Source organism: Cottoperca gobio, chromosome 2, assembly GCF_900634415.1.
Source record: "Cottoperca gobio chromosome 2, fCotGob3.1, whole genome shotgun sequence".
Taxonomy (NCBI): Eukaryota; Metazoa; Chordata; class Actinopteri; order Perciformes; family Bovichtidae; genus Cottoperca; species Cottoperca gobio.
Window position 1 is genome coordinate 12,123,186 of NC_041356.1, and position 72,089 is coordinate 12,195,274.

General features: G+C 41.1%; 4 protein-coding genes across 10 annotated transcripts in view; 3 read left to right on the forward strand and 1 right to left on the reverse strand.

The window, feature by feature from the left end:
- Window positions 1–2,215: 2,215 nt before the first annotated feature.
- On the reverse strand, window positions 2,216–24,295 carry sh3bp4a (SH3-domain binding protein 4a). Its single transcript, XM_029445518.1, is given in 6 exon segments — window positions 2,216–3,658; window positions 3,959–4,147; window positions 13,562–14,521; window positions 14,523–15,916; window positions 16,627–16,793; window positions 24,265–24,295. Coding segments are annotated over 5 exon segments (2,892 nt in total). The 5' UTR covers window positions 16,751–16,793; window positions 24,265–24,295; the 3' UTR covers window positions 2,216–3,433.
- A 13,883-nt stretch (window positions 24,296–38,178) lies between these two features.
- Window positions 38,179–41,352, forward strand: s100b (S100 calcium binding protein, beta (neural)). Its single transcript, XM_029445987.1, has 3 exons — window positions 38,179–38,332; window positions 40,392–40,554; window positions 40,829–41,352. Exons 2-3 carry the CDS (start codon window positions 40,417–40,419, stop codon window positions 40,973–40,975), a joined length of 285 nt encoding a protein of 94 aa, XP_029301847.1. The 5' UTR covers window positions 38,179–38,332; window positions 40,392–40,416; the 3' UTR covers window positions 40,976–41,352.
- Window positions 41,353–42,934: 1,582 nt separating this feature from the next.
- On the forward strand, window positions 42,935–46,948 carry LOC115017430 (uncharacterized). 4 transcript variants are annotated; one of them, XM_029445891.1, is made up of 4 exons: window positions 42,935–43,150; window positions 43,842–44,385; window positions 45,767–45,808; window positions 45,910–46,036. In XM_029445891.1, exons 2-4 carry the CDS (start codon window positions 43,854–43,856, stop codon window positions 45,915–45,917), a joined length of 582 nt encoding a protein of 193 aa, XP_029301751.1. In that variant the 5' UTR covers window positions 42,935–43,150; window positions 43,842–43,853; the 3' UTR covers window positions 45,918–46,036. The 4 variants fall into 4 exon arrangements, with proteins under 4 accessions (XP_029301751.1, XP_029301727.1, XP_029301734.1 ...); XM_029445867.1 differs by having other exon boundaries at window positions 42,945–43,150; window positions 45,928–46,948; XM_029445874.1 differs by having other exon boundaries at window positions 42,957–43,150; window positions 45,964–46,948.
- Window positions 46,949–68,631: 21,683 nt separating this feature from the next.
- The window catches only part of LOC115017197 (aryl hydrocarbon receptor-like), a 47,692-nt gene continuing 44,234 nt past the window's right edge, over window positions 68,632–72,089 (forward strand). For 2 of the 4 annotated variants that reach the window (XR_003833228.1, XM_029445466.1), the window contains exon 1: window positions 68,638–69,038. Coding sequence is in view for 3 of the 4 variants with exons in the window: in XM_029445466.1 (XP_029301326.1) it covers window positions 68,980–69,038 (59 nt within the window). In the remaining variant the exon portion in view is untranslated. Of the gene's footprint in view, window positions 69,039–72,089 lie in introns of all 4 variants that reach the window. The other 2 variants (XM_029445483.1, XM_029445474.1) reach the window with 2 other exon arrangements.

Sequence of the window (72,089 nt, forward strand, 5' to 3'; positions counted from 1 at the left end):
GTTTTTAATCTATTCTGTGTTAAATTACTGTTTTTGTCAATGGAGTCTGGTGGCTTTGAAGAGAACAAAGATAGTTTGAATCTGGATATTCAGCTTTTATTTTGATGAATTCCAGCTTCACCCAGAACTTTTCATGAATAACCTTCTGAGAGACGCAGAGCAAAGGGAAGAAAGTCTCTTTGAGAAGAAACTTTGTTATAGTTTGACAACAATCACAACTTAAGGGCCTCTTACTGGCTTTGAATTGAGACTCAAGGTCTTCTTATTTGAATCGCTCGGTTGTCTTGGAGATGCATCTATTGAGTTATAGTAGTGACGAACTCGAGTTCAAACTGTGGAAGCTTTTATGTGAGTTCATGGTAAAATATATATATTAAGTGAGAGCATTCTCTATTCTGCAGCAAGAATTCTCTTTCACTTTTCAGAGATCAAAAGATACTTCACTGAGTAAAAGCACACAAGAGGGAACGACGCTCTGCACACGTCCAACACCTCATGAGACAGAGATGCAGTCCAACACATTTGTGTTTCCCAGGATCTGAATTTGAAATGCATAAAGCATGAGAAGATTCTGTGCTTATATAACACTGAAGAACTCCAGATCATTGTGAACAGTAACATTGTGTTTGTGTCTCACAGGTAAACTGCATCCCGACACAGACAGTAGAAGGAGTTTGTGTTTTGAAAGCGATATTAGTTCTTGTGGATTTTGCAGAGAAAACCATAAAATCACAAAAACCCTTTGAAGAAGATTGTAAATGTTTGAGATTAGAGAGAATTCAAGACTCTGTGCTTCTGATTTCACAGTTCTCGCTCTATAAGCAACAGAAATAATCATTCAGCTCGTCCCTCTGGCTCCAAAACGAGGAAGATGCTGCAGGAGCGAGCAGATAAAGGACTTCTTCTTTTTCTATCTCCAAACCCACGAGGTGAATCCAGCCTGGCCTGTTTCCACACACACACACACACACACACACACATGCTCCAAATCTCTGGAAAACAGCAGCAGATGAAACGGGCCGACGGCTCGTCCCAAAGCTTTTCATCTCACCACCTGTTCTGTATTTCCAAAAGCGTTTCGAAGCCAATTTGTCCAGAATCAAGGAATGACAACGCTCACGCAGCTCTGATCATCTGATTTAAAGATCAGCAGAATAAAACCTGTGATTCTGGAGGTGAAACTTCTGCATCCCTAAAGGAAACGGCAGGTTAGACAGCGTTGTATTTCTTTGCACTCTTTTAAAAGCTGTAGCAGCTTCTCGTTAGTCTGTTGTTTCCCTCATTGTGTTGTAATAAAGGAGTCTGAAGAGGTCTCCAGGAGACGAGCAGGAATGTGTGAGTCAGTGAGAGGCGCAGGACGACTCGGTCAAGGTGGCCTGTCCTCTCAGGGTGAATAATTATCTGCTTTAATTAAAGCACATTAAAGCGTGTGTGTGTGTGTGTGTGTGTGTGTGTGGAGGGTTATGGATTGGAAAGAGAGCATACAAGGATGGATAGGAGAGCATTCGCGTGTGGTGTTTGTGCATTAGATCATTCATGTGTGATATTTGGCTTGTCTGTGTGTTTACATGAAGGAATGTGCAGTATTGTGTGTGTGCAGCTTCACACAGCACTCGACACAACGACACACTCCTGAACGCTGAGTGCAGAGAGTCACAGTCGAGGGAAGATGTGCACATTCACGGAGGTGGAAAGAATTCATCAACACTTGTTCTGCATCTCTGCAGAAATGTCGTCAATAGTTTGTGTCACCTCAGTGCAGAGATACTGTGATTAGCTTAGCTTAGCACAAAGACTGGAATCAGAGGGTAACTGCTAGCGTAGCGCCAAGAACACCAACAGATCCAAGTTGTTTACAGGCTTTATATTAAAAATAAATGTCAAATTGAGACATTGTGGTTGTAGAAATGCATTTAAACTTTAAACTAAGCTGGTTGTTTAATGTGCCATGCTCAGCAACACATGTCCTGGATGTAGAGTAAGAGCTGCTTTATAATAACATCAAACAATATGTGTGCAAAACCACATATGATGCAATTAACGAATGCCACAAACCAAACTTCACTCCCTAAAAAAACACTTAAAATGTGAAATTGTAAAGCTTTAACAACTTATTCTGTTAGTTTCTGGAATAAAGAATAAGAATCACACACACACACACACACACACACACACACACACACACACACACACACACACACACACACACACAATACACGTTTTAAATGTTCCGTTTTATTGAAACCTTCTGAACAGAAGCAGATCTGACGGCATTCAGTACAAATATATAAACTTCTCGCACATGTTCTGTTGAGATCACGTTCATGTTCAGGAACACTGCAGCCACAAACACAGAAACAAAACGAGAACAAACACTGAATGAGGAATGAAAACATGAATAACAAAAGCATCAAAGATTCATTTGACTTGCTGGAGTCACAAAATCAAAGACTGAGTTGAAAACACAAATCGGAGACAAAAAGCTTCTGTAAATATAAATTCAACAGATATTTTCTGATACTTTCACAGTTTAAAGTCACACGTTTCATTTATTTTAGCAGTAAACTGTGGTGTTCTGTTTAATCTGACTGTAACAGCTCGTGTGTTTTAATTCAAACACGACATATTAACATAATGTTTCTGTCAGGACGTCAAAGAAATGCAAAGCTTGCATGAAGAATGTGACGTAACAATCTTCTAACACAAGTTTTATTCTGAAATACATCTGAGGTCACACTTCCAATCAGACAACACTTTGTGTGCACGAGTTTTGAATCTGGAAAATATTCGATGCACTTACGATAAATGCAGGAATTCATGCTCGAAAAAGGAAAAAGGTCTTGTTACAGCAGCTGTGGTGACACAGAATTACACACCAAGAAGAACACACAAGAATAACACTGTTGATACGTCGTACACGTATATCTTGCATTAGATGTACTGCGTGGAGTCACAGGGGGAGTTAGCATGGGGCTAACAGTGTTTGGCTAATTACTGACCAATAATGTTTAAATGTATGAAACTATTTTTGATTCATTTGTAATTGTAAAAACTTATTTCACAGTGAAAGAATTCTGTTCAGTTCAGTACGGGGGTCAAATCAGCTTTTAAAGATGGCCGAAAGGTCAAAGGTCACAGCTTGTGTGGTTATGTACTGCAGCGGTTGAGGTCTCTGATGTTGTCCTGAGGGAGGTGTGGACACGGAAATCATACAAAACTTTATCGGAGCAAAATTAAAAGAGAATAGCAAAAGAAATGTGAAAGAAAAGCAAAGTATAGAGAGAAACAACGAGAGACATCCTTAAAGCTACGTCTCTAAAGAGACAAAGACAGAAGAGACCAGGACGTAACGGATCTGAAGACGGACAAAGGTTCGATATGTCCTCAAGGTCCAACCCTCAGAGACTTTTTAAAAAGTTCTCCAGGTGGACGTTCACACAGCGAAGTCTCCGTACCCGGTGGGACAGAAGGCGGCACTGCGGAGCGTATCGAGGCAGTTGACGAGGATTAGCGTGCCGGTCAGGTGCTTCCACCTCTTGGTGATGGGGTTCCTCATCTTGTCCAGGCCCAGGTGCAGCTCCTGGATCACGTCTCGGTAGCTGTCCCCCACGTGAGCGGCCCACGTCAGGAGGAAGTCGTAGGCGGGCTTCCACATGGACTGAAGGGGAGGGACCACAGAGAGAGAGGAGGGACAGACTGGTAATGGTGCCCATGTACCAAAACGTACAAATGTGTGCTTGGCAGGATAACAACACGTGTTGCTGGACATTCGTAAGATATCAAACGCCGTTGACTAAAGGGGCCATAATGAGAACCTTATACTTCTTGTTTACATCCCAAAGCATTTGTTCCAAAACTGAAGATTATCCCTCAAATCAAAGGCAATAATATTTAAAATACTCCTTTATCCTTTCCCCTGTTTTACAACCTGTTGACATACAGACTCAAAGTCTCTCACCTCGTTGTCCAGTAGACCGTTCTTGTCGCGGTGCGGAGCTTCGTACGCCTCCATTTGCTGTCTGGACACTCGCGCAAGTTTCTCGGCCAGTTCCCTCCACCGGAAGGCCACTTCCACCGCCGTGGTGAGCAGGACGAAGTCCAGGACGAGTCGGGCAACCAAACCCTGGCAGTCCATCTTCAGCAGCGCCTGACGGGGGAGGAAACACAGTCAACACTGCGATGAGGTTTTAACCTGGTGCTTAAATCAAAACGACACAGATCCTGAAAGAGTTTCATCTCATCAGCAGGCTAAAGACTTTCCTTTTTGATAAAGCTTATAGTTAGGGCTGGCTCAGGCTTGCCTTAGATCAGCCCCTAGTTATGCTGCCATAGGCTTAGACTGCCAGGGGACACCTCCCTGCTCTCCTTCTCTTCCTCTCTCCTCCCCTCCCTCTCTTCTTCTCCCTCTCTATCTGTATGCATTTATGTAAATGTATGTTACTAACACAGCACAGCATTTTCCTGGATTCATCCAAACACAACATAATTTCTGTCAAATGTTGTTTATCCTGTACACACGACATCTATTGCACGTCTGTCCGTCCTGGGAGAGGGATCCCTCCTCAGTCTCTCCCTGAGGTTTCTTCCATTTTTCCCCTTTAATTATGGGGTTTCTTTTAGGAAGTTTCTCCTTGTGCGATGCGAGGGTCTAAGGACAGAGGGTCTAAGGACAGAGGGTCTGAGGACAGAGGGTCTGAGAACAGAGGGTCTAAGGACAGAGGGTCTAAGGACAGAGGGTCTAAGGACAGAGGATCTAAGGACAGAGGGTCTAAGGAGGATCTAAGGACAGAGGGTGTAAGGACAGAGGGTCTAAGGACAGAGGGTGTAAGGACAGAGGGTCTAAGGACAGAGGGTCTAAGGACAGAGGGTGTAAGGACAGAGGGTGTAAGGACAGAGTGTCTAAGGACAGAGGGTGTAAGGACAGAGTGTCTAAGGACAGAGGGTCTGAGGACAGAGGGTCTAAGGACAGAGGGTCTGAGGACAGAGGGTCTAAGGACAGAGGGTCTAAGGACAGAGGGTGTAAGGAGAGAGGGTGTAAGGAGAGAGGGTGTCGTATCCTGTACAGTCTGTAAACACTGAGACAAATGTATAATTTGTGATATTGATATATAAATACATTTGATTTGAGCTCCAGCAGCAACGTTAACTGAGCAGAGTTTGGCTCACAATGCAGATGAAAGTGGGAACGTGGAGTTAAATTCAGCACCCTGAGGCTAAAAAAAGCATAAATAAATAAAAGTTATTTCTCATAAATCTTGAAATAAATAAGATATTAAAGTTTTGAACCTTTTCTGGGACAGAATTGTGGAAAGAAACACATAAACATATTCAGACCTAGATACAAATATGGATAAAATCTTGGAAATTGAAAGTATTTTTGGATAAAATGTCACTTTTTTGGCTTAACTCCCATTAAAACACCAAAGTATCTACGTGTGGTTTCATTTGAATCATTTTTAGAGGCTTAAAAAGATTAGAGAAGTCAACATTTGTGTAGAAAGAATATGATTTTGGTTCGGTCTAATCCTGGTAATCGTCTCATGATCCCTCAAACGAAACACTGTTTGTCTTTAAACCGGCCGCAGGGCTGAAACATTAAAAGGTTAAAACAGTTTCTAAAGAAAAGACTTCTTTATGAGCAAGTGTACGGATATAATCCCTCCGGCTGCTGCTGTGAATACGTTCTCACTCAGCTAACGGCGTAAATGAGGTTAGAAAAACACTGAGCATTAATAAAAGCAGCTGACGGGAGAAAACACTGCAGGCTTCTTTTATCAAGACCAGAAAATGCAGTGTGTGTGTCCATCCAGAGATAACATGATGGTTCAGAAAAAAAGCAGCTGCAGGCATCGCACATCTACACACACACACACACACACACACACACACACACACACACACACACACACACACACACACACACACACACACACACACACTTGAAAGTGATGCTCTGTCCTGTGGTGATACCTTTTCAGGCTCATTGCAGGGGAGATTTCTCTTTGCTGCCAGCCCGACGACGCAGCGAGCGGACACACTCTGGAAAATGTGTTTTTACGGAGACCTGAACAACGTCTTGGTGCATAAAAAGCAAGAACTTGCACATAAAGATCAAGTGTCAGGCAGGCATGATGCACTCTTTGACTCCAGACAACATCATAGACAATTAATGAGCTTTGCAAGATCACCCTGCTACAAACTATTATTATAAGTGTTGCTCCTAGAATCCATCAAAGCAAATACAGGAAGCAATAGAGGTCAAAAAGATGCATCGAGGATGTTTTCATGGTACGACCTGTTCACACGCATCAAACTCTGCAGAGGCAACAGGATGCAAACACACTGAGAACAGACAGACTGTTGCTCTGCAGCTGCATTAAGTCACATTTACCTGCTGCTGCTGCTGCTGCACATCAAAGTGTTGAAGTGCTTTTATATAAAGCAGCTTCAGGAAATGCAAAGTATTTGTCACAGAGGTTAACATTAGTCGGGTTTCCATAGCAAATGTATCGCAAGTTCAAACCGGATTTTGAGAACGTTGAAGTCACATTTATCCATAAAGCAACTTTTCCACATCAGCTAAATGTAAAAATCCCACTTTTCTACTGTTGCACTTTGTTTTACGTGCAAATTGAAAATGTGCATAAAAACAGAGGATGGAAATGATTTCTGTTTCTGCTTCCACTTGTGCAGCGTGCATGAAGTCACATTTTAGTTGCTCGTGCTGTGCTTAAAAAAGATGAATCCTCTTCGTCTGCACCGGCTGCTCTTCTTTAGTTCGCTGTAGTAAAACCTCCTGTTAACACGAGTATGAATCTGGAGCGATGGGACTTCAATCAGAAACATAATGCATGGGAACACACTGCTTTATAATATAAATAACTTTGTCACCGCTCTCGTCATCGCAGACGTTTATAAGCGGCTTCATGAGATCCAATCGGAGGTCAGTGTTGCATGAAACTCTTCAGAAAAGATTTGTCTGAATGGCTTTGAGATGAAACCGCAGCATCTGAAAGTCACACGCTGTGATTCATCTGATTACTCGCGTCCAGCAGGAGACAGGAAGAGGACGTTTATTTCGGGTTCTGTGCTTTGATGGAAATCATATGAAAGATGTCGCAGAGAGGAAGTGTACGTCAAATTAACTTTAGGTTCAATACACACACACACACACACACACACACACACACACACACACACACACACACACACACACTCAAATCTGATTTGAAAGTCCACATTTCATACTGATTTCTCTCTCAGTCACTCAAATTAAAATTCACGATAAGCGATAATATTTTGGCACAATAACAAACTTCTAATCCACTGAAACACCGACACATCAGTTTATATATATATATATATATATATAGAGTCTGGGTGTGAAATCAATTTAAGCAATTTCCTTCCTAATTTATGTAACCTTTGAAATGATTTGTGTTACTGTAAGTCTCATTTATTGTTATTTATTTCCTCCTGTAAGTTGAAATATTATATATATATTTTTTGGGCCATTTGTGCAATAAAACATGTACATAAGTAAATATTTTACTGATAATTATTATTTTGTTGCATTTAATTTATGATTCAAATGATGTATGTATTAAAATAAAACAAAACAATATACAAAATAAAAGCATTTTATATGATGTAGTATTTGGTACTTGAAGCACCTTTAAGATGTAACTCAGTTTTAAAAGACAAGACAGGAAGAGCCTTGTAATCCCAAGGTCATGTGACATGTTGTTAGAATAATATACCTTCTTCTCGCGTCCTTTATCTCTTTAATTGTCTCCATTATGAGCTGCGGCTGTAATGAAGAGAAATAACCTGGACGACCTGCAGCGAGCAGGTTACTCTACAAAGCAAACTGAGAAGATGACAGACAGCGCGCCCCCCTCTATCTCTCTGCACCACCTGGCCCACACACACTTTGGCCCTCGACTGTGATGTCCTTTGTATGCCGATTCAGGCTTCACACAGATTTCAGTCTAAATATAGACACACACACACACACACACACACATGTCACTGCTGTCTGGAAAGGAGCATGATGCGTTCAAATGCGACTCAGGAGCTCCGTACGTGCGGCAGAGATGTGCTGTTTAGAGCCGGAAAGGATTAAAGCGGGAGACACGACAGGAAGGAGTTTGTGTTTTAAAATACATTTGGTTATTTGCACACTGCAGCAGGTGAAGGTCAAAGGTCAGTGTCTTGCTCAAGGACACGTTTACACTTCAGTCCCTCAGTTTAAAGAAGACACTGCAGGTGAATAGGGGAAATATTTGAACTAATAGATATCAGCATGAAACTTCCCCAGCTGATAACTGACATTAAAAAAATATTGTTTTGTATTACACATTTTCTGAAATGTTATGTTTAAATATGCAAATGAGCCGTTACCTAATCAGTCTTTCCACTAGCACGAGAGAAGAGAAATGGAAGCAAAATAGCCCAAATCCTCACAATTGACCAAATGCATGAACATGATGTTTCACCTGTAGAGTCTCACCTTAAAACTGCTGAATTAATGCAGGTAAACATATGACAAAGTTATGACATGTATGAATCATATGGTTGAACGTAGAACTGAATGCAGCACAACTCGTTTCTTTATCTCTGTGTTTCCACATTATTAACTCACAACATGCTCTAAAAATAGAAACCTCTGTAAAATATGAGACGTCGGCGACCTCCAGGAAGCCCCAAAGCAGACTGACAGACGGAGCCGACAGCTGACCGAGCGGCTGTCAACTAAATGAGCTTCACCTCCAGAAGCTTGAACAGAAAGGAGGGAGGAGCAGGGCAGAGGAGACGCTGACAGGTAGGAAAGAGAAAGGAAGGAGGAGAATGAAAGGAGGCAGAGAGAGAGAAAGATAAGAAGAAGAAAACGCAGAAGGAGAAGAAGGAGAAGAAGAAGGAGAAGAAGAAGAAGGAGAAGAAGAAGAAGGAGAAGAAGAAGAAGAAGAAGAAGAAGAAGGAGAAGAAGGAGAAGAAGAAGAAGAAGGAGAATGAAGGAAAGAATAAGAAGTAGAAGATAATAATGAAGGATAAGCAGAAAAGAAGAAGGAGAAGAATAATTGAGTACTAATTCTCAGACTTTATAATAGTATTCCATATCTGCGCATAGAGAAGAAGGAAGAAGCAGATCAACATACAAGAAGCAGAATATCTTCTCCTTTCGTCCCGCCTTCGCCTCTCCTCCTCATCTTCTATCCTCCCCTCCTCCTCCTCCTTCCCGCCTTCTCCTCCTCGCTCCTCCTCCTCCTCCTCTCCTCTCCTTGCTCCTCTCCACCTCCCCCTCCTCCGTTTCTTCTCGCCTCCTTCTCTCCTCCTCCTCCTTCTCCTCCTCCTCCTTCTCCCCTCCCCTCCTCTCTTCTCCTCCTCCTCCTTCTCCTCCTCTTCTCCTCCTCCTCCTCTCCTTCTCGCTTCTCCCGCCTCCTCCCCTCCTCCTCCTTCTTCCTCTTCTCCTCCTCCGCCTCCTGCTCTGCACTCGCGCCGCCTACGCCGCCTCCTCCTCGACTCGCCTGAGAAGAAGAAGAAGAAGAAGAAGAAGAAAGCAAGATAAAAGAATAACTTCATTTGCACATGTTTTCAATGAAGTGATTGAACAGAGAAGAGAAATGTCCGCAGGTCATCGCTGCAGATCTTATTTCTTTATTAGATTAGATTGTTGTCTTTCTGATATTTCTTATGTCCCGTTCCAACTGTAAACATAAATCACAGCCACACAACAGTTTTCTCTTCAAGGTTCTTCAGATGTGGCAGAATCACAAACATAACTGATCTAAAGAAACGTTTATTTCTCGCTGGCTCTGTTTGGTTTCATCTCTCAGTTTGGATCCATCGCGTCCTTTGTGGAGCTTCTCAGCAGGAGCTGACTGGAGGATTTCCTTCTGCGTCTGAGTGCACTTCTCTGCTGCTTGAGTTCACCTGACAAAAGTACATTTTTCACAAGCAATTCCCTCGTTTGTAGTCCAATTAATCAGGTCTGTATAAAATATTCATAGCTTAATTAACATTTTTATTGGCTGTCGCAGGGGATCGAAGCGGCTGCACATTTCAGAAGAAGTTCTGAGTTACTGTTGACTTTTACGACTAAAGACGTTGGTTTTAGACGGGAGTCCATCGCAGGGGATCGATTACGGGCCCTGCAGGATCTATTATTAAACAATCCTCTCCTGGCCTTTCAGACACTCTCCTGCGCTCACAAGCACAAGGGACGGCTCTCTACTTTGTCCTCTGCCGCGGTAACTCGAGCCCCGGCGATAAAAGATCTGCCGGGGCGGTGTCGGATGCCCCCGAGGCCTCCAGCGCCGTCCTGATCAATGCCTGCTCACGTTTCACACGAGAACACCTGTCGGAGACGTAATGAGTTGTTTTTAAACCCCGAAGACAAACCAGGAGCGCTTGTTCTGCTGCAACACTTTCTGTTTTAATGTTTCACACTGAAGCCAGCAGGTCACAGCTGGAATACTGTGTGCAGAATTCAGATTCTCAAACCTACCTGAGAAAGCTCGGCTGGGCCTGTAAGGTATAAAGGATGCAGCGGACATGTTGGCTGCTATAATTCAAGCAGTGAGCTGCAGGTCGTGCACAAACTCGAGGTGGAACAACCTCAGTGTGCAGTCAGGCTGCTTCAGGGGAGACAGTGTATGAATAAGGTACACATCTTTAAATAATAAAGTTGATTTCTTACAATAACATTTTATTTTACGACATTAAGACAAATATTGGCCTTTAATGATGTTGACGATGGAAAGGTTGCGTTGAGGTGTTTGTCACGGGAGCATATCCTGAAGTGTCCTTGTAATTCTGCCACTGTGTGGGCTCACAGAGGAAACGAGCAGCGGGTGTGTCGACGCGCTGCCGGCGCATGTTGACCTTTATGATGTCAGGAACAGGAAACGCTTTCACTTTATTCAGAACGTTAACTCATAATGTCAAGATGCTGAAGAATCACTTCAAGTTTCGTAGTTGGTAAAAAAACCAAAAGGTTTTATAACTGGATTAAAAACAATAGTTTAGTCTCATGTCTGTATGAAAGTGTGGAGACGCAGGACGCCGTGTCATCGACCTCGTGTGTACAAATACATATTCAAACATAGTTTCAGGCCAATTTTGAGCAAAATATACAGCGATGATAATTCAAGCCTGCGTGATTCACACACATCCTGATCCTGCAGGTGACACACACATTCACACACATGGTTTGGTTTATAGAACCGCAGCAAACTGAGCAGGGACAGGAAACAAGTTTTCGATGCATCTGGACATAAACAGACACATGGTCGTTTTAGAAATCCATCTACTTTTCAGTGAAAACTGATAAATGCAAAACACTGGCTGAGTGATGGCGGCAGATCTGCACAAACATCATTCATCGTTAGAAAACACCCAGAGTCCGTCTGATCTGTAACCAGAAAGAAATGGAGGAAGATCGCGTCGTATTATATCATATCAAAGCCATAAAGGTTGTTAAGTCATTACTAGAGACTCTTAAAAAGTACTGTCACTGAAGACGAATAAAAGCAGCAGAAGTTGAGGAGCGGGAAGCAGTTTCATGCATTTTAACTTCACGTAGATGCAGAAACTGGGAGAAAGTCACCGTCACCCGCCGGTTCTGTCAACACTTCCAACAAACAATAACTTTAAATTTGATTTGGTCTGAAACGGCTCGCAGAGCGACGTGAGACACCGAATGTCTGGCTGAGAGACGCAGTAATGAAATCATTTTTTGGCAACTGGCCCTTCATCTCAGGGAGACACATTATGTCAGGCTTCTCTCTGTGGCTGAATCCCTGGTCATTTCCATATAATAGCAAACACGTGTGCTGTAACACTCGAAGACAAATCTTTCCATCAAGGTTAACGGAACTAATTTCTTATTCGTCCTTGATGATGGAAGTGTTTCTGGTCTTCAGAGAAGGACATCCGAGTGTGTGCTTCCTCCATCTTTCAGTAAATCAAAAAAGAAAAAGAGAATGGCGCTCAGAGGAGTCAAGGACGGAGCCTGGTTCAGAGATAAGACAAACACACAGAAGGAGTTGAAGGTGGACGCTGGAATAAAAGCCTCCTCTGCTTTAGACTTTGTGAGATTCTGGGAGCGTCACATGTCGTACAGCCGAACAGGAAGAGGTGCAGGTTACTGTTACTGTCACAGTCCCATTTAGCAAGGCATTTTACCCCCAGCTGCTCCGATGGCCTCACGGAGCATGTCGCTGCGAACAGAACAGCTTCATCAACTCTGCAGGGAAAAGCAGCAGTTGGAAAATGTACTCCACTAAAGTACCTTTTGAGTAATAGCGTCTGGCGAGAAATATCTCGGGACTATTTTGCTTCCCCCAGGGTGCCGTCGCTGTCGGAGAAGAAAAACACATCGAGGCCGACGTGCATTTGTTTGACAGAGTTGTTTTCGCTCAAACTGCAGATTTAAGTTTTATTTCTATGCTTCCCCCGCTTCATTTCTCATGTGTTGACTGTGATCCTCCTCAGGCTGCAAGACAACTTGTTTACTATTCACATGACTGAGCCTCAGAATGAAAACCTTCGACGCTCAGCTTGTGTCACATTGTCCGACTGCAACACAGGCTGAAGTGTGACTGTGCAGGAAATTACATCTTTGTTCTTTTTCGCTTCAACAAAGCTGAACTAATGGTGCAACAACCATCTGAGGTATGCTCCGTCTGTAAAGTACATCATTTGAGCACAATAGCTGTTACCGTAATGCTTTTGTTGAGCGTGAATGTTTTTGCAGCAATGTAACACCTAGAGGGGAATGGCACACAGTGTATGACTTTATTTATCTTTTTAAGGACAATTCCCTGATTGTGAAATTGCTCTACTGTGTTGTAAAATACAAAGAGAAAACACAAGCAGCACTAATTAAGTCATTTATTCAACAAAAATGCTAAATACAGTCTGTTTCCAGCTACTTCAATGTGAGAAATAACTGTTTCTCAGATTCTACATCATCAAACTCCCTATATTTGGATTTTGGTAACATCTGAAGACATGACATTTTGGGGGGATTTATAGATACATTACCATTTGAAATTTAGACCTCATTTGTGCAGGAGCCCATTCTTTGTCTATGGGACAGTGACACATGTTCATCCCCCTGGTAACAATTTTAAAGGTCAGTTTTGTACTTCCTGCCTTCAGGAAAAAGGGTGCTTTAAAGGCCACTTTAAAGTCCAGAGATTCCTCATTCTCATCAGCCAAAAGACTACAATTAAATCGAAATGTCCAAGATTTATACAAATTCCTGCTCAAACATCCACCGCATTGGTTTGTTTCTCCAGGAAACACAATATAGGAGGGGCGACAGAGAGAATAAAGTAAATTCCATGACACACCAACACTTTCCCCCAACTTTTAGACTTCTGACAGGTCTGTATGAAGTTGTTATCAGTGTGTCTATCGTGGTACTTTTGTGAAAACAAGCCTTACTATTAATATAGGCCTTACTAATGCACGCAAACGCTACAACACCTACTGCAATACTTGTGAAATTAGTCACAATGAAACCAATAAGAAATAAAAACATGATTGGTCTTACCATCATGAGTTCCCTCTGGAAGGACTTCCTCTCTTTGTTCTCCATGTTCGTACACTCCTCTTTGAGTTTCTCCAGAACCGACGCCACCTTCTCCGGCTCGTTGTCCAGCTCTGTTCTGCAAAAATAATTCAGTGGCAAATTCTCGTAGCCCAGGGCATCCGCAAACGCCCTCCAGTTGCTCACATTCTCCATCAAAACCGTCCTCACTGATGCGTAGATGTACGTAAGAAATTTGCAAGGCTTCAGGATCTGCTCCAGCAGCATGGTGGTCGTAAGGTCCGGCCCTATCCAATAAATGGGCTTGACCTTACCCAGAACTAAAACGTTCTTGGCATGGACGAGGCCTATCTTCCCCTGATAGTATCCAATGTACCACTCTTTGGTGCGCAGCTGCCCTCGCAGTTTGATTTTCTCCTCGCTGAGCAAAGCAATAACATCCCCCTTTTTGTACTCCAACAGATAAGTGCTCTTGTGCTGCCTAATCACTGTTTTGATTAACTTGCCGAATTTAAGGCTGGTAATGCACCGGTCCTGAAACTTTGGGTATTTGGAAGTGGCAGCCAGCGGTGAGAGGACAATCTTATCCACCTCTTTCTTTTTCAGAAACCTCCTCTGGCCCGTTATCCTCGCTTCGGTCTTCGGTGGCGGCGGCGGTGTTTGGACGCAGAACTGAGTGAGGATACAGTCAAGGGCGTCCTTGACTTGGACCCTGAGGGTGAAATCTGAGATGCTGTTGGGGTTGTGTGACGAGATCATGTAGAGGAGCCGGCTGACTTTCCCCAGTTTAACCTGAAATCCCCGAATCACCCCTGCACCCTCATACGCCTTCACCTCGTAGTTGGACATGTTGGAGTACAATCCCACTTGGAGGTCCTGAGGGTACCCCAGCACGAACTGGTGCTTCCCCCACAGCTGGAGGGCCACTGGCGGGCTGGAGCTCGCCTGTCGGCCCACCTCAGTTTATCAATAAGGTATTGGGGGCGCAGTCATGCCCAAACATGGCCACGACTGTCTTGAAGGAAGGGTGAATGTGCTTGGGTCCATAAACTCCCAGAGTTACTTTCCTCTGCACATGGTCCCAAACAGTGGTGTTGTGGCTGATGTACTGCGACTGAACCACAACAGCCACATACATACACGGCTCTAGGGTATCCAGCTGCACCTGGACTGTCTCCTTGTAAATGTAAGCATTAGGGATGGGTGTATAAGGCCCTTCTTTGCAGTCACTTCGAACGCAAAGGATATCTGCAGTGTGACAACTCTCTTTCTTGACCGTTACCAATACCTTCATCTCTAACGTGATAAAGGACTTGGTCTCCATATTGCTCAGCTTGATCTCCACCACGGGGCTGACGGTGGAGCAGTGGTCACCGTTGAGCTCCAGAGGAGGGTCCAGTAAGGCTTTCATGGAGATCTGCTGGTGTTCTCCATTGCTGACGTGGCCTTCAGGGATGTGTATGCTGATTTGGGTGTCCGGGAGCTGAACCACTCCTCCATTACTGTCCAACATGCACACGATGTTGGTCTCCACGGGCTGTGTCTGGCCCCACCCAGGACTCTGGCCCAGGGAGTCAAGGTCATGGCAAGACCTTGCTAGCTTTCTGTGGTTCAACCAAGCAGTCCTGAAGTCCTCCCTGCTCTGAAACTGCTCCGGTGAAGGAGCCTTAAGGCCTGTGAAGAATCCCGAAGAAGGTAAGGTTGGATTCAACTGCGCCTGCAGGACTGACAGTTCTGAGAGACTGTGGGAACGTTTACCCCTAAAAAACGGGTTATCCCTGTGGAGGTTAGGTACAACCTCTTGATTTGGGCTGGTTGGCGTGGTATTGTTAATGTGGCAGCTGCTGAACCCATTTGTCATGGTTAAACCAGTGTTAAAGTTTGAGCAAGATGATGGCGATGCCAGTGCATCAAACAAAATAAGGTCTGTTGAGTTCCTTACATCTAAATCTTTGCAATTTTGATCTAACGGACGGATGAAGGGGTCCACAGAGAAGGGACTGTTGTTGTAAATTGGGGAGGGCTTAAGGGACACCCCTGTCCACTCCCCCAAACCTCCAAACTCCTTCGACCCATCCTCGTATCCTTCCCCAAGACTGTCAATCATCCCACTGTCGCTGAGCGAAGAGTTCCTGAAGTTGATCGGCTGGACGTAGGCGGCCGGGATGTAGCCCATTTCTGTGTTGTTGTGGGCGTACCACCACTCTCCCCCTGACGTGTCCAACACATAGAGCCGATCACCTTTGGAGAACTTCAGAGTGGTGAAACTGCTGGGGCAATAATCCTTTATGGCGACCACTTCCTGCGCAGCTCCATATGAGGCTGAAGTGTCAAGCCTTAAGGCACTGGGAGAAGGCACTGAAAAGGAAAAAGATATTAGACAGAATCTATTAGTGATGCTCTTCTGCCTTGATTGCAGAAGTGGTTTTGTAACTGGTTTGTCACTATTTTAGAAAAGTGCACTTAATCACTCAATGGCTGATTGCTCAAAATACTGCAGTTAACAGCCCTTAACTCATAATAAGACGGATATAATGGGCCGGTTGAAATAAAGAGGTGAGGTAACTACAGATCAGCCATAAAGGTTTGTGAACAAATGGTTCAGTTTACTGCATTAAAACGTCAAAGGAAATACTTGATGCAGGATAAAAAAGGAAAGCCGTAAAATAGCACCAGAAATGACAAAAAACCTTTAATCATTCTGAATTCAACGACACATTTTTCCGAACAATAAGCAAATGTATGAGCAAATGAACTGCATAATTTACTGCACAATTCTCTATTTTTAGTTCACATCATTAGCGTATATAGAGCATGTAAACAAAGCTGTAATGACGTGCAACCAGTGAAGTGAAAGAGCCAGAGAAAGTTTCCAACATATGACCGAATAATCTAATTATAAAAAATGAAAAGCACAAAAATAAAACAACAAGTTCTAGAGATATGAAGTGAGCCTTAATAAATCCATTCTTCAAATGAACCATAAAGGAATAATTAAGTATTGTACCTTACAAAACACATACTTTCTTTAAAACAGTAACGTAAAGCTGGTGTGAAGTGAAACAGACCTTTAACATCGTTAAGACTGGCCCCGGTGACCCCTTCGCTGAGGTCGATGAGCGTTCCCTCAGACTTGCACCGAGGGAGGACGTGGTTGTTGTTCGTCACTCTGATAATGCGATGGGCAGCCATGGCCGGTACTTAACATAGAATCCGCTCATTGGCAGCTTTGCATCTGGATGGGAAACAAACAAAACATTTCAGAGTGGGAGCAACCAATTTAAAAAAACATCTGCATGTTTGATGCTCCAATCTGGAGCAAATTCCAAAAGCAGCGTGAGAGTAGGAAGCTTAATTTTCTAGATCACTAACACAGTTAAATGCTACAAAGGTCAAGGCTGCAGCGGCAGAAAATAGGGTTGATAAATATCACTGCATGTTTGAAGGATGTGATGGGGGAAGGAGAAATAGAGAGATGAGATTTAGGAGCAGAGCAACGCAAAATAAATAATAAAGTGACACAAAACGAGATTGAAATTCTGAGTGAAAATGTCAGAAACATAATGTAAAGCATGAGGCAAGACCGCGCCTGGCCACAATCTCTGGATATATCACGTTAAGCAAAGTGCATCCAGTCGTTGAAAGGAAGAAATGATTTTGGATCAGCTGATACTCCAGCTTCAGAATCAGACTTAAAAAATGTAGTTTATTTATATGTAATTAATTACAAAACAAAAACTAGTTCCCATTCAGCCACAAGAGCATGAGTGCGGTCCGACGCTGATGTTCGCCGATAAGGCCTCACGTGCAACACAACAACTTTCAACAAAATGTAGAAAGTTTAAAAGAGGACAGGGCTGTGCAGACCTGGCTTTGTGCACGGGGACATTGTCACGTTGATACAAATAAAAGACCCCACAAAGCTGCAAACACACTATCGTCTATAAATCATTGCGTGCTGCAACATGTAGCTCAGGGTCTGCAGTCACACCAGCACTAACATGTTCCTGCAGGGGATTCAAACCTCTCCATCTCTCCCTCTGCCTGTGCTTCTATGTGCTTTGAGTATTTACATCTGTCGTTGTGTTAAGCAAGTTACCAATTTCCGTGTCAGGATTGAGTTGTGATTCAATTTGTGTATAAAAACACAGAGTCAGCAGAGGACTGTAATCTGATTTGAGAAGCAGCAAGAAATTGTTTTGCAGCAAAACGTCGTTCCCTTCAGTCGCAAGAGACTTTTATTATTCCTGCAGGATGTGGCGAGCGGCGACAGTGAGAACATTTGCATTTGCACACTAATGATGCCATTTTAATCTGATTAAAGCAACACAGACTGTAGAAGCTGCCATGTCCCTTTCACTGATTATCTTCATTAGAGCTTTGATGTTTGGAGCTGAATTTTCACGCAACATTTTCACATTAAACGCTGAGGATTTTCATTCATATGCAGGTGTTTGCTTTCATAACATACAGCACTTCACTTCGTTAAAGCAGCTTCTTTCTTTAGCCAAAAATGAAATGAACACACAGTAAATGAGAGCTATCATTAGCAAGCGTTGTCTAAACCTCCTTCTGAACAGCTGGTCAGTGTCGAATTGTCTACACACATCAATGGAAACACAAAAAACAATCACAAATAATTGGCACATTGTGACATCGTACTGCAATACTTCCCTCTCAATTAAAGATAAACACATATAAAACTGTGAGGATGCGACTTCTCTCTCAGTAAACGTTTAAGATGAGGCAGGAAGTTCTACTTACATTGTGTTATTGTGTTATGCAGAATTCAGTGACAGCAAGTTTTGTGTTTTAATAACATTTTTCATTTGGTTTCTTTCAGTTCATTCTTTTTAAAGCAGCTAAATAGTCAAGAAGACTAACTAGACTGAACACCACTACGATAAAAAAACACATTCATGAGAAGACTGCTTCGTCAACGTGGATAAGAAATCCTAAAAGGTGCTCAGATACGTTTCCTGCACGTGTTTACATCAGCGAGTACAACCAACACATCAGCTTCTCCAGGAGGAATCTACCTGGAGTCTCCTCAAACTATCTATTATCTTTTAATGCTGCACGACAACACGTAGTCTTTATCTAAAACTCTTCAGCATTGAGCAGATATGTTTTTCTATCGAAAGTAAAAAGGTGGGATTGTTTGTGCAGCTGCTCTCTGGAGGTTGGAGCAGAGGTGCACTCTGGGATGCAGAGCATGGCGTGAAGAGAGAGTAGGTTTTGTGTAACGGCTGCATCTGTTCCGATAGGAGCTTGTGCTGAAAGACAGTCAAACTCCTCCGAGGTGACATTTCATTTTCTTGCCTCCTCGTTGCTCGTCGGGGAGCGTGTCGCCCGTCGATAAAACCCCTCCTCCTGCTCAAAGATGAGCACTCAGCGGGCAGCCGGAGCGAGGCTGCGATCAATAACAAGCCGCTCTGCAGACAAAGACACTGTCACCGGCTTTGATCTAACACGGAGGCGATCCCCGCTGAATGTAGCAGGAGGTGAGCGCTGACAGATACAAGGGGAAGAAGAAGAGGAGGAATAGGAATCTGCTGTTCGGTGCGTTTGTTTACGCAGCAGGATGTTCACTTCAGAGCAAACTGGATTCCTCAAAACGACCCCTGCAGATCCACGCTCAGCCTCACGGAAACATGTGTTCCAGGATTTGACAAGGAAAACTGACACAAGCAATTATTAAAAAACACAAAAGTTAAACTACACCGTGACCTCGTTTACAGACAGGATGTGTTAGAGATAACAACACACAGTGTAGACTGCATTTGGGGAAATTAACTTGTTTTACTTCACGTTGCCGGAGAAATTTCAATTACAGAAGGAGAGGAAGCACTAAGAAAGATGCTCTCAGGGGATCTCAGCAGACTGCTGGAGGGTTAGCCTTCCTCACAATTGGAAGCAGGAATGTTTCTCTTCCCCCCCCCACTGGAGCGTTAATATCTGAGTTGGTGAAATACTCTGCGTTATTAACTCGTTTCAGTCAGGCTGACTGAGTGCCGAAACAGTGAGTTGAAAGTTTAATTAGCAGAGAGTCAGGCCGGGCCTAATCCCTGGATGAATGTCGCTGGAAGAACCATTTCCAGCAGCTATATGCTCACGGAGAGTTTATCGCTCTGCCATCACAGCTGTTTAAAGCTGAGCAGATTACAGGACAGAGACACGGCAACATCATGTCAAACTTAACAAAGTGTGTAATATTCAGACTTCATCCACTGTGTAAGCATTCAAACAGGCAGTAATCCAGATCAAAGCAGGAGGCTGAAGGGCTGAAAGTCTCTTAAATCATGATCAAATGCTCCTCGCTGATGATTCTGCACCATCGGTTTAATGAAATGAAATGAAAACAACTTGTTAGCTGATTCTACAAATCTTAAAATGCATCTGTTGGGGAAGTCTGCTCAGGTTGAATATTAAAGATGCTGGTGTCTCTTTATGTCTCCTGATTATTGATTCGTTAGATCTATGTGTGCTCCCTTTCTCTCGCTGCAGTCCGTCGACTCAAGACAAAATAAATGACTCTAAACGTGATGCAACAAAACCAAAACACTTGGACTTTGAAGTCCACTAAAGGTCGGCTCTTTCATCCATCTTGCAGGAAACTGGGAGCAGGCACTCGGCCTTAATTCAGTCCTCAGGGACGGAAAAACATTCAGTCTACTGGAAAAGTACCAAACCGGCTGCCCTGTTGTGGCCTGCAGCAGTGCAGCTCTGCTCCCAGCATGCATTTGGACGTGTGTTTACACCTGCAGTGTGAACAGAAGCAAAGAACAGGAGCTCGGGGGGAGAATGTCCTTGAAGTCTGTTAAATGGCTGCAACATTACAAGTGATGGGTGAAGAATGCTCCCCTATAAATAATGGTTTCACCTTATAGTTCTGTTTCATGCAATTAATCCGACACGCTTAATGATTGTCCTCTGTGGGCCACCGTAGATGTGCCTGAGGCCTGCAGTGAATTCTGCATAAATGTGATTTACCATAGAACTAACCATAGTTAGCCGACATTACAACTGTTCAGTTTCCCCAAAAAAGATGGCGATGGTGTTTTCTTTTTAGGATTTATGGGAAACAATGTGTCCAATCTGGACGTGTTTAAGAAAAGGACAAGCTTTGCAAATAATGAACTTCATGCACGTCACATTTTGAAACGTGCACGCTGAAAACAGCGAGAATATGCATTCAGGTTTGTATTTGTGAAGCAATAACGTTGAGAGTGATGGTGCAGCGTCTTCCTCGTATCTTTCAGGAAAGCCCTGATCACTGATTCATTAAGTGGTTACTCATTTATGGTGAATTGTGAAAGATTAATAGTAAGTTTTTCCTTTGAATCTGACACTTTTCGTCTCCAACAAGTAAAATATAGCGTCATTTTACAAAGCCGTGAATCTTTCGAGGAGTTTAATTTCCGTGCACTTTAGACAAATTGATGATTTTGTCACACAAGATGTGTCATCTGTCTCCTTTGTGTCCTGACACCATATTCCTGCAGGCGGTCTCACTGCCCTGCTGCAGCTTTGTGACATGTTCAGGTTTTATGTTTTACCCCGCAGAGCATCAGAAAAAAGGGAATAAATGAAAAATCCTCAGCTTGGCATGTGGTCAAGTACATTACTCTGCAGCGCTGCTGTGCCCCGACCGCCACCGTCCATCACGGGAGAAATTCATCCGTAAAATATTACAATCTGTCTTCTCTCCCCTCAGGATGAATTTTCAGGTAAATGAGGAAACTAAGTGCTGAGTTTTAGTGCCGCTTCCACCTCGGCGCTGAAGGAGATTCCTCCTCTGGAAACGAGCTTACGTCCCATTTTCAACACGTCAATTTAAGGGGAAGGCAAAGTTTAAGTTTCAACATTAAGAGTTTGAACGCTATAATTGAACTTTCTATTTCCTGCAGGGCAAAAGCATTAACAGATGGAAGATGTGATAAAACTGTGCACGGGTTGAACATTTAATTAATTTGGGGAAAATGTAAAAGCAGCTAATCCTCACATTAAGCAATATTTATAAATCCATTAACTGATTAAACTACAGTATTATAGAGATGAGAGAAGAGCTGATGCAGAAGACTAAACTACAGTATTATAGAGATGAGAGAAGAGCTGATGCAGAAGACTAAACTACAGTATTATAGAGATGAGAGAAGAGCTGATGCAGAAGACTAAACTACAGTATTATAGAGATGAGAGAAGAGCTGATGCAGAAGACTAAACTACAGTATTATAGAGATGAGAGAAGAGCTGATGCAGAAGACTAAACTACAGTATTATAGAGATGAGAGAAGAGCTGATGCTAAACTACAGTATTATAGAGATGAGAGAAGAGCTGATGCAGAAGACTAAACTACAGTATTATAGAGATGAGAGAAGAGCTGATGCTAAACTACAGTATTATAGAGATGAGAGAAGAGCTGATGCAGAAGGCTAAACTACAGTATTATAGAGATGGAGAGAGAAGAGCTGATGCAGAAGACTAAACTACAGTATTATAGAGATGAGAGAAGAGCTGATGCTAAACTACAGTATTATAGAGATGAGAGAAGAGCTGATGCAGAAGACTAAACTACAGTATTATAGAGATGGAGAGAGAAGAGCTGATGCAGAAGACTAAACTACAGTATTATAGAGATGAGAGAGAGAAGAGCTGATGCAGAAGACTAAACTACAGTATTATAGAGATGAGAGAAGAGCTGATGCAGAAGACTAAACTACAGTATTATAGAGATGAGAGAGAGAAGAGCTGATGCAGAAGACTAAACTACAGTATTATAGAGATGGAGAGAGAAGAGCTGATGCAGAAGACTAAACTACAGTATTATAGAGATGAGAGAGAGAAGAGCTGATGCAGAAGACTAAACTACAGTATTAGAGAGATGGAGAGAGAAGAGCTGATGCAGAAGACTAAACTACAGTATTATAGAGATGAGAGAGAGAAGAGCTGATGCAGAAGACTAAACTACAGTATTAGAGAGATGGAGAGAGAAGAGCTGATGCAGAAGACTAAACTACAGTATTATAGAGATGAGAGAGAGAAGAGCTGATGCAGAAGACTAAACTACAGTATTAGAGAGATGGAGAGAGAAGAGCTGATGCAGAAGACTAAACTACAGTATTAGAGAGATGAGAGAAGAGCTGATGCAGAAGACTAAACTACAGTATTAGAGAGATGGAGAGAAGAGCTGATGCAGAAGACTAAACTACAGTATTAGAGAGATGAGAGAAGAGCTGATGCAGAAGACTAAACTACAGTATTAGAGAGATGAGAGAAGAGCTGATGCAGAAGACTAAACTACAGTATTAGAGAGATGAGAGAAGAGCTGATGCAGAAGACTAAACTACAGTATTAGAGAGATGAGAGAAGAGCTGATGCAGAAGACTAAACTACAGTATTAGAGAGATGGAGAGAGAAGAGCTGATGCAGAAGACTAAACTACAGTATTAGAGAGATGAGAGAAGAGCTGATGCAGAAGACTAAACTACAGTATTATAGAGATGGAGAGAAGAGCTGATGCAGAAGACTAAACTACAGTATTAGAGAGATGAGAGAAGAGCTGATGCAGAAGACTAAACTACAGTATTAGAGAGATGGAGAGAAGAGCTGATGCAGAAGACTAAACTACAGTATTAGAGAGATGAGAGAAGAGCTGATGCAGAAGACTAAACTACAGTATTAGAGAGATGAGAGAAGAGCTGATGCAGAAGACTAAACTACAGTATTAGAGAGATGAGAGAAGAGCTGATGCAGAAGACTAAACTACAGTATTAGAGAGATGGAGAGAGAAGAGCTGATGCAGAAGACTAAACTACAGTATTAGAGAGATGAGAGAAGAGCTGATGCAGAAGGCTAAACTACAGTATTAGAGAGATGAGAGAAGAGCTGATGCTACACTACAGTAGTATAGAGATGGAGAGAGAGGAGCTGATGCAGAAGGCTAAACTACAGTATTATAGAGATGGAGAGAGAGGAGCTGATGCAGAAGACTAAACTACAGTATTATAGAGATGAGAGAGAGAAGAGCTGATGCAGAAGACTAAACTACAGTATTATAGAGATGGAGAGAGAAGAGCTGATGCAGAAGACTAAACTACAGTATTATAGAGATGGAGAGAGAGGAGCTGATGCTACACTACAGTAGTATAGAGATGTGGAGAACATGTTGCTGCTGCTGGAGCTAAACTATTAGCAAAGACTCCTCTCAATGCTGGACTACAGACTCCTCCTGCAGGATGTTCTGCTGTTTTATCAGGTTCTCACCAAAGGGACGTGCACACGCATCTGCATTTGTAGAACAGCCAACAGGAGAGCTGTGTCTCTGAAATGACCTGCGATTGGTTAAAGTCTCCGTCATGGGCGAGATTTACTAAAGCCTGAAAACACCGAGCCAACAGGAGGTGCAGAAGTCTGATTCGCTCTCAGATGAGTGGAACTACAATATGCTGAAAGGTTATTATGGAGTGTTTGCCCGATGATGTTAAAACATATACTGCCAGCGTCATGAGGCCGCACAGAAACCTGGCTACAGGAACGTCACAGGAGAACTACACAGGAGAACTACACAGAGTGTTCAATCAACTGAAGCCGATTTGCTCTCCGCACATTGTTCTGCTAAATTAACGAAGACAATGAGAAAAAGTTTGGTTTGAAAGACAATCAGGAGTAATTAAGTGTAAATGTGATCGTAATGTGAACTGACCTCCTGCTGGCTGGAAGCCCGGACGCTCAGAGTGCTAAGTGAGAGCTGCATGTAGAACGCAGAAGTAGTGCAGGTGAGAGCTTTTTAATCATAGTGTTAAGACTTGGAGCCCCATTATAATCACTATAATCAAGACGGTGTGTATGTTAATGAGTTTTATATGTTAATGTAACGCCGTGCACAAAATAAAATGCTCAACACTTTAAAAGAACAAGATGTTGTTTGTGCAAACGTGAGAAGGACAGAGTGGTGATTCAAATCTATACTTTTGCAAGAAAGAGGGTGCAGACTTAACGCCATTCATATGTGTGTGTGTGTGTGTGTGTGTGTGTGTGTGTGTGTGTGTGTGTGTGTGTGTGTTGTGCTGAGCAGGCATTAATTACAAAATGGAGCGTACCTTCGAGCAAAGCTGTAAAACGATGACATGCTAGTTTTCAGGCTTATCCTCGAGGGAGGGGGGGAAGGTGTAGTAAAAGACAACAGAGTGTGTGTGTGTGTGTGTGTGTGTGTGTGTGTGTGTGTGTGTGTGCGCGTGTGTGTGTGTGTGTAATATGAGTTGTTCAGTCAGGTTTATGTGTGTGTGAAGGTGTTTAGTGTCACTTTTGAATCATTTCAAGAGGAAGAAGTCTGCATGTCTTCTCCTAAACTCTTTTCCTTGACCTCGCTGGAAAACGTTTTTGTTTCCTAAAAACTTTATTTATAACACATAGAATGTGTGACGACGTTATCTCTTTCCCTTTAGTAAAGGAGATAAGGAAGGAAGCATGAAGCACCTTTCCTCAGCATTTAGAAGATTCGACCAGCTCTTATTATGGCTGCCACTTAATACTTCCGGGTCATTTCACTCAGTTAGGAACCTTCTTAAGAAAAAAGAGACCTTTCGACTGCTGCCCAAAAGTAAAATGGAAGAGGAGAAGAGGGGAAGTAAGTGCTCGTAAAGTGTTTGGAAGAAGAGGAAGATGAGGCAGCAGATAGGGAAGGAAGAGGAGAATAGAGATAGAGACAAAAGTGAGGAGGAGAGGAAGTAGAATAAAATCTCACTGCATGTAATTAAATAGAGTTGCAGGCTATAAGACGGTGTGTGCTGCCTGGACGAAAGAGAGAGGGAGGATTGTCAGCTTATTAGATGACCTTATTGGCAGGGCCGAGGAGGCGTGCACGCGAGGGACGCGTGCAAACACGTGACATAATAGCGCTAATTGTCAAACTTATCATTTCCAGTCTTTTTTCCTCCATCTGCTGCTGAGCTGTCCTCTGCAGCCGTGTGTGTGTGTGTGTGTGTGTGTGTGTGTGTGTGTGTGTGTGTGTGTGTGTGTGTGTGTGTGTGTGTGTATTTCTATGATAATGTGTGAATATTCAATACATATTACCAGCAATAAGACATCGATACAAGAGATAAATAATAAGAAAAGATGGCACAATGGGCAGAAAGGCTTTGAATTTAACCCTATAATGAATATGTCAGGGGTAATATAGGTATATAACAATATCATTGCAGTACAGCACCGCAAAACACAAAAACAAGAACGAAAAGTATCACTATTAGGCTCCATAAACTCGGAATAAGCCATTAAAACACCCCTATGTCGCTATAAAAAACAGTAAATGGTATAAAGTACTATTCAAAGTCATACTATACAATAAATGTAACTATAAACTCACTGTAAAGCAGCAAAGACACATAACATGTAGAATCACCAGCAGAGACAGATCACAGAAAGACTACAGCCGGATTCCTCTCCGCACTATGTTCTGGTAAATTAGCTAACAAAATGAGCACATGGTGGGTTTAAAACGATAATTAGAAGTAATTATGTGTTAATTTGATTGTAATGTGAACTGACCTCCTGCTGGCTGGAAGCCCGGACGCTCAGAGTGGGCGCAAAGTGAGAAGAGGAATAAGAGCTGATGGAGAGACTTCTTCTTCTTTTTCCTCGTGTCATTTGCCTTAAAGATCAAAAATAAAATAAAAACAGTATTACAATGTTTGAATGAGATTATGGTTTCCCAGTGCAAGAAGTTTTGTAAAGGTGACACGTCGGTATCCGTCTGTATCTGCTCCGGTGTGCCGGAGGACTGGAGCAGAGCTGCTGTGATGGATGAGCGTGTGTGGCGTCACTGGGAGGGGGCGTGGCCACACACACACACACACACACACACACACACTCACACACACACACACACACACACACACACACACACACACACATACACACACACACACATCTTTTACTTTTACTATTGTTATTATTATTATTATTATTATTATTATTAATAATAAATTAAGATGTACCTATTATTACAACTTCCGGGTTTGTCACGTGATAAATATGGTTATTTAGATCATGAGGTCCTACAAGTTGTAAAATGTACTAATAGCAGATTTCTGGGTCATTTTTCTTCCTCCGTTCATGTGAAGTAGCTGGAAGTCCACCTGAAGCTCCAGGTAGTTATAAACTCAGACGTGTTTTTCCCAATGCTGTGTCTAGTTCTCTTCATACAGCCAAAATAGCTCTCTTAATTTTGGACTGTCCAGCTCTCCGTCCCTTTAAAGGTCAGCACCGTCAAGACGACTTGCTATTGGTCGACGGCGTGTCAAAGATCAAAGTTGAGCTGTGACCTTTAGTCTCCACGCCTCCTGACTCGTCTCGCTCTTTTTCCATGTCTTCTTCTACTTGTTAATATCTTGTAGTAATGTAATTGGTCACTAAATTCACTCCTGATTTACTTTAACGGACAAACAGGACGCCCACTGCTCATGTCCATCACCTTTCCATTATCAATTAAAGAAACTATTTCCACAAGCGCAGATTTAAAAACAGCACTAAAAGTGGAGTCTCTAACGAGCAACACATCGAGTGGAGCTGCAGGGAAATGGCTCGTGCAGCAGGACGGAGTTCTGCTAAAGAGGTTCATTAAGCGTCTGGTGATTAAACGCTGTCAGCGAGCTCACGTCCCTTTGCGTAGCACCATAAATAACAATAATAACAATAATAATAATAATAATAATAATAATAATAATAATAATAACAGCAGTAGGAGCTTGAACATGTGTTGTCGTATGCACCTAAAGGAAACTTTCTATAAATAAAATGTTATATTTTCACCACTCTGGTATCTGATGGAGATTTACTCGCTTTAAATGACAATCACAGGATTTCAAAGAGCATAAAAAGGCTATTTGAGAGTTTATTCCACACGTTAGTCTCACAGACATTCTGCTTTCATCTCATTGACAAAGACCCACTCAAGAGATGTGTCCTCTCCGCTGTAGAAAGCTGCTGTCAGTGCATCGAAAAGACGCCGAGAAGAGGACAAAATGTCTCAAAATAAGCTTATAAATGCAGTGCAGAGCAGAGTCCCTGCACAGGAAGATGTATTAATGACTGCTTTACAACAAGGCGTCAAAGAAATGTAAATACAATCACACATTTAACTCTCACACATTTGCTGTTTGCAATACTGCAAGTTCAGAAAGGGTCGAGGTTAAACTCTTTTAAACTCTGCTTCCTTTAAATGTATATAAATCCAGCAGTCTTTGTTGCTCTGATGCAATGAGTAGCCGGTCCCTGCTCGGAGACATCCATCGTGCAGCACTCGTTCCTGTAAGAAGAAATATAAAAGACGTTCACACCTCTGCACAGCTGAGCGTCTCCTCAGTGCAACACCTGCTGCAGACCTGCTCCCCTCAGCTGCGCCTGAAGACGAGCCCGCCCTTCTACAGCGGTGATTAAAATGCATCCTACTCAATCACTCAAAGACACCCGGAGCCCGTGCCGCTACGCCTCATCAGAACTCATTTTCATCTCTTTTCCTGCATTTTATTTTATTTTTAGTATATGCTCTCAAAAGTCTGCAGTCAACCAACACGAAGCGGCTTCTTTCCTCAGGCTTTTTGTCGTTAATTCACGAGTTCTCATCTTATTCAGCTCATGCTTCTGTGCAGGACTCAGACGGTTCAATCACATCCCAAAAGGGTTTTGGAAAACATCAGATTCTCTACCTTTCTCTACCTTTCTCTTTGTCCACAGAGCGCATGATGAATGCTACAGCAGCTTCACAAAAGTGAGAGCGTGGTGATTTATCTGACCTCCACATGCTTTCTCATTCTGCACTGTCAGGGGCCGGGGGGGGGGTATGATGGATATCTGCGAGGCGACTTATGGAGTGACTGGAGATCAGGCCAGGGATCCATTCAGCGGTCCGGGGTCACCTTGGACCTGCACGATTAGAAAAGGATTTCTCATTTTCATTTATTTCACATGACGAGAAGCCTGCAGCTCAGCAGACTGAACCGCTTCCTGCATCATTATTCATGTTACATCTTTGTTTGTACATTTGTTTTATGGATGTACTTCCTCTGAAAGCCACTTTCTTGTTTTCTTATCTGCTCCACTTGAAGACATGTCCTCCATCTTTAGCATGAAAGTATATTCTTATTCAAACTCCATCCGCTCAGGAAGAAAAGCTTCCAATCAAAGTCTCTGCAGACGTTCAAGGGTCACAACCAATGCACGGCTTGTATTGCTGATTAGTTGATTCATTGTTAAAGTATAAAGTAAATATATAAGTTGTAATCCTGACGTGAGTCGACGGGGATTTTAAAATCACCACAGAAGAAGATGTTTACTTTTCCAGTGTTGTGTCTCTTGTGTACAAATATCAACATTTCTCTCGTCTTCCTGCAACAAGCTTCATATTTGCATTTGATAGAATCTCACAAGAGCTTTTTAACACGTGCACATTAAGCACATTTTAAGAATAGAAACTGCTTAAGACAAAGAGATAACCCTAAAGTCTGAAATGCAGACGCCTCCTGAGGAAAGAAGCGGGGGGGGGTTTGTATAAAGAGCTAAATGTTTTCTGAGGAACACGACTCACTCAGCGCGGCCGTTGCTGCCCTGAAGTTCAGCTCTTATTCGAGGCTCAGACTGGATTTGACGCGTCTATTCTTCTGGGCTGAATGGGAACCGTGGGATCTGAAAAGGACCCCCTTCTATTCACTGCTTTATCAAGGACCCTCGCTATCAGCCCGGCTCGCTTTGCATCAGAATAACCCAGCGTTTGCTTGTCAGCCAGGTTGGTTATGGGAAGAGACGCCAGGAATTTGGTTTCAGATGCCGCCTGAATGCAAATGCAGTAAAACCTAAAATAATGTGCTGAGAATCAGTTGTAAAGTACGATGAAGTCGCATTAATCTGCATTATGGAGCGATGCTCAAAGGTCTGCAGGATGAAACTGTTCAGTATAAAGTTGCAGGAAACGTAGAGATTGCTAAGAGCCGTCTTCCTCCAGTGTTCTCCATCCTCTTCTCCCCAGCCCATTTCCTCTTCTCTCACCTCCATCTGTCCGTTCACTACATCTCCACACTCGAGGCTGCACAACCTGTTCACAGGAAATGACTTATTCATCATCTTCTCAGTTGTAGCAGCAGGAACAGTCCACGGATTAGCTGTCTGTATCTTCAGGCAAACACACACCTGAAATCTGCAGCCTCTTCTGTCCTGAGGCAGCATTTTTAGGATTTAGTGTTAATTCCTGATGTTTAATGTAAAACATTTGCGTTCATGCAAAACATAAATCACCGCAGTAATCCTCTGCAGGTTCGGTCAATGGTCAGTTGCAGGAAAAACTGATTATTTCTTTTGTTTCCAGGTCTTCTTTCTATATCTTGTTGGTATTTTATTCATGCTGCTGATCCGTTTGCAAATAAAGAGCAGGTTTTACTTCAATCTGCGATTTAAGGTTCAAAGAAACCCAACGATGCCGCTTCCTGAAGGGCGGCCTTCAAATCCTTAAATCCTCAAATCCCCGGTTAGTAAATGATTACCATTTCACCGCCTGGATCCTCGGCACCAACATCAGCTCTGCAGCGTTCATCTTCTGCTGCTCTTATCCTGAGAAACTTACAGACAGCGAGCAGGAAGGGATTTAGAGTTTCACTCAAGGACACGAGATACAGGAAGATCAACAGAGCGATGGAAGCGAGGGACGTCTGTTGTTGATCCAGCCATTTATTGCTCACTCAATTCAAATTTCAAGATAACCTTGTGAACGGTCCTTTCAGATGAGTTTAATACATTTGATAGATGGATACAGCTCTGCATTTATACATTTTTCCACAGTTTATCGTCTTTTGGGGGGAGTTTTTGGCCAATAATTGAATAAACACATTGTTTTCCATAAAATAAATGTAACGTATTTACTTGATATTAACATTAATCCAGAAACATTATATATAATAGCAAATGCACAATAAATACTTTTACTTAAAGTGCTTTTAAGTAAGGTTTTGAATGCAGGACCTTTCTTGTAGTGGAGTATCTTCACGGTGTTAAAGGATCTGAATACTTCAGATGCTGAAGGTCTCCTGTGTTTACAGAACTTACCCCGACGCCTCTCTGGTAATGTAATCATGATTTACTGATGTTAGAAAGCTGCACTCTCACCTTCATCACTCACTTTTATCTCCATTAATCTCACACCTCCTCACTGTGCTCGGCTAAATGTTATTCGGCCTTCATTTGCCCGAGCTCCTCCCCGTCCATCATAATTATCAGCGTGATTGATGGAGCTGCCGAGGAGACATCAGCTTTACGGTCACTTTCATGTAACCACGGGACGTAATGTTGATCAGCCTGTGTGAGTATGCATGGCTGTTACAACCGGAGAGGGTGTGGAGGCCTCCTGAGTCGTTTAAATCTCATTTAACTGGGTGAGCTGGTGAAGCATGGAAACACATTGGAAAGCCAGATGAGAATTAGAGCTGCGTAAAAAGGTTAAATGGTTGTTTCACCTCTGGAACGAACAACGTGTACACAGAGCGAGCGAGCTGGCAAAATGACCAAAAAGAGACACAAAATGACCAAAAAGAGACACAAAATGACCACAAAGAGACACAAAAAGACCACAAAGAGACACAAAGTGACTACAAAGAGACACAAAGTGACTACAAAGAGACACAAAGTGACTACAAAGAGACACAAAGTGACTACAAAGAGACACAACATGACTACAAAGAGACACAAAGTGACTACAAAGAGACACAAAGTGACTACAAAGAGACACAAAGTGACTACAAAGAGACACAAAGTGACTACAAAGAGACACAAAGTGACTACAAAGAGACACTATTTAATTTTTTTATTTAGTTGTTTGTTTGTTTTTAGTATTAATGCACAACACTTGCATATTTATGAACATTGTAAAGGTTTCGGAACATGAAGATTAAATTGAAGCCTGGTGTCTTCGCTGTGGTTCGTATTCTGTGTCACTTGTTAAAACACTTGTTAAGATGCTTTCCTCGGCGTTCGCTCGGTTTCTTCATCAAGCTGTTTCTGCCGACGCTGTGATTCTCATTTCACTCTCAGGATTTCAAAGTGGCTTACGGCCGGCTGCGTGACTGACAGGCGGGTTAATCAAGTCGTTTATAAGCTTGTTGTAAAAGCTCCCCGGCAGGTTCCTATTATCATAATGAGCTCTCTCGTTTGTTTGAAGTCCTCGCCGCCGCGGCTCACATCACAGGACGGAGGGCGCTTCCTGTTGCTGAAAGGTCAGCGATACATCCACGTGACACATCATGACATCACTTCCTGTCCTCATATTCAGCCTCATATCAATGTTAGTCGTCGAGAGAGAATAAAAGCTGCACATTAATCTTCTGAGATGTTTCATTTAAAATCTGTTATATTGATAAAAGCAATAAATCAGATGCAGATTGTGCACACACACACATGTGGTGCATTTACATTCTGTTTTATTATTTTATAATGAACTGCACTGCACTGACATATTTAAATGTGGGGCTAAATATTAAAGGTGCTCAGGATCGTCTCAGAAGCAGGATTACCTCTTCGCCTCGTGTAATGTATCCGATGAAGTGCAGTTTGTCATCAGTAATCCCTGGTGACGGCTGCAGAAGTCGGGCCTCTCTGAGTTTGAAGCGTTGCTGTTATGACCTGACGGCAGCTTAGCGTTCACCATATGGTGTTGTGGTTGACAGGAGCTGTTTCTGTGTGCGGGGGAGGTTTCGGTGGGAAGATTAGCTGTGTGGTCGCTGTCACGCTGGCCGCTCCCGACAAGACTGTCAAAAACACGAAGAGGCCGAAAATGTCTTCAGTGCTGCATGAAATGACTTTCTGCCTTTGGTTTAGTGCGGACATGACACACGGAGAGATGGGCAGAGATTGTGTTCTGATTGAGATGAGCACAGGAAATTAGAAAGTGAATGTAGTTTCCTTAGTTTTAGTTTCAGTTCCCTGAATTTCACTTGAATAAACTAAAAACTATCTGGATCTGGAAGCAGTTTCATAATATAAACAGGCAAGCGGACAGAAGTTGCAGCTCAGTTCAATATAACTTTATTCATGTCTTTAAGGTAAGTGTATCAAGGTACCTGTAGCTGCAGGACTGTATCACCTGCGACGCTGCGTCCTGCTGAGAGGCTGGTGGGGAGAGCACTCTTCTGATTCCAGACACATCATGACTGCATGTGTGAGAAAAGTAATTTATCGCTCCAGGAGGTCTGATACGTTCACTTGAAGACTACAAGTTTGAAAAGAGATCTGGAGGTGTGGAGTTAGAGAGAAGAAACCAGACCTCTGGAGCCCGTTGGCTTCATTAGCTGCTACTAGCAGAGCACACCTGCGTTGCATTGTGGGTAATGTAGGCACCACGTTATGACAAGGAAACATATCTAATTTGAGGTTTGTTTGAAACTGTCCATCAAGACCTTTTTCCTCTTGATATTAACGGAGGAAATGGTTTTCTAAGTTTCATCAGCTGTCCTCAAACCTTTTCTTTGAACATCTCGACCTGAAGTCAAACTCTTCTGCTCACTTCAGCTCAGACACGTTCGTCTTGGACCTGAAGAGCTCATCTGGTACGAGGACGGATAAATCAGGCGCTGACGAGCTTTTCGTCAAATATGACGCTTCCTGATTCACTTAACCAGCTGGCTCTGACGTCAAGTTAAACGCAGAATGATTTGCATGTCGTGCATCTCAGATCAGCATCTGCTGAAAAAACTGTTTATTTATTTACTTATTCGTAGAAAACAAGATGAAAATAATAACTTTGCAGGCAGATTTATTCCTTTTGTTAGGATATATTTGGACTTAATCATAAAATACAGTCTTAAGAGTTTTGTGGATTGTTTGTGAACACGTGAAGTCAGCAGGTAGATTCACTGTAGTGTGTGATGTTGTACGCAGTCGGTTCTGTAAAGCAGTTTATTTTCTCGTTTCCCGTCAGTCCAATTAGCCCACACTGGAACGAGGAAGTAGAAATGTAGGCCATCAGGTAGGCGTGCGTGTGTGTGTGTGTGTGTGTGTATGTGTGTGTGTAGCTCTGATCCAGGAGCCTCTAATCCGATCGGTGGGACTGTGGGCGTGGGGGTGAGAGTGGAGGCAGGCAGGAGAGGATTATGGGATTAGGGAGGGGAAGATGCGACATGAGATGGCCACTCTGCAGCTGCACGCCGGCACGTCCGAGGTCACAGTGAGAGGGCGGGGGTTAAAATCTGCCACAGTGGCTCGATGTGCCGGCAAAAATGTTTGTGAAGTCTGTGAAGTAGAATCTAATATCATCTGCATACTGGAGTATGTTCTGGACGAACCTTTGTGTTTGAACTGTCAGTCTGAGACACATTTTATACGATCTTTGTATTTTTATTCTGTGACATCAACAGCAGAAAGCAGAAATGGTACTTTATAGTACTTTATAGTTTATAGTTATGTAGTTGTGCGTGAAGAGTCAATAAAGAGATTCTTACCGACTCTTCAGGTGTGCTTGTTTTGTGTTTGCTTGGTCATACCTCAGCTCCACCCATACGTCTGAATCCAGTTTAACGTATTAAACTTCTCTTCATAAAGCTACAGGTGAAGCGTTTCATCCTTCTTTTAAAGATGTATTTTCACTATGAATTTGACTCCATGATTCCGATCAACCCCAAAATGTGATGAGTTCTTCCTCGGCTCAGTGTTCTAAGTTATATGGAAATTGAGCCGGTGGTTGGTGGCTGCTGAACACCTAACTCGAGGTAATAACCCTAACCCTGACAGTTTCTTTCTGGTTTAATAAAAATGTGATTTGAAAGGGTGAATCAGAAACACAATAACTTGTGAAGATGAATCTTTTTGTGAGGAGAGTGTGTTGAAGAGGAGACAGCAAGAAAGAAAATCCTCTCCTCAGAGCTCCAGGCGACAAGCCGCCGACCTTCACAAAGCACCTGAGTGTCTTGATTGCAGCCATAACTCAGGGTAATACCCTGCACAATAACACTCACAGCGGCCCTGACCCTCCACAAAACACTTCCCTTCTTTGTACCATCCAGCTTTATTGTCCACCGCTGCAGTGAACAACCAAAGGAGCCAGATGGGATTTGACAGATCGAGGATCTGTCCAGATTACGCTGTGATCGGCAGCCAGGCACAGACACACGATGCCAAGAAGTAATCCAGTGGAGGGAAACGCCTGCCAGGGCGGGCGCCATGATACCTCCAGGCGTAATGTCAGCGCCAAGGCTGCAGACAGGAGCAGTTCTTTACCACGTGGTTCAACATTTGCGAACTTAAAGGTTTCAACGTGATCGTCATCTATCAGTGAAGGAGACATTAAAGCAGTACTTTCTGTACTTCTCTGTCTAGACTGCTGATAAATGAGTCCTAAAGGAATCAATGCAACCGATCGATGACAGCTTTAACAAAGAATCAACAGATACACTTTTGACCCTGATGTTTGTAGAAACACATAACAAGAACAACACAAACTTGAAGGCGGAGACATAAAAACACAATACTTTGTTATTGTAAAGTTAAAGCTGTGATTATTTGATCAAATCTGATAATACTGATTCACTGGAGAAATAATGACGATTTGAAGGCATGAAAAATGTGTTTTGTTACTTTGATTATTATAGATTATAGATCTGAGATGAGGTTGTGCGTGACACACTGCTGCCCCCTCGTGGTGAATTATAGGAATTACATGTTACTTTTTAGTTTTTCCTCCCACAGAGACTTATCTATACTATTTATAACATACATAGTTTGTCAAAAGAAGTATGCCAAAAGGACCAGGATGTCCTTCTGCACCCGGTCACATTTTGCAGCATGCTTCTCTGGCTATTCTGACCCACAATCCTTTGCACAGTAAGAGGGAGTACGTCCCCATTGTGTGCACACTGCCTGCAACAGCACGCATGTTATAAGTGCAGCTGCTGCATGTACTCAAAGTAAAAAAAAACAAAAGTAGATTTTGAATGCAATGCTTGATAGCATGAATTATGAGAAAGTCAAAGGTCAGAGGTCACAGTAATCTGACAACGTCTTGGAAAACAAGCAATAAAAACAGTGTGTGTGTGTGTGTGTGTGTGTGTGTGTGTGTGTGTGTGTGTGTGTGTGTGTGTGTGTGTGACTCAGCAGTCTGGCACCAGCCCAGCGGGAAGGTGCTGACCGGTTGCCACGGCGACAGCTCATCTCTGAGGACGCCTGGGCCGTTTGAGGACGCCGTCTCCCGGGAGACAGAACAACGCTGAGAGAGAAACAACAGAAGAAGAAAGAGAGGCGGACAGACGAGCGCTGAAGTGTAGAATCTGTCTGCGCTGTGACTTTTGTTTTTAATATTGTTGTCAAGTTTAATGAAACTTATTTCATTATGTAAATGTTTTTTATTATCAGCGACTTCAAATATAACATTCAATCATTTCTTTATTGTTACAGTTGGAAAAGAAATTAAATACAATTTCCATCCAACACTAAAAAATAAATACACCAAATAAATCCATATTTATAGAACATAAAACGTCTTCAAAACATATTTAAAGAGAAAAGAATAAAAGTTAGTGATATTAAACAAATACGACTTTATTTATCTATATAATTCCTAATATTTATTTACTTTACTACCTCACTAATATAAGACACTATGTCAAAATGAAGACTTAATAAGTCGTAATATTTACTTAATAATAATAATATTCTACTTTAAAAGTTATAATTTTGACACTTTCAAACCCTTTTCTTCTACACCAAAATAAATAGCAAAAATAATAAAAATGGAACCTTTTACAAATATATAAGATACTACTCTGAAATTATAACAAAGAAATTCTGCTTTATAAGTCAAATTAAGATGTTTTTGACCTTTATACACTAAATTAATGAGGTTTCACTCCGACGCATATCAAGCAGACGAACCAAACGTCCGACTGACAGACGAAGACAAATGAAAGATGTTTCAGGATCTTTGGCCGCACAGAGTTTCAGTGTTTGAACAACAATGAGTCTGTTTGTAGTCGTCCGCGTGAGCAGTGTGTTTATCACCGGGACAAAGACGCAGTTCATCATGTTCCGACTGGACCCACAAAGAGAGGTCGGAGGTCAGGGGTCAGGGAGGGCGCTGCAGGAAGTCATGTGGGGAGATCTGCACGCCGTGTGCATTATTCACATCACGTGTACCTGCTCGGATATTATGTTGAACTCCTGAAAACACCAAAAGATTCATTTCAAGTTCATTATGGAAATGTTCAGTATTTTATTTTGAAATTCAGCCTTGCTTCCTGTGCACACAGTCCAGTGTTTCTCACGGGATTTTTATCCAATTGTGCAACATTTTTAATCTCCTTTATGTTTGATGTGTGCTCAACATGTAAGTGTGACACTTCTGTTTATGTTTATGATGACATAAACAACTGTATTTACCACTAACACAATTTCTTCTACACAGAAATAATAAAAATGTATAAAATATTGCCTTGAAATTACGACTTAATCACATTTCTGACTGGTATGACTTACATACAGTATTCAGCAGACACTTCCTGAGATAAAGGCTGTAGTAGGAAGCTTTAGACACGAGCTGATAACCCTGAACTACATCTGTTTCCCCAGAAGAGTTTGTTTACAGCACTAAAGTGAAACCTGGCATGGAGACATCTCAGCTTCTGCTTATTTGGCTGCAGCAGATGTAGTGTGTGTGTGTGTGTGTGTGTGTGTGTGTGTGTGTGTGTGTGTGTGTGTGTGTGTGTGTGTGTGTGTGTGTGAGCTCTCTTCAGGCTGCGGAGGGCACACGTCTGGCCAACTTCAGCAGAGAAAGGAACGTCTTCATTAACATGCACGGCCATCAGCTTCCTCTGAAACGGCCCTTTGTCCTGCAGCAGAAGCTCTGAGCTCAGAGACACGCTGCACGATGAGACGTTTGGTTCCCAGTTCGTCCAGAAAGAGTTTGGCAGGGTTTTGTAAATACATCTCAACTGCAAAGATCATTTATCCTGAGACACTGCAAAATAAAGATCATTTTAAGAACTTCTCGTCACATCTGCATGAAACATCTTTAAAGCTTTCAAAATAAATGTAGTGGAGTAAAAAGTTTAAAATGTTACTTAAGTGCAGAACTTGAGAAGAGATCAAGTCACAGACAAAAAGCTCCTGGGTTTGGTTTTACAGTGTTGTGGTGAACTTCATATTAAACTTGTGGTTTAACTACATCTTGCAGTAGTTTGCTGCTAATTCAACTGCCTTCATATTCGCTTAGTGATTCGAGCAGTAAAGTTACTTTCTTTCCCATGTTTTGTGAAGTTAACTGCTGAAAATACAACAATTCTAGGACATAAAATGAAAGAAAAGACTATTTTTAAAACTAGTGTTAAGCATTGCTTCCTCTTCTGTCAATTAAATATCATTTAGTTATTTATGTTGGGTTTATGTGTGACCTCTGGGTACTTAAAATAAACTCAGATAAGTTGCCCCGTGATACGATGCAAACTTTAATATGTTCTTCGCCTTTCCTGCAAGTTTCATAATCCTCATATCGAACCCAATGTTGTCCCACGACTTCAGTGGGAGTCGTGGGAAGTGTGGTCGTCTTATAAAGAAGTTTTTACAATATCAGACGGACGTTAAGAGTCATCAGGGCTGCGGTGGAGTGAGGGGAGGGGCACACATGCGATTGGTCAGCCGTGAGGATGACCTCAGCGCTGCACCCTCCACTCCGCAGTATAAAGGCTGCTGTCCATCCTCAGCCTCCACCCTGCGGACTCCAACACACGTCTGCCTGAACTCAGCCTGAGGTAAGCTCGTCCGTACTTTTCATTTCAAGACTTAACAACACGAGTAACAAATGTGAAAACTGAGACAGTACAGGTGATTAGTGTAAACCTTTTTAAATATGCAAAAAAGGCTTTATCTTTTTAAATATGGCTTCATGTTGTCGTCAAAGGTTTGTACAGATTCTGGATCTGTCTTTGTATCACTCCATAAATCACTAACTCCTGTCAACACACAGAACTCTGTGCATCTCCTGCATGTAGTGAGTGTAGCGTGTATAACATGAGCTGTGAGTGACATGTGAACAAAGCCCTCTGCACAAAGCTTCAGAATATAGAGAGGAATGAAAGTGGAAAGTTTGGTGTATGTAAGTGCTACTGAAGTGGAGACTTCTGCTGAAGAGTGGGAGAAAAAGCTTCTTTAGAGAAAAGCTCCTTTAAAGATATGTATTGTAACATTCATACATGTTGTACACACTACAGGTGAACAGAGTCATACATGTTGTACACACTACAGGTGAACAGGGTCATACATGTTGTACACACTACAGGTGAACAGTCATACATGTTGTACACACTACAGGTGAACAGGGTCATACATGTTGTACACACTACAGGTGAACAGAGTCATACATGTTGTACACACTACAGGTGAACAGGGTCATACATGTTGTACACACTACAGGTGAACAGGGTCAAACATGTTGTACACACTACAGGTGAACAGAGTCATACATGTTGTACACACTACAGGTGAACAGGGTCATACATGTTGTACACACTACAGGTGAACAGAGTCATACATGTTGTACACACTACAGGTGAACAGGGTCATACATGTTGTACACACTACAGGTGAACAGTCATACATGTTGTACACACTACAGGTGAACAGGGTCATACATGTTGTACACACTACAGGTGAACAGGGTCATACATGTTGTACACACTACAGGTGAACAGAGTCATACATGTTGTACACACTACAGGTGAACAGAGTCATACATGTTGTACACCTACAGGTGAACAGAGTCATACATGTTGTACACACTACAGGTGAACAGAGTCATACATGTTGTACACACTACAGGTGAACAGAGTCATACATGTTGTACACACTACAGGTGAACAGGGTCATACATGTTGTACACACTACAGGTGAACAGGGTCATACATGTTGTACACACTACAGGTGAACAGGGTCATACATGTTGTACACACTACAGGTGAACAGGGTCATACATGTTGTACACACTACAGGTGAACAGGGTCATACATGTTGTACACACTACAGGTGAACAGGGTCATACATGTTGTACACACTACAGGTGAACAGAGTCATACATGTTGTACACACTACAGGTGAACAGAGTCATACATGTTGTACACACTACAGGTGAACAGAGTCATACATGTTGTACACACTACAGGTGAACAGAGTCATACATGTTGTACACACTACAGGTGAACAGAGTCATACATGTTGTACACACTACAGGTGAACAGGGTCATACATGTTGTACACACTACAGGTGAACAGAGTCATACATGTTGTACACACTACAGGTGAACAGAGTCATACATGTTGTACACACTACAGGTGAACAGAGTCATACATGTTGTACACACTACAGGTGAACAGAGTCATACATGTTGTACACACTACAGGTGAACAGGGTCATACATGTTGTACACACTACAGGTGAACAGGGTCATACATGTTGTACACACTACAGGTGAACAGGGTCATACATGTTGTACACACTACAGGTGAACAGGGTCATACATGTTGTACACACTACAGGTGAACAGAGTCATACATGTTGTACACACTACAGGTGAACAGAGTCATACATGTTGTACACACTACAGGTGAACAGGGTCATACATGTTGTACACACTACAGGTGAACAGAGTCATACATGTTGTACACACTACAGGTGAACAGAGTCATACATGTAACTAACAGATATCATGAAGCTTCCCCACTTCATGACTCACATCAACACAACTTTATATTACAAGTGTTTAATATGTACATGTACAATCTACACATTCTCATTTATTCTCAAACTCTTTCTAGTGAAAAGGAGAAAATCCAGACGACAATGACCGACCTGGAGACCTCGATGGCGACCATCTTCGCGGTGTTTCAGAAGTATTCAGAACGAGAGGGCGACAAACACAAACTGAAGAAGAGCGAGCTGAAGGATCTGCTGCACGACGAGCTGCCAGATCTGATGGGGGTGAGAGACAGTAACTGTTACTTAAGTAAAAGTAGGCTTTTAAAGTATTATAATAAAAGTACTCATTATGCAGAATAGTCCCAAATGTAGTGAGTAGAAGTATAAAGTGCAGTGACATGCAAGTCTTAGAGTAAAGGTACTTACATTAAGTACACCAGCTGAGTAAATGTTGAACTTCAGACTTCTGGAACGAAGAGAATTCGATATGGTGATTCAATCCAAAGATGTTGGTGTGAAATGACCTGAACTGAACTTTGTCGTGGTCGCCCTGCAGCACGTGAAGGACCAGGCCGCCCTCGACAGCCTGATGGAGAGCCTGGACAACGACGGCGACGCCGAGTGCGACTTCCAGGAGTTCATGACATTCATCTCCATAGTTACCGTCTGTTGCCACGGCTTCTTCGAGCACGAGGACGAGTAAAGAGGGGAGCTACAGTAAATTATAAAGAAGAAGAAGAATAAGAAGAAGAAGAAGAAGAAGAAGAAGAAGAAGAAGAAGAAGAAGAAGAAGAAGAAGAAGAAGAAGAAGCCTAGCAACTGACAGGCTGTAGGGCGGTGCAGAGGGGGGGGACACAAACGCAGCCAGCAGCCAAAACACGCTGTGGATCGGCTGCTGGCTGCAAACAGGCAACACTGTTGCTCTAAATGTCCAGCAACTACACTGCACCCTCAATTAGGCCTTTAAACCAAACAAAGGGACCAGGCTGCAGACATAGAAGACCAGACATAGAAGACCAGACATAGAAGACCAGACTGCAGACATAGAAGACCAGACATAGAAGACCAGACATAGAAGACCAGGCTGCAGACATAGAAGACCAGACATAGAAGACCAGACATAGAAGACCAGACTGCAGACATAGAAGACCAGACATAGAAGACCAGACATAGAAGACCAGACATAGAAGACCAGACATAGAAGACCAGACATAGAAGACCAGACATAGAAGACCAGACATAGAAGACCAGACATAGAAGACCAGGCTGAAGGCTGATATCTAGATCTCGTTAGCTGCAGGTCTTGGCCATGTTTCTGTACTTCTTTATAGCCACTTTAACATAATTCCCAAACCAATCCTATAAATAAAACCGGTGTTTTCTAGATGTTGCGTATTTCTACCCACTGTGGCTCCCAAGTCCTGCAAACCACCAGTGGATAATAAAGGTTCTTAGTAAAGTTGATAAGCTGGCTGGTACGTGTGTCTGTGCTTCACATAACAACCATCTAAAGGCGCTTTTTAAACTTAGATTGTGGCTGGTTTATTTAGTCAAGCAGCCTCCAATCATGCTTTTGAGATTGTACACATTTAAGGGGCCAGAACATCGAAGAAGAAGCTTTTTTATCAACTACTTCGAGGCGCCTGCGTTTAACAAACCTTGTTGACGACTGAATTGGTCGTTGGCTCGTAAAAGATTGAAAATGGCTCGTGAGTTTTAGAGGTGATCAACAAAATAAAAAGAAATCTAGTTGACTATCAAACATTGTACGTGATTTGCATCTTTTTATGTACGCTGCCAGTTTGGTAGAAAACTATCATTTTGAGTAAGTTTGTCTATTCTACATGTTGTTTTAGTTTATTTCTTCATATTTAGGGACAATTATTTAAGTTCAAATGTCCAGCTGGCTGCTAAAATAACAACAAAGTGTTCTGATGTAGTAGCCGCACTAAAGCCAACGATACTATAGCTATACAAATGTTTTAACAGTCGTCTGATGGATTTGAAATGTTTGTTTGGATGTCGGTGAAATGAAATAAATGATCTGTGTGTGACTCTGAGTTTGAGATTTATTGTGGGCTAGAGAAAAAGGAAACACGAATATAAATTACTGTATTTATAGAAGAAGAAGATGAACCATGAAACGTCGGTCATGTATTGTTTTTAGTGACGAGATACCAGATCCTAATGTTGTGCAGACTGTGGATCTGTGGCACATTTCTTACTGTGTGTTGATGTTTAATCGTCTGCACACGTGTTCCTGAAGATCATCGTTCTCTCCACTTCCTGTGTTGAAATACAAGTTTCAGTTTGGCCTACACGGGTACGTCCTCCGAGAGTTGTGACGCAGCTGGGGACAAATCCATCGTAACACAGCCACATATTAAAACAATGCCTTTGACACTCTTCTCTGGTTGTTTTGAGGCATTCTGGGAAATGTAGGAAAACACTAACACAGGGAATAACTCCAGGAACAACCAAGCTAAACATGAGTGAAGATCCACATTAGTTAACACAGTGTGTGTGTGTGTGTGTGTGTGTGTGTGTGTGTGTGTGTGTGTGTGTGTGTGTGTGTGTGTGTGTGTGTGTGTGTGTGTGTGTGTGTGTGTGTGTAGAGATGATGTAAGAGGCGTTGTCAGCTGCACAGTTTCAGACATCTGCAGGCTGTGAAGCATCAGAGAGGAGGAGTCAGCCTCGTGATTGGCCGAGGGGGAACAGATCCCAACTCTGGGGACTGACACCACACCCGTGTGTGTGTGTGTGTGTGTGTGTGTGTGTGTGTGTGTGTGTGTGTGTGTGTGTGTGTGTGTGTGTGTCTGTGTGTGCATGTTGTTCAGCATTCACTCTGTTGTGTTTCTTCTTCTTCTTCTCAGAACGGGTGAGTTTTGGTCCTTTTTTACCTTTTAAATCACATTTTGAAGTCTGTTTTGTTTCGTTGGTGATATTCTACTCTTTGCATTGTGTCTGTGTTTTACAGAACAAGCTGCTGATCCAACTATCAGCTTTGTTTTTAGTAGTAAACGGTCAATAATCTCTCAACCTCACTAAATCTTGCTGCATATGTGTTCTATTAACTTCTGCTACAGTCTTAAATAAATAAAAGTGTGAGGAGACCAGAGAGATGTGAGGAAACGTGCATATTAATCTGTAGCAGTGGAAGTTTGTGTAGAACACAATCTGATTAAAATGACTTAACGCTCTGCAGCTCTGAGATAGTTCTGAGACAAACACTGAGTCATTTCCCTCGAGTCCATAATGCAGTAAAAATGAACATAATCCTGCAGCTGACGAGTTGATGTGATGATACTCATAGTTTTATTATTCACTTGCAACCCTACAAACTTTACATCAACTTTTCTTTACCAGAAGGTTTTAGTTCATGTCTGTGGAAGAGCATCTTGCAGACACTTAAAACCTGCAACAGAAGTAAATCCACGGTTATGAATAAGTTGCACTTCTGCTTTTGGAGAAGGAAAATTAAACTCATTATAAAAATCTTCCTTAACTTTTATGGAAATGTGATAATAGCCTTCCATAAATTGTTTAATGTATTATTTTGTTCTGCTCAGGTTGACAACATCATGGCTACTTCATTCACGATTCATTACCCTGAAAACCCGACGATGGCGGCGCCCATGGCGGCGCCCATGGCGGCGCCCATGGCGGCGCCCATGGCTGCGCCGACGGCAGCGCCGACGGCGGCGCTCGAGGCGATGACCATGGCGATGACCCCTATCGTGCTGACCGATGCGGTGACCGATGCGGTGACCGATGCGGTGACCGAGGTGATGACCCGTTTCGTTCCGATCCATGCGGTGACCGAGGCGATGACCCCTTTCATGCTGACCGATGCGGTGAACCGTTTCGTTCCGACCCATGCGGTGACCGAGGCGATGACCCATTTCGTTCCGACCCATGCGGTGACCGAGGCGATGACCCGTTTCGTTCCGACCCATGCGGTGACCGATGCGGTGAACCGTTTCGTTCCGACCCATGCGGTGACCGAGGCGATGAACCGTTTCGTTCCGACCCATGCGGTGACCAAGGCGATGGTGAGCGATGACGTGGTGACCAAGGTGATGACCGAGGTGGTGAATGAGGTGGTGACGAAGGGTACGTACATGTACAATATGTGATAATAAAATTAATTAAAGACATTAGTGTCAAATCGCAGACGTCAAATTATCCAATATTTCACCAACAAAAGGCAAAAATTGAGAAAACTGACGACGAAAACTTTTCTTTTGTGTATGAAGTAGTTCAAACTAGCAGAGAAGTACTCATAAGTTTTACTTAAACATTTGCAATAACACTGTTAGAGTAAAGTCAAAGTATTCAGTAAAAGTAGAAAAGTATAAGCAGCAAAATGTCCTTAAAGTATTCAAGTAAAAGTACTAGTATTTTACAGTACAGGCTGCAGGCACATACTTATTGATCCTTGAATATTTAAATTTGAACTACAGGTGTCAGATGAAGGTAGTGAAGGTATTGAAATATTTTTACTTAAAGGTCCCGTGTGTAGCATTAATATTACTGAGGTAATAAATCAAGAGAAAAAAAACATTTTCTCATAAACTTCTATAGAATCTGACTTCTGTTTGGAACCAGAGGAGGCGCCCCCTGCTGGAGGTTACAGAGAATGTAGCTTTAAAGCACTTTCAGGTTGCCAAGTTGTGTGTGTGTGTGTGTGTGTGTGTGTGTGTGTGTGTGTGTGTGTGTGTGTGTGTGTGTGTGTGTGTGTGTGTTTAGCAAGGAGTGTCTTATCAGGCTGATGTCAGGAGAGGAGCCTGTGAAGGAGTGAGTGTGACGCCTACAGGGTCCATCGCCACGGAGATAAGAGCCGTTACACAGATACGTGTGTTGAAAACACCTTCAGAGCTTTTTACTTTAGTATTTATTTATTATATATATATATATATATATATATATATATATATATATATATATATATATATTAAAAGGGAAATACTTATTACTACTTTTATCTGACATTTATATTTTTAAAATGTAAACTTAACTATCAGTGTGTTCCAAGAATGTGCTCTTATTTCATTTGTAAGACCTTTTGGCACCGGGTTTATCAGACGGAACAGGTTTAGATGTTTGCAGGAAACTGGAGAATATGCTGTGTAGATGCAGTTCAGAGCTTATGAGCAGAGTCGAGCCTCGAGCTTCGTCATGTCGCTCACACTGAGGTTTTAAATAGACTGAGGGTGTTTGAATACCATGCATGGTTGGATTCTGCTGCCATGTTGCTCCTCCAGCTTTATGATGAGGAACACTACATGTGGCTCAATACAGGAAACCATATTTGAAGATAAGAAGTTTTAACAACACCCAACTTTACCCTGAAAAGTACAAATGACCTGCTTGTTTGAACACCTTTGTAAAGCTGCACGATGCTTCACATTCTTATAATAACAACAAACTACAATAAGTGATTGTAAATGAATAAATTGTGTTTCATTTAAAGTTAAATTAATGTCTTTTACAGCCATCGACACGGACAATGGAGCTTCTACAGCCTTAATTGGAGGTGAGAACGGATTATATTTAATGATGCTCCAGTAGCTTTTTATCCCACATTTCATACATGCAGCATATTTATCTTTTTTTTTAAATGGTCGTGTGTTGCTGGAGTTTGATGTTCTGCAGAAAACGGAGAACCTGTCTGCACATTTATACTTTTAGGGATCACCTCGCTGCTGCTCCTGATCTGCATCATCGCGGTGCTGCTGTGGTGTCTGTCCAGACATAAAGGCTCGTACGTCACCAACGAGGTGGACGAAGAAGACATGCACGACATGTCTGCCGGTTCTGACGCGGCGCTCCGGAGCTGGGAACCTCTGAAGAGCGAAGACGACGAATAAAAAGAAACTTTTTAAATGCAGACTTGAGTTGTCGGGGACTAAAGAGCTTGGAGACGCGTGAAGGAAGTCATGTTTCGTGAGTAGCTCATCTCGTAAAGCTGCAAGACGCAACATTTTGCACTTTGCTGCCACCTAATGGCTGCAAGACGAAACTGTGACGTGACGTGACGCTTCACTTCCCGCTCATTTAGTTCAGTGACATTATCGGACGATCGTGATCCTCATGCGATGGATTTCTTTCTAAACCAATTTCATAATGTTGGCATTTCAATTTTTTGAGTAAATTTGTGACTTTAATCTGCTGTGACACAAACTGAGTGATTTAAATAACTTCAAACACTTTTATGGAATAAAAAACATAAATTGAAGTTACATTAGAAGCCAGATTTAAATCCTTTAAATCCTCTCACAATATTCTGCAGGTTTAAAAACAAAGACAAATCATTTTACAGCCGAACAAACTGTCAGACGCTGGTAAACATCTACTGGCTGCTGGTGATTCTCCCACCCTGGTTGTTAGAATACGTTAAGCGACTCTGACTAACACACACGGTTATGAATCAGCTGTGAGGAATAATCTGTGTGTAAAGATTTGGTCATTTTCTAACCTGAATTCAACCCAAGCTGATGCTTCTTTTGCTTTTGTTAATAAATAAACAGAAATGATGAACAAATAGAAAGTGAAAAAGCTTTTTAGAGGTCCAAAACACCAAAGAGCAAGAAAGAAAGATCCTAAAGAAGAAGTGTGTTTTTACTTGTATACAATGTTATATTCATATGAATAAAGTTTACACTTTTTGACACAATGTAGCCATTTATTTTATATTTATATTTATTTTATTGTGATTTTATCGCCTTCATCATAATGAATTTAACCTCCATCTAGTGGTCAGGAGTAGGTACTGCACTCATTAGAAAATTTGATATTTCTTTGCATTTTAGGGTCTAATTACATATAACACACACTATAGAAGACTGTATATATGTAACATATGCACGTTTTAATGAATAACTTTACATTTGTAATCACAATGTTTGTCTAACCCACAGTAATCTCAACATTATTACTAATACAATACAATTAGTAACATAACTCAAAGGAAAAGCAGCAGATCTGGAGCCATGAAATGATTTTATATAAAAGATTATTCTACTTTAATCTATAACACAACATCATATTTTAATACGTTTTCATTGTGTGTTAATGATTTGGTCTAAAACATGTGAGAAATAGTGAATAATGTCCAAGTGTTTAAATGTATTGTCACTTTAATATGATGTGAAACAGAGAAAAGCAGCATGTGCATGTACATGTGCATGTGCATGGAGAATTACTTTCCATAAAATGTCCATAAAAACAGATGTTTGGAAACGCAGCTATTCACACAGATCACGTCAATTATTACTGCACACAAATCGTAGATACAAGTCAATCCTACGAGCCTTTAATGTCGCAGGTGAGTGAAACATTTAACAACTAAGAGAGAAGGAAATTATTAAGTAACCTAAATATCACAGTCTAAAAATCTCCATTACTCAAGTAAATGTACTGAAAGTATAAAAAGCAGAATGGTTCCTTTATTATAGGATATTATATTTATCAGTAACACATGTATGTAACAGCTTTTTAATGTTGTAGCTCGTCAATGGAAAGACCAGTTTAGATACTTTGTGGACTACTGGGTATTAGTACTGGGTATTAGTACTGGGTATTAGTACTGGGTATTACTACTGGGTATTAGTAATAATAAGCTTTATTTGTATAGCACCTTTCATACAAGAATTGCAGCCCAAAGTGCTTCACAACAAAAACATAACAATTAGTACAAGATTAGACAAAATAAGAACATTTACAGTACAATAATCACAGTGTTGATGTAAATGAGTCTGAAGTACCATTATAAAAATAGCAGAATTAAATAGTATAAAATAGCAGAATTAAAATAGTATAAAATAGCAGAATTAAAATAGTATAAAATAGCAGAATTAAAATGATATAAAATAGCAGAATTAAAATGATATAAAATAGTATAAAATAGCAGAATTAAAATAGCAGAATTAAAATAAAATAAAATAGCAGATAAAATAGCAGAATTAAAATAATATAAAATAGCAGAATTAAAGTAGTATAAGTACTAGGTATTAGAAAGACGGCGTATTAGTTCAAGAAAATGAAGAATCTCGGGGGACAGAGCTTAATATTCAGAGAAAACACTAATTTACAAGATTAAAGTGCAAAGTTTACGAGAATAAACTCGAAAATGTACAAGTGTGACTTTAATCTCTGAGAATTTGTCTGTTTTTTTTCTTGCAAATTTATGATTTTATAATCACAGAGAATATTCTCGTTTTTTTATTGAATATTTGGAGGTTTTTCTTGTAAAATATCCACGAGTTTCTACGTTATATACCGAGAAAAACTCAGATGTTCTCTGAGATTAAAGTAGAACATTTAGCAAAAAATAACTGAAATATTCTCCGAGAGTGAGTTGGTAAATTTACAAGAACTCACATATTTAGGAGTGTGACTTTAATCTCAGAGGATATTTGGGGGTTATTAATGGATTTATGTAAATAACTGTAAATGATATGAAAGCATAAAGAGTTATTTGCAAGCAAAATAAGAATATGTCTTATGTCTTTGTTTTTTACAGTTACACATCATGCTCTTAAAACCTAAAGTCTTCATATTAAAAATAAAATAATTATTAGTTTTATTAATAGTTCATTAATAATTTTAAAAAACTCATAATTAGTAATTTAAATAGTCACAATAGAAGAGGATATTGGGATTTAGCACATTATTCATGATAGCATTTAAACTAGTGTGATTAGTTAAAGCACCTGTCCATCTAAAATGCTGACTAAGCAAGCCAATCCACGTTTAGCCCCGCCCCCGGGTCTGCGTCTCGCGGGAAGTGACAGCGCACTTCTTTCTTTTGGACACAGATTTATGAATTATGAATTATTTGGGAGAATTTATAATAGATGTGACTTCCTTAGCCACAAGTTGGACCTCTTAAAAAACACCCGTGGTGAGTTTTGTAAGAAAATACGAAGATTTAAATGTTTTTAATGAAAAGATTGATGCTAAATGAGCCGCGGCTAACCGTTGCTAGCGTGTTAGCATCGTTTTGCCGCCTGTTGGCGCTGACCACAGCTAAATGTGTTATTTTATTATTGAACATAAACAATGTACCCTTGAAATATACAAGTAAAGCTGGCCGTATAGTGGTTGTTGAAAAAGACTATATGTGTGAAATACACATACAGCTAACCATAAAAATGTTAAAAACCATTTTCGCTAAAATGATAGGTTAAATTACGGGACGTTAGCTGCGATGCTAGCTAAGCTAGCTGCTAGGAGCTGCTGTACAACTCTTAGCTTAGCTGCCAGCTTCCGACATAAGTTCAGCCTTTAAAGTAGAACTCCAACCTTAACTTTCAAACCGAAGAGTTCTAAATGTTGATTTCATGCATGGCTGATTGTTACATATTTTTTAATCAATTTATTTAATAATCCAAGTATTCATTAAGAACCTGAGTTATGAGTATTAGTATGAATAATACAGCAAATACTCATACAATTAAAACGCACGAGGGATTTAATGAAGGAGGGAGAAGTGCAACATGACTTTAAGAAAAACTAATTATTCATTACATTCATTGTGTCTTCTGTTACAAATATTCTTAACAAAATATAAAAAAGTAATATCTAAGTGATTTCTGTCTTAATAATATAATATTCAACAGTAATATGAACAATAAACATATATTTTGAGCATTTTTTAAAGTGATTTCTGTCTTAATAATATATATATATATAGCATTATACATACTATTCAACAGTAATATCAATAGTTAACATGTACAGTATTTTTTGATTGTTTTGCCATTTATTCATTACATTCAGTGTGTCTTCAGTTATAAACAGTACTTGTCATTTCCCTATGTGTGTCTCTTTGTGTATACCTGTTCCCTCACTAGTGGGAGGGGTGGGCTTGGTGGCTCCTGCACAGTTTATCAATCCTAGGTTTTAGGTTTGTCAGTGCCAAACGAATGTCATTGTCCACTTGCAAACGTGCTCTGTGCTTTGTTTTCAATACCTTCAATGTAGAAAAGCCAGACTCGCAGAGGTATGTGGTGGCAAATGGAAGCAGGGATTTGAGAGCTCTCTCAGCCAGTGCAGGATAGTCTTTTTTGACATAAAGCCAGTACTGAGGGAGTGAAACAGCTTGAAATTTCACCTTCAACTCCCATTCATTCGCCATGTCCATGAGTCTCTCTTGGGACATAAGATCCAGACTCTCACCTACTCCTGGGGCAAATGGGTTTCTTACCCAGTTTTGATTTGAGTTGTCTTCCAGGTCAGGGAAATATTCTTTGAAATATTCCTGTAGGTGCGACTGGATCAGTGGTGAAATGGTGCCTGGATCAGCACCAGATGACAGAAGCGCTTGGTGAAGCTGTGGGAACATCTCTGTCACTCCCTCCTTGAGTTTGGTTGACCACAGGGCGATTTTTCTTTGTAAAAGCCTGCACTTTGTCCTGCACATGTAATATGTACATCTCACGCCCCTGCATGCTCTTATTCAGGACATTTAGATGCGGGAAAATGTCCTACATGTATGCAAGAAGAGAGGAATTCACCGATCTCCCTTCGCAGTTCAAAAACACGATTCAGCACCGCCCCACGGGAAAGCCAGCGCACGTTGGAATGAAGCAGTAACCCCTCAAACTTTGCGCCCATCTCGTTACACAGAATAGCGAACAGTCGGTGTTTTAAGGGCCAAGCTTTTATGAAATTCACTACTTGTATAACTTCCTGTAGTATCTGATGTAGTTCATCATCCATTCGTTTAGCGATAAGTGCCTCGCGATGGAGCATGCAGTGTGTTGCCACTACATTTGGGGCCTTCTGCGTTATCAAAGCTGTCACTCCGCTTTTTTTGCCTTGTCATAGCCGCTGCCCCATCTGAGCACACACCCACACAACGAGACCAGTCAAGTCCGTTTGAGATGATGTACTCATCTAAAACTTAGAAAATGTCTCTTCCTGTGGTCCTACCTTACAGTGCTTTGCAAAATAATATTTCCTCAACAAAGTTATCTTCTGAAATAAATCTGCTGAAATACATTTGCTACATCCGTGCTCTCATCCAGCTGCAGAGCGAAATATTCGCTAGCTCTCACTTGCTCCAAAAGCTGAGAAAACTAAATTTAAAGACATTTGAGTTTTTGGCGTTTTATTATCTGGAGTTAAAAATGAAGCATGTTGTTAGAAAAGCTTTAAAATCCACAAACGGACTGAATGAAAGTGAATCCTGACCTCTAGTGGACAAAACACAGCAACATGCACAATCCACAACTATACATTTAATATAGTATGCATGCATAAATATACGTTTAATATACAAATATACGGATAGAAATATACGTTTAATATATGAATATAATATGCATGTGGAATTATTTTTATTATATTTCCCGATCCCTTATTAAAAGTGTAAAAATATCCTACAATAATGTAAATATAGTGAAAATGTTTATCAAGGAGGCAGACACATTGAATTCATATTTGATTGTTTTCTATTTAGAAGTCATTTAGAGTCCAAATAGCCCAAAGTGTTTTGTAATGTGAAAGTAAAAGACATACACAGTGAAATTAAATTTGCTTCATTATTTATTTGCAAATGTTTATATATATATATGAGGAATGTGGGCGAACCTGAGCACCAGGAGAAAAGTTCTCAGAGGACCTGGCTGAGACCCACCACAGCTGGGAGAACAAAGTCCATCTGATGGAGGTCGAGAAGAAAGACCTGTTTACATATATATATATATATATATATATATATATACACATACATACATACATACATACATACATACATATATATATATATATATGCATATGTTTATATATATATATATATATATATATGTTTATATATATATGTTTATATATATATGTTTATATATAAACATATATAAACATTTGCAAATAAAATGAAGCAAATTTAATTTCACTGTGTATGTCTTTTACTTTCACATTACAAAACACTTTGGGCTATTTGGACTCTAAATGACTTCTAAATAGAAAACAATCAAATATGAATTCAATGTGTCTGCCTCCTCGATAAACATTTTCACTATATTTACATTATTGTAGGATATTTTTACACTTTTAATAAGGGATCGGGAAATATAATAATAAAAATAATTCCAGACTCAAGATGTTTTGTGTCACTCCCCGTTCTTATGTTATATTTTCTGTTTTTGAAGCAGTGCAAATGTTTGTTAAAATTAATATATGTATATTATATTCGTATATTACCTTTATATTCAAATATACATATTATATTTGTATATTTAATTTATATTTATACATGCATATTATATTCATATATTAAACGTATATTTGTATATGTATATTTGCACATTAAATGTATATTTATTTATGCATATTATATTAAATGTATAGTTGTGGATTGTGCATGTTGCTGTGTTTTGTCCACTAGAGGTCAGGATTCACTTTCCTTCAGTCCGTTTGTGGATTTTCATGCTTTTCTAACAACATGCTTCATTTTTAACACCAGATAATAAAACGCCAAAAACTCAAATGTCTTAAAGTTTTTTTTGCAGCAGGAACTTCTTCTGGGAGAATGCTCCCAAACTCAGATCCATTATTAGCATACCTGTCAACCCTCCCGTTTTTCCTGGGATTATACCGTATTTTTGCTTCTATCCCGTTTTCCTCTCGTTTAAATATTTCCCATATTTTTAACCTTTCAAAAAAAAAATAGGCCTAATTTTAAAAAAGTGTAAAGTGGCCCCGATAGAGCAGGTGGCAGTATTATGTTTAACTTTAGCCTAATAACGTTATCCGCCAGTAAACACACAGAAGAAGAGAACAGGAACAATATCACAGAAGAAGAGAACATATGATGAGAGTCACAGTGAACGGGAGATCGATGGAGATCAGCTATACCTGCCAAACAAGTTAAAACTTTATGTAAGTAACTTGACAAATGGGAGGAGACCTTCCCTTATTTATTAAAAGAAGAGTCGGGCAAACTCGTGCTTTTTGTAAAGTGTGCCTGACCATCACTGCCACCCGTGTGACAGCGCACTCGACCCCAGCAGTTTTTCCCATGAGTGGTGGGCCCACAGGATGGAGGGAGGGATGGATGGATGGATGGATGGGAGGCACCACGTAGCTTCTTCGGGCTGTGCCTGACCAGGCTCCGTGGCAAACCCGGCCACCAGGCGCTCGCTGTCGGGCCTGGTTCCAGACGGGGGGCCCTGGGCTTCCTCCGGGCAGGGTCTCTCCTTTCCTTTCACTTTTTTGAAGTCGTTTTGAACCATTCTTAGTCTGACCCCTCACCTGAGACCTATTTGCCCTGGGAGACCCTACCAGGAGCACTAGGCTCCAGACAACACAGCTCTCAGGTTCATAGGGACACACAAACCTCTCCACCACGATAAGGTGATGTTCCCAGAGAGGTGTATTGATGATATTAACTAATAAATAAAATGTATACATTTTATAAACATGTCTGTACAAGTAATACATACTTTAAATAAACATGTATTTCCTGAATGTATGTACCTGTCCCTTATGTGTTTACATTTACATTATATGGGTGGGGGCTGGGGGGCTGAGAGATATTAAGGTATGGGCCGAGTCTACCAAAACAATTCCCTTATTTTGAAATTCAAATGTTGACAGGTATGCATGTTTGTTACGGGAGCAGGGTTCATGTTACTTCTTTAAATATTTAAACACACATTCACATCGCTGAGTGGCAGGTTTACATAATGTGTGTGTGTGTGTGTGTGTTTATCGGCTAATAAAACCTGCACATTAAAACTGTGTGACACTTGTTAATGAACTGCCTTTAAACTAAACACACACACACACATTCACACACCAGAGCAGCCTTAAAACACTTTAGTGGGCAGAAAATATGAAACATTTTACGTTGTTTTGAAGACAAAATAGTGAAGAACTGTCTCGCAAAGCTTGCTAACGATGAATAAAGTGTTTACTTTTGACATGTTAATCCATAGAAATAAAATATTTGCAAAATAAATAAAAGAGTGAATGCTCATTTCTTTCTTAGAATATAAAAATAACAATGATTTGATTAATATTTTAAGTGATTATAATAAATTAAGGCAAAGTAAAAATATATTAATAATAATAAAGTAGTTTCCCATGAGACAGGGCTGCTGAGACATATTGCCCATTTAGTTTGATATACAGTATTTTTTCAATCAAATAATAAGAATATACTTATAACAAATAAAAAATAAAAGTATGAAAAATGTGTTTAAAATACAAATTAGAGCTTTTTAAATCAAAATAGTTGGTAAAATGTACAATATTTACTCCTGAGATGTTGAATAAAATGTAAATACTCAAGTAAAGTACAAGTACCTTGAGTTGTTCAGACTTGACAGCGAGCAGCTGCTGAAGTGCTGATGTCTGTTTTACCTAAAGGCCCAGAGCGGAGTCACAGCACCTGGGAACTGAGCAATGTGAGGCTTCATTAACTTTTAGTTTCACGAGGCTGCGTGTGTCACAGCGTCCTCGTAATTGGGAGGCGAGCAGATGAGGACATAAACATTTAAAAAAGTTCAAAGAAGAGATTCTTTCCCTTCTTCATCACAGCCACAACGGCATTAAAGGCCAAACCGTGGACGAACCGAGGGTCTCGGAGCTCCGCCAAGGTGGGAAACTTCATCTGTGACTCACATGCTCGTGTTTGTCAAATCAATTTGACTTAACAGCGTTCTCAATAACAACAGCGCCGCGGCGGTTAAGGGAAGAATGAGCCCAAATTGTTATGAGGGAGGAAATCAAAGATGTGAAATACACCAGATTTCCCTGGAGAGCTGGGTAATTTCTCGACAGTAACATCGGCTTTTTCCAGAAGAGGAGAGGTCTGGCAGGTCGGGTTTCCCACCAGGGAGTCCCACAAGGTCATTACTGGAATGTGAAAATATATCCATTTTACCAAGTGATTTATTTAAGCTGGTGTTGAGGCGAAAAAGGACGAATGGAGCTTGGCTGCGGGGTCGGCTCATTTCCTGCAGCCTCTTCCTGTTTTCCATCCCTTTTCCAGCTTTTAAATCGAGCTTGTCGAAATGTTCCCTCATCGTCTAAAGTCCTTCAAGGAAGAGAGTAATGTTGACATGAAAGTTAGTTTATTTATCACAATATGAGATAATACGAACGTTTCCACATTAAAAACATTCAGAAATGTGTCTTCAGCGTCAGTTTGTAGCCAGAAGCTTCATAAACTGACTGCGTATCCACTTTTAAGACACTTTAATTACATCTTGGCGCTCTATATTTGAAGCGGATGAAGGATTTTAGATCTCAGAGAAACAAGCTGACAAACGTTAGCTGCAGCCGAACAGCGTGCAGGAGAGAAGAACTCCCATGATGCACCGCTGCTGCACCACGACAGGATTGCGACACCACGAGTGGCAGACAATGACATATATAATAAGCCTCAATGCAGAATGTCAATGACAAACAGCTGATGGAGGAATAAAGAACATTTCCACTGCTTTTCATCACGTGCGCACAAAATAAACTGATTTCCCACCATGAAGACGTAAACCTTTCTGAGTACCTGACAGCCACGGCTCGCCCTCACAGGTGTTTCCACCGATTAGACCTCCAGACCCTCCTGCTCGTTTAGCTGTTAGAACACGTTACACCTTTGTGATTCACTTTGGACCTCATGTGTACAAACACACTTTAACCTGAGCAGAGGTCCAATCAGCCTCACTGAGTGGAAACACCCGGGGCAAAAAGGCCTTAGTCAGCAGAGGAAAGTACAAATGTAATGTTTAAGACCTCAAAGTAATCAAGCACAGCAGGTACTGAAGACTGACAGGTGTCTGGGCGCCCTTGACTTTTGAGGTGCATCCTGGGAAGTCCTGGAAAAGTGTCGACCAGTAAAAACAAGGACATTATTTGAGAGAAGAAAAAGAGGAAAAATGGATTTTATTTTGAAGGGGTGACTGAGTTCATAAGTGTGTGTGTGTGTGTGTGTGTGTGTGTGTGTGTGTGTGTGTGTAGGGAAGTGGTGAGTTTAATCAACCCCAGATGAGCAGAGAGGCCAAACGAGTCGAGTCACTGTGTGTGTGTGTGTGTGTGTGTGTGTGTGTACAGCAATAATGACAGTCTGAGGCTGGCGGAGTTCGATCCGAGGGCTGGACAGACAGACACACACACACACACACACACACACACACACACACACACACACACACACACACACACTGTGAAGTCACCACCGGAGAATGTGGGGACAAAAAGGGCCAAATCGGCATCTTTGCGTGCGAATGGAGCTCCCCGAGTGTGTGTGTGTGTGTGTACATTTCTAAAGGTACTTGTACTTTACTTGAGTATTTCCATTTCTACTCCATTACATTTATTTGACACAGTTACTTTTAAAGTATCTAAAAATGTTCTCCACGTTGACAAACATTAACGTTGAGACACTTCACTATTATATCTTTCACTTCTACATTAAATACTTCTGACGTCTGATGGAGCTGATGGAGCTGACGTCTGATGGAGCTGATGGACCTGACGGAGCTGATGGAGCTGACGTCTGATGGAGCTGATGGACCTGACGGAGCTGATGGAGCTGACGTCTGATGGAGCCTGACGTCTGATGGACCTGACGGAGCTGATAGAGCTGACGTCTGATGGACCTGACGGAGCTGATAGAGCTGACGTCTGATGGAGCTGACGTCTGATGGAGCTGATGGAGCTGACGTCTGATGGAGCTGATGGAGCTGACGTCTGATGGAGCTGACGGAGCTGATGGAGCAGCAGAGGTCGCTCCACAGTGAGTTTGTTGGTTACTTTTGGACGAACATATTTGCCCTGAAGGCTGAGCAGCACCTCACATGTTCTTCTACTTTCCTCTGAAGTCATGAAACTTTTATTTCATCGCTTACCAAAAAGAAAACGGTTTAATTTCCCAGACGCTCTGAAGTGAGTCATCAGAACTTCAGGGTTTGGAAAGGATCGCTGCTGACGAAAACATTTCCCAGCATGCTCGGTTAGTCACAGCCGGATGATGGATTGAACGCTCGTCCAAATAAATACATGAAAACAAATCTCTGCTTCCAGGAGAGGTTTTTGTTCAACCCCTATTTATCCAGGGGAGGTTTGCTCTTTCTCAACAACGCGTGATTCAGTTCCATAAAGCGGCCGGGGGTACGAGTGTGGTGTCTGCAGAGCTGCTTCACGCTCATATAATGGCATCACACGTAGTCAACAGCTGATGCTAACCTCTTTATCCTTTATTTAGCAGATAGTAAATATTGCAGCGTTCTTCTGCAGCCATGGAGCATGCACACTTTCCTTTCCTATCGGACCGAACCTCCACTGGAGGGTCAGCGTGTCGACGGCCCTGCAGCTCCTCACAGCGAGATGTCTTTTATTCTCCTGTGATAACGCAGTAATCCAGCTGTCTGTCATCATTATATATATATATATATATATATATATATATATATATATTATTATTATAGCTGCCCGTCAGTGAACGTTTTGCAGAAATATACATTTTTTAAAATTCTCTCAAAACTTAATCCGGGCCGCATGTTTGATGTGGCAAATTAGTAAAAAGAAATGTTTGTAAGGAGTAAAACGCGTCCTGACATTTACTTTTCGTCTTTCTTTCTCTTCTGTTTGTGATCAAACTGATTGATTGTGAGTGCCGGCTCGTTTTTTTGTGTTCCCTGCCCAACGAAGATCGAATATACGTTTCATAATTCGGCGTGCAGATCCCTAATTTCCTCAGTTTCTAACTCATCACTGGGACATTTCTCTCTGGCGTTCATGCAAACCTCTAAAGTTACTCCCATGAAGTGCTCAGCTCTGATATCGATGGGCGGTGAAGTGCGTGGGAGCAAAGGATCCATCATGTTCCTCGTGTATTTACTTTTAGTTTTATGTTTCTGGCTGAAGAACAGAAGTTGATCTCAGGCGTCGGTGTGTGAAAGCAAACAGAGCTGAGAGAACTTCACCTTTGATGTTCAGGTTCATTTCTTTACATACGTGGCATCATGAATCCATTAAATGCATCAAACTTTAATTGCTTTACTTTAAAACTCTTTTTAGTTTATTGTGCACATCGCAGGTAAATCTGCCTCCAAGTTTTATTAGTCTTCAATCAAACACAAAATAAAAGCAGAACGTCTGTTTGAAGTGGAAGCAGGTTACAGCACCGTGAGATAAAAGAGGTGCTCCTTCCCAGTAGTGCAAATACTTGAAACATTTGTGTGATTTGGAGCGGCCTGATGGTGCATTCAAGTGCTGACAACGAAGACAAGCTCTGCACTTTAGCAGGAACTGGAATAAATAAGTGCACAATCCACAAAGGAGGATGAAACGTGTATCCAGACCTTCTGGTGTCTTTTATTCCATCAGTCCCAGCGTTTTACACCATGTTTCATTTAAGAATGATTAAAGTAAGAAAAGTCCACATTTCTAAGTCGTACTGAAGCGATGACAGGCAACAAGCACAAGGCACAAATATGAAGAACAATGAATGTTTTTTAATAAGCATGCTGCTTGAATGCATCTTTAACAAACAATAGAAATGTCCGACAGCAAGGAGCAGATGGGTTACGTGATCCGAGCGGATGATTTCCAGCAGTCTGTGGTCAGTTCTCCCGCTGACATCAATGCTTTCTGCATATTCTTAATGATAAGTTGCACTTTACTTCAGTTGCGTTTGCTCTTATGGAAACCTCAGTGTTTTCACTTCATCTTGTTCTGCGGACACGCTGACGTGCAGTCGTAAAGAGAAATAAATGGAAGTACAATCAACGAGCTTTTCTTAGAGATGATATACGTGTTAAAATGCACTGAAAGCTTGTCGCCACATTTACCTTCATGCATATAACGTGCATGAATCTTCAGCCATGCTACCAGTGTGGCTCGAGTCTTTATGCTAAGCTAAGCTAGCCTTACATGTAATGTACAGATACGTACAAGGCAAATCACCCAATGAGTAAACGTCTTTCAAAAAGGTAAAAACAAGGTTTTCAATCTGGGAATAATCAGAAAGGGTTCATCTTCATCCAGCCTTCAACCCTGGACTCTGTATTATGTAAGATAGTTCATGCAAAGAGGGTGAAAGGTAGATCTGAATGCATGTGCAGCTCTTCCCCCAAACAAATTGCTAACAAGCTCGCTGTGCGCCACAAGCGCTGCTTTAAAGAGCGGGTAATGCTCAGCGTGTGAGCGGGTATAAATAGCAGCAGAGGTTTCCAGAGGCTGTCGGGTTAAAGTACAGGGTCAGAGGTCCAGACGGTTTCATGAGAGACGACTGGCAGGACTACAGTCGAGCCGTCCACGTCGTGGGAGGGCGGACGCACAACTTATCTTTCTCTTTCTCGTCTGAAACAATCAAACGTGTCTGTAAGCTTTTTACAACCAAGAAACATTCTGGAAAAGAGATCTTCTGTAAGTCTTTGGGAATCGAGAACTCTATAAAGCTTCTTTTCCCACTGGATAAAAAAGCCACTAACACTCACGAACATCTGGCTTCTGTCTTCAGTCATTCAGTCCCGGGACGAAAACATCTTTGAGCTAAATGCTAACGTCACAATGTCGTGTGTTAACTTTCTCAAATGTATGTCCGGGACTGAAAGACGTAAGAAACGTACTCATTTAAGATCTTTCACTAAAGGTAGTAGTTATGTTTAGTGAAAGATGCTAATATCAGCTAATGAGCAGGAAACACAAAGGGGCTGACACCTTGTGGGTCATAAACCAAAGTGTTGCACTAATGTTGACCTGATGGTGGCGCTGAATGGAAACAGAGCCCCAAAGTTATTACACTTTATTCTAGGAGTGACGAACACGTCTGGATGAACTCTTCACTCTCCAGCTGCGCGCTCTCTGTAAAACAAAACATTTCACTATCTGATCTCTCAGATGTTATCAACATAACAGCGTTGGTATTTCTTTAAGGATTATAGCACCTTTTCTCGTACAGATGTCAATTTCTGCAGCTTAATCCTGAAAACAATGAGTAATCTGAAGGTCATGAGAACATGAGCTCTGAGATATCTGACGCACGGCGGAAGAAAAGACGCCATCTTTAGGGTTTTCACAGCGCTTTTTACAAAGAAATACACTTTTTTGGGGTGGAAATAAGGTGATTTATTTTGCTGAAACTCCAGAAAAGTGCCATTATTTCACTTAAAAATAAGATTTTAAGGCAAATGACAGATTTTTACAGCATTAAAAAATGTAAATCTGCTCAGTAAAGTCATTTTTTCCCATCAGGGAAACTGTTTGCAGGCAGGAGTCTCCCGCGGTAAACACATGGTAAAAGCATCTTATAAAAAACAATAAAACCACAGTAAATAAACTTTAAAGCCACAATAAAAACAAGCCACAAACTGCCGGAAGAAACAGAAACAATTTACAAACATGATGCACAAACGGCCGATGAAGGGCTGAGACGCTGCATCATTAATCTGCTAATTCATCTCGTCGCAGTAAATACAGTCGATGAGTCTGATTCCTTAACTGCTCAGTCTGAAGGTCAAAGTGGAGCAGCATATTCTGCCACGTGATGAACGCTGGAGACACACACAACCCAGGAACAACGTGTACGGACATGTTTGAAGAGGACAGAGCTTTTTGTAGCTTCTGCTGGAGGAACAAAGTCACACATTGTGACGCGTTAAACTCTGGGATTCCACGTTAAACCACGTTAACACATAATCCCGCACTACTGACAACACGTGGGACGACCTTGAGGTCTAATAAACTCACCTCAAACCATCCCTTGTGGGGCTCTCTGCTTTTCTAAAGTTGAGAACTGAATGGTGCAGTAATTGGGGAGTAGGTGCCGGTTTAACTGCAGCATCTATTAAAGCTTTATTTAAAACGTGTGAATTAGGATTAAGGCACAACATGTAACAGCAAAGCTCCTGAATGCCAGTAATGAAAATCTCTTTTAATTCCTGACTTCCACAGTTTGGTACAAATCAACCGCTCTCCCTCTAAAAAGCCCCGTTTTGCATCCGAACTCACCAACATCTGCCACCGATTTACCAGAACACACCGAGCTGCAGCCTGCTGCGTCTCCTCCGGCTGCTTCCACCACTAACCAGAGCTGAAGGATGAGCCGCAGGCCCGAGCCCTGCCAGACCTGGAAGACCTGACGTGGAAAAGAACATGACTGCACCAGGCCTGTCATTGTGAGCGGCTGCGACCTTTAATCACATCTTGATCTACATCCTTTATCCTTGCGTCTGTCGCTAATTTGAGACCTCGTATGTCTGAAAGCTTCGACCCGATCGCTGTCCCGTTTCATATTTTGTAGACGAGCACGACCAGGCGGAACCTTCCCGTCTGTGAAACCAGAAAACAACGTTTTTATGAGCGCAGATCTGAGATGTGGCGCATGAAGTGTCATTAATGTGCAGCTCCTGCACTCTCAGCACGCAGCTGAACATGCAGCAATGTGAACGCACAGGAACAAGTCCACATGCTGCACATAAAGTTATCGTGCGTGTGCAGGATTTCTTGTTTTTGTTGCATCATCTGACGGACAATTATTTATATTTTATATTTGGAAAATGTTGACGCAGGGCTGGATTTAAGAGTTACACTCATTACTGCTATGATCCATAATAAATAAAAGCCTAAAGTTGTGACGGTGTTGTGTTAGAAAGTTCACAAGTTGTCGTCAGAGTTTGGGAGCCCGTTTACTGCTGTGTAAATGCCACCTCTGCATGTCGCAGTAAAACGCTGCAGCGGCCTGCGGTGGCACAGTGGAAAGTTACCGCAGCTTTGGTGCTGCCAGATATATAAACTGGTGGAGTCATGGCATGCTGATGATGAGGAACATCACCCTCTGTTCTGTACAGTTAATCCCTGCACAAACTGCTGATTCATAATCCTGCAGTCAGACTTCACTCATCTATTAGGCTTTAATTGCTCCGTTTGTGGATGTCTCAATTAAGAGCAGCTGCATTAGCGTCTCCAGATCACAAAGCCATTAAATGAAAGCTTCGCAGGCACACATCAACCTGTCTTCCTCCTCACAATCCTGCAACTGGAAGGAAAGCTGCAGACAGAAAAAGCTGCGGCTCTTTAAAACGTCTCGTCTCGTAAAGAAAAGTGAGTCGAGGCGGCTGCCAGACGCTGCTGGTCCGAGCCAGGCGGTATTAAAACAGGGTGTATTTTAAACAAAGGTTGCATTTTAATAAGGCCAGAGGGTGGCATATCGCAGATAGCCGTTGACTTGTAACTGTTTAGCGTTGAACACAACAGTTCCCCTCAGCACGGTTTATATGTAAAGCAGTCACAACTGAGAAGTACGTTTTAATGACGGGGGAAGAATGAAAGACTTTTTATAAGATAGTTTGTGAAACTGCGTCACCTGATTTCATCATCATCTTTCCTCACTTCACAGGTTTGCATGTGAAAATGTTGTTTTATAAAAAAAAGTATAAAATGAACTTTAACAATCAATTATCAACGTGTCAGGTCTGAACGTGTGTTTGTTGGCCTTCAGTTTATTCACTTCTTCAGTGGAACCTTTAATATACGTTTTAAAGCAGACATTGTTGATATTTAATAAAAGATGCTGTTTCTTTTAATGGTTGCAAGTGTTGGATAATATTTGCTTCCTAAATCTTAGTTGATTCTTATTCCTGTATTACTGTTTTGTTTTTTTTTAAAGTCCCAAAATGCAATGCTGCATTAAGTGGGCAACTTCCCCAAACTACAGTTTTAATATGCACCAATAATACGCTGTTAGTTTGACATATTTGACACATTGCATGTCGACAGACAGGTTTAAAAGAACTGTGACAAATATCTTTAAAGCTCTTATAGTGTTTACAAACGTATAATAATAATAATAATAATAATAATAATAATAATAATAATAATAATAATAAATGTTATTGTGTATTGTAAGCGCCTTTCCAAGCTAAAAGCAATCTCAAGGCGCTACAATGCAGGACAACAGCAACAACAACAACAGCAACACCAACAACAACAGCAACAATAACAACACCACCAACAACAGCAACACCAACAACAGCAACACCAACAACAACACCAACAACAGCAACAACAACAGCAACAACAACACCAACAACAGCAACAACAACAGCAACAACAACAGCAACAACAACACCAACAACAGCAACACCAACAACAGCAACACCAACAACAGCAACAACAACAACACCAACAACAGCAACACCAACAACAGCAACAACACCAACAACAACAGCAACACCAACAACAACAACACCAACAACAGCAGCAACAACACCAACAGCAACACCAACAACAACAACACCAACAACAGCAGCAACAACAACAACAACAACACCAACAACAACAACACCAACAACACCAACAGCAACAGACATAAGATTTTACGGAAAGGCTTTGAAAAGAAAGGTTTTTAGTTCCTTCTTGAAGGAGTCGGTGTCCTGTGGAGCCCTCAGGTGTTCTGGGAGGGAATTCCACAAGTGAGGAGCGGCTGAGCAGAAGGCCCGATCGCCCATAGTGCGGAGCTTGGTCCTGGTCGGGTGGAGCAAAGTTTCTTTAGAGGAGCGGAGGTTGCGTGTGGAGGTTTGTTGGGGGAGGAGTTCCTTGAGGTACAGAGGAGCATTTCCATGTATGCACTGATGGCTGAGGAGGGAGATGTTGTACGATCCTGAATGCGACAGGAAGCCAGTGGAGGGAGTGGAGGATGGGTGGGATGTGGTTATATTTTCACACCCTCATCAGGATCCGAGCGGCGCTGTTCTGGATATATTGGAGCTTTTGAAGGCTCCCGCTTGGAGTCCCGATGAGGAGAGCGTTGCAGTAGTCCAACCTTGAGGAGACAAAGGCGTGGACGAGTTGTTCAGCGTCTGACAGGGAGAGTGTGGGGCTGGAGCTCTGCAATGTTCCTGAGGTGGTACAAGGAGGTCTTGCACAGATGTTTGATGTGGATGTCAAAGGTCAGATGAGGGTCAAATCTTAAACCTAGGTTGGTGACTGATGGTGATAGGGAGATATGAATTTCTGCTTTTTCTTGGTGCAGAATTAAATGAGCGTCTCTTCAGTCCAGAACTTCAAACATCAAATAATAAAAATCCAACTTCTCGTCATTATTTCCATCCAGAAGAATCCTGATGCGTGTCCATATTTACAGCTGCGATTTTGGAAGTCGGCAGCGCATTACATAACTTGAAGAAGTCACAAAGGAAAGAATTCCAGTTCACTTTATAAGCGTCAGATGTTGGACGACTGAGCTTTTCATTTTCTCCCTGAAGTTGAATTTGTTTGCCTTTCAGTTTTATAAATGTGGATCCTGGCGTGCTGGAGCAAGTCCCTCACCGAGAACAAATGATGATATATCACGCTGACATTGGCTGCATTGAATACAATGAACAATGCAGGAATCCTTCAAACTCATGACTCAAGCCGGTTCTCCTCACTCGAGAACGTAGGAGGACACGGGGACTGAAACACTCGACACATATGTACATGCACCTTCGCTGTTTCATGCCGTACAAAACAAACTTGTGCCAGAACATGCAGTGAAGAAACAAAGAAGCTGAAGCTGGAGACAAACACGCAGAGAGGCAACAGTCAGATCAAATGTTTACGTTCTGAATACTTCTGGACTGAAGCACTGAAGTAAATGCATTCATTCATTCATTTTAAGTTATTTTAATGTTACATCCGAGATTAGTTTTTGTGTTATTTTTAGGATCTTTTAATACAATTGTATGTTTGCGTTATGTTGAGTAAACAGCTTATCTTTTCATACTTTTCTAATGCAGGACGAGGCTGATCAGCACGAAGACGCTGTGAATATAGCCGTGTGCTTATCCTTAAAACAAGTTCATATCTGTATACAACGGTATACAGCTGCATACTACTGTATACTGCTGTATACTACTGTATACTGCTGTATACTACTGTATACTACTGTATACTGCTGTATACTACTGTATACTGCTGTATACTACTGTATACTGCTGTATACAGCTGTATACTACTGCATACAGCTGTATACTACTGCATACTGCTGTATACTACTGTATACTGCTGTATACAGCTGTATACTACTGCATACAGCTGTATACTACTGCATACTGCTGTATACAGCTGCATACTACTGTATACTGCTGTATACTACTGTATACTGCTGTATACTACTGTATACTGCTGTATACAGCTGCATACTACTGTATACAGCTGTATACTACTGCATACAACTGTATACTACTGTATACTGCTGTATACAACTGTATACTACTGTATACTGCTGTATAATACTGTATACTGCTGTATACTACTGTATACTGCTGTATACAGCTGTATACTACTGCATACAACTGTATACTACTGCATACTGCTGTATACAGCTGCATACTACTGTATACTGCTGTATACTACTGTATACTGCTGTATACTGCTGTATACTACTGTATACTGCTGTATACAGCTGCATACTACTGTATACAGCTGTATACTACTGCATACAGCTGTATACTACTGTATACTGCTGTATACAACTGTATACTACTGTATACTGCTGTATACAACTGTATACTGCTGTATACTGCTGTATACAACTGTATACAACTGTATACTGCTGTATACTGCTGTATACAACTGTATACTACTGTATACTGCTGTATACTACTGTATACTGCTGTATACAACTGTATACTACTGCATACTGCTGTATACAACTGTATACAGCTGTATACTACTGCATACAACTGTATACTACTGTATACAACGGTATACAGCTGCATACTACTGTATATAACTGTATACTACTGTATACTGCTGTATACTACTGTATACTGCTGTATACAACTGTATACTACTGTATACTGCTGTATACAACTGTATACAGCTGCATACAACTGTATACAGCTGTATACTACTGCATACAACGGTATACTACTGTATACAACGGTATACTGCTGTATACTACTGTATACTGCTGTATACAACTGTATACTACTGTATACTGCTGTATACTGCTGTATACTACTGTATACTGCTGTATACAACTGTATACTACTGTATACTGCTGTATACTGCTGTATACAGCTGCATACAACTGCATACAACTGTATACTACTGTATACAACGGTATACAGCTGCATACTACTGTATATAACTGTATACTACTGTATATAACTGTATACTACTGTATACTACTGCATACTACTGTATACTACTGTATATAACTGTATACTACTGTATACTACTGCATACTACTGTATACTACTGTATATAACTGTATACTACTGTATACTACTGTATACTACTGCATACTACTGTAAACTACTATATACTACTGTATATAACTATACTACTGTATACTACTGCATACTACTGTATATAACTGTATACTACTGTATACTACTGTATATAACTATACTACTGTATACTACTGTATACTACTGTATATAACTATACTACTGTAAACTACTGTATACTACTGTATATAACTATACTACTGTATACTACTGCATACTACTGTATACTACTGTATATAACTGTATACTACTGTATACTACTGTATATAACTATACTACTGTAAACTACTATATACTACTGTATATAACTATACTACTGTATACTACTTTATACTACTGTATATAACTGTATACTACTGTATACTACTGTATATAACTATACTACTGTATACTACTGTATACAACTGTATACTACTGTATACTACTGTATACTACTGTATATAACTATACTACTGTATACTACTGTATATAACTATACTACTGTATACTACTGTATACTACTGTATATAACTATACTACTGTATATAACTATACTACTGTATACTACTGTATACTACTGTATACAACTGTATACTACTGTATATAACTATACTACTGTATACTACTGTATACTACTGTATACTACTGTATACAACTGTATACTACTGTATACAGCTGCATACTACTGTATACTGCTGTATACAACTGTATACTGCTGTATACAACTGTATACTACTGCATACAACTGTATACTACTGTATACAACGGTATACAGCTGCATACTACTGTATATAACTGTATACTACTGTATATAACTGTATACTACTGTATACTACTGTGTACAACTGTATACTACTGTATACAACTGTATACAACTGTATACAACTGCATACTACTGTATACAGTGTATACAGTATACAGTATACCGTTGTATACAGTATACAGTATACCGTTGTATACAGTATGCAGTATACAGTTGTATACAGTATACAGTATACAGTTGTATACAGTATACTGTATACAACTGTATTCTGTATACAGTATACCGTTGTATACAGTATACAGTATACTGTTGTACACAGTAGTATACAGTAGTATACTGTTGTATACAGTTGTACACAGTAATATACAGTTGTACACAGTAGTATGCAGTTGTATACAGTTGTATATTTGTATATTTATACTTATATATCTTACAGTAAATAAATATTATTATAATTACAATAATTATAATAATATTTATATTATGTATTTTTGATTTTGTGTTTTGCATTTATTGTTTTCTCTGTTTTTTGTTGACTAATATCATTAATTTGTACATTTATTGTTATTATTATTACATTACATTTATTGTTACATTACATGTATTGTTAGTATTATTACATTACATTTATTGTTATTATTATTACATTAATTACATTACATTTATTGTTATTGTTATTACATTACATGTATTGTTATTATTATTACATTAATTACATTACATTTATTGTTATTATTATTACATTACATTTATTGTTATTATTGTTACATTACATGTATTGTTATTATTATTACATTACATTTATTGTTATTATTATTACATTACATTTATTGTTATTATTGTTACATTACATTTATTGTTATTATTATTACATTACATTTATTGTTATTATTATTACATTACATTTATTGTTATTATTATTACATTACATGTATTGTTATTATTGTTACATTACATTTATTGTTATTATTATTACATTACATTTATTGTTATTATTATTACATTACATGTATTGTTATTATTGTTACATTACATTTATTGTTATTATTATTACATTACATTTATTGTTATTATTATTACATTACATGTATTGTTATTATTGTCGCTATTGTTAGAATCATTAACAACATATTTTATAAGCCAATAAAAATAAGACATTTATTGTAACCCTGTAACTTGAGAGGAGGAACATCTCTTTAAGGTCTCCCCAGGAGGAATGCAGTTTTCCAGTTCCTCCACATGTGCAGTGTCAGTCTCAGTTGGCCCACATTTGGTCCACCTTAAATATTTCTGCTCTCGCGCTACAGTGTCACACGCACACACACACACACACATGAGTGCACGGGAGCGCGCGGCAGCAGCCCTGTCAAATCACAACGGGGGTGACGCGCAGGCGGAGGACTTACATAAAAATCCTCCGGGGACTTTCTTTTTTTAAACGTGTAAAAGTCACGGTATTTGCGGTAAATCGGCGTGGAAATACTTAAAGGTGTGGATTATGAAAAGTTGTAATAGTAAGACAACGTCTCGCGGGCGTTTAGAGCAACTAAAGTGCACGAGAAGTGAGTTTTCTCAGCTCAGAGGCGCGTGAGACGCAAACCGAGCGCGGACGTAAAGAGGCATTTTCTTATACTTTGCTTTTGTCGTTTTGCTTTTCGAGGGAAGTGAAGCAGCAGCTCGGGACCTGTTGGCACACACAGAACCGGGATAACGCGCACTTTGTTTGGAACCACCATGCTGGCGAACACGGCGCTTTACGCAGCGAAGAAACGGAAGAAGCCGGTCCAGAAAATGTAAGTAAACAAGCATAAATACAGAGAAACGAGCGTAAAGCTGCTGAAGTTATTCCTTTTATATGTCAAAGTGTGTGTTGGGTTCACACGAAGCTTGAACACAATGGTTCCATTGTCCTGTGGACTTTATGGCTTCTCTGGTATGTCTATAATATGATATTCCTGAAGGCGCTCTGGTGACCTTACTGCCTCTTTACTGTAATAATGTAGCTTGTGATTCAGATGTATATATTACTCACAATAATATTCATTCATTATTCATTAAAACAGCATGCATTAATGACTTTCTGATGCTATTATTGCATTAAAATCTGTTTTTGTGTGTTGTTTTATTCATATACACCAGAGATTGTTCTTTTTTAGGCGGTTACAGCTGTGCAAACATGTCCAGACGAGTCAGTCAGTGTGCATTACTGCCTGTTACATGGTAATAAGAGTGTAGTAGGTCATACGTTGCACTCAGTGTTTGCAACAGTAGCTACATTGTCCTGAATCCATAAAGGCCATAAAGTCTATTTTCCCTGCTGTGGTTATGCAATGTTGGCCAGGAGGTAATGTGGAGTGCTGAAGTCCAACAACACTGCAGGCCTCCCCAGCATGGAAAACTGTTGCTGCAGTCTTATTTAAAATCTAATTATACCGTCTGAGACTCCTACACTCATGTGTTCAAATGCTTGAAACTGCAGGAACTCATTTAACTTATTTATTTCGCTTCCTTTCCTGAGAAGATTTGATATGATACTGAGTTTGTGTGAGTGCTCTGTAGGCGGGGAGGAAACCCCCACATCAGTACAACTCACCATCTCTTCTTCTTATGAGTCTATTTCTGATCAAAGTGCATTTCAAACGCATCTTGTTTTCTGCTGGATTCCCCTTCGAGAACCCCTGAAGGGCCCCAGACCACAGTTTGAGAACCGCTGCTGCACATTCTGAAATAGTGAAATTCATTCTTCAGGGTTTTATGCTTTAATTAACCGTTTGTTAATGTTTCTACAGAATAATGTGCTTCAAACAGGAGCAGAGGGGGTAAATGAAGACAGTGGTTCTTTAGGAATGAAGTACTATGCTCTCGTACATCGAGACTTTAAGGTACTATAAAGAACTTTTAAAGAATATTCCCACGTTCAGACTTCAGTGACCCCTGATGTGCTGTAGAGAGGCTCTATCGAGGGTTTCTAATGCATATTTAGGGCCTTTCTTTCACGAACAACGTCCAAATGGTGCTGTAAAAACCTTTTTTTTGGGATGTTCTTTAATGCACCATGCACACAGTTCTTCCAATGACCTTTGATACTGCAAACATTTATAAAAGATCTGTGTTTTAGTACTTTACAATGGTCCAGCACCGCAGCAAAATATCTCTTCTTAGACCCCTCGTGACTTTTAGAGAGGCGACTCAATTAGGTTGTTGTAGACCCTTAGTGGTGCTGCAGAGAAGCGGGAGAGAGACCCTACGTGTGGCCTCAGGAAACCTTTCAAAGCGCTGTAAAGAACCTCCTGGAGCAGCGAGCTGAAGGGTTCTTCATGGTGCTGTAGGCCCACATGTAGTCAGTTAATCCAACTCTAGTGCGGTTCAATCGCAGTGAGAACATAATACGACCCAAATGCAGGAAGTGAACGAGGATTATGAGCCACTTGTTGGAATAGAAAACAAACCAATTCGGCGAAAAGATAGAAGTTCTGTTGAGCACCGTGCCAGTTTATTATCGGTGCTGCTTATTGGAGATGCTTTCTAGTGCAACATGCTTGAGTGGTTCCCTAAAGACCCACTAGTCCTGCTGCAAAGACATGTTCTGAAGCACAAACGGGTTCTCCTGGACCTTCACGCTGCTGCAGAGAACCCTCTCAGAACCTCGGCTCTCACTATTCCCCACTGTGAATTTCCCAGTTTGTGATGTTTTAACTTTAACAAGCCAGACGGGAGTGTTAACTGCTCCATACAGAACCACAGGCCTGGGGTCAGAACCCTGCCAGAACCGTGATTTCAGTGTGTGTGTGGTACTACCTGCATTAATCATAATCAGGACGTGGAGCGAGAGCGCTCTCACGCGATGTTTCCTTGAGGGAGGAGGGAGCGAGGGAGGATGGCGTAATCTGAGACTCGCACTATGTCTCCTCCTCCGACTGCCACAACATACTTTTTCCTGTCTTTCCTTCTGTCTCTGGGTGTTTTTTTGGGGGGGTTTGTTTCTTTCCTCCCTCCCTCAACACAAATTAACATAGTTCTGTGTCACGCGAACGCTTACATAACTGTTCGCTCGCCTTTTGTTTTTAAGAACAGTTGCTCTCAGGGAGTTTATCGTTAGCGTTGTTTAGGAAATGGTGAGTAAGTTATGAGTGTGAGCGAGAGAGAGACAGTTTAACGCACAGGCGGGTCTGGAGGCGGCGCTACAGCCGTCTGCCCTCAGGCACGTTACCTTTATGTTTACACTGCATTGTAAAAGTAGAACATTTACTTTATGGTGATTTGAGTGTGAGAAAGTCACACACACACACAAAGGTTGATGTAGGTGTGTGTACACCTGTACATTACCCCCATGTGTGAGCGTTAAACTCTGTATCTGCTGCTCACAGCCTCTTCTGCAGTCGTTGGCTGCAGGGATCAAGAGCTTCAGAGAGGTCCAACACTGATGCTGGGCGATAAGGCCCGGCTCCAGTCTAGCGCTGGATCTGGTTCCAAAATATATAAAAAACCCCGATCACGAATCGTTCGCACTCTTTCATCGTCTGACTCTGACGCCACAGGTATCTGCAAGGAAAAGGAAAACGTGCTGACGTGTGGACGAACAATCGTGCATGCAGAACAAAGTTCTTCTTTAAGCTTCTGCATCTTTGGATGTAGTTATAACACCTGGGAACATTTGTGCACCCTAATGCTGCAGCGTTAACATACGGGACCTATAACACGTCCAGAATATTAAATATTGGCGTGCAAAACAGCCAAAAGTAGATAAAAGAGTGAGCTCTCAGTAAAATAAGGAACATGCATTTGGTTTTGTTTTATTGGAGGTCACGCTGTTGTTTCTTGTGACTGACATGTGACGGACATCA

Bases quoted from the DNA above. Each gene is read 5' to 3' on its own strand.
- s100b (XM_029445987.1), top strand. From the start codon at position 40,417: ATGACCGACCTGGAGACCTCGATGGCGACCATCTTCGCGGTGTTTCAG. The intron at 40,555-40,828 runs GTGAGAGACAGT...GTCGCCCTGCAG, and splicing joins AGCTGCCAGATCTGATGGGG to CACGTGAAGGACCAGGCCGC.
- LOC115017430 (XM_029445867.1), top strand. From the start codon at position 43,854: ATGGCTACTTCATTCACGATTCATTACCCTGAAAACCCGACGATGGCG. The intron at 44,386-45,766 runs GTACGTACATGT...TGTCTTTTACAG, and splicing joins GAATGAGGTGGTGACGAAGG to CCATCGACACGGACAATGGA. The intron at 45,809-45,927 runs GTGAGAACGGAT...GATGTTCTGCAG, and splicing joins TTCTACAGCCTTAATTGGAG to AAAACGGAGAACCTGTCTGC.